The sequence below is a fragment of the Schistosoma mansoni genome, chromosome 2, assembly GCF_000237925.1.
Source record: "Schistosoma mansoni strain Puerto Rico chromosome 2, complete genome".
NCBI lineage: Eukaryota > Metazoa > Platyhelminthes > Trematoda > Strigeidida > Schistosomatidae > Schistosoma > Schistosoma mansoni.
In genome coordinates, this window is record NC_031496.1 from 17,375,061 (window position 1) to 17,428,507 (window position 53,447).

Genomic DNA, 53,447 nt, shown 5'->3' on the forward strand with positions numbered 1-53,447 from the left:
ATGATCTCAACTCTATAAATTACTAAAATCTCCACAAAACCCCTTCTGATAATGATCATGTGCTCACTAGTGACTGACTCCTGGAGGTATTCCCTGGAGTTCTAGTGAGAAGCAGTACCCGGTGGAGTTCAACCAGGTCTGTTGTGAGATAGTAACTCACTGATGACATTGGTGAATGGTTGCTCAATTTCGTGAATCAGTTGAAGTTAGACATTAACACTGTTGGATGCCAGCTCAGTGGTCTATCGGTTAAGGGCTTCGGCTCGAAACTGGTAGGTCCTGGGTTCGAATCCCGCGAGAGTGGGTTCGTGGATGCGCACTGCTGAGGAGTCCCATAATAGGACGAAACGGCCGTCCAGTGCTTCCAGGTTTTCCATGGTGATCTAGCTTCAATTGACTCATGATCTCAACTCTATAAATTACTAAAATCTCCACAAAACCCCTTCTGATAATGATCATGTGCTCACTAGTGACTGACTCCTTGAGGTATTTCCTGGAGTTCTAGTGAGAAGCAGTAACCGGTGGAGTTCAACCAGGTCTGTTGTGAGATAGTAACTCACTGATGACATTGGTGAATGGTTGCTCAATTTCGTGAATCAGTTGAAGTTAGACATTAACACTGTTGGATGCCAGCTCAGTGGTCTATCGGTTAAGGGCTTCGGCTCGAAACTGGTAGGTCCTGGGTTCGAATCCCGCGAGAGTGGGTTCGTGGATGCGCACTGCTGAGGAGTCCCATAATAGGACGAAACGGCCGTCCAGTGCTTCCAGGTTTTCCATGGTGATCTAGCTTCAATTGACTCATGATCTCAACTCTATAGATTAATAAAATTATTTGGATTTTCTCTATTCACTGTAAGTCACTTCTTCAGAGAACGGACAACTAAATGGTTCGCTTGCTCATTGAAGAGATGACTTAGAATGAGTAATGATACGTCAGAAAACCTTTTATTCACTGAGACAATGAAACTCATTATTTTTATGATTTATGACTAGGCCTGCTAAATCAATATGTTGTTGCCTTAACTTGCAGTTCTATTCAGAAAAGCTGTTGGATTGATATCTTTGTGCACATTTTAGTAGTGAGCATCTCTATGAAGGTCTATTTAAACATATCTTCTAGCACGATAATGCCATTTGTAATCTGCATATCTTTTTATCACAGAGAAAAGGCCAATTGATATTGTAGTAACTTTAAGACTATGTGATGTTTATATGAATCAATGATTTCTTTTGTATTGATGACTGCTTGATTCTGAATTCCTAATACACTGCATTCGTTCGTGCTCGGCTCATCTAATACTTCTTGATTAAATTGTGTTTTCGCTGGGATTACTAGTTTATACTATAATTTAAATACTCCTAAACACCACACAAAGTCTTTATTAATCTGTGTGCTTCTTTTCCGATGAACGTAAGGAAATGGGCCACAATATTAAAATCCCTAACATCTTGCATGGTCATAGTCCAGATTTCGAATCTCTCCATGTAATCCTCAAAAGTATTAAAATCTGAATGTACATCCAACCGTTCCATCGCAGCCTCCATCGTGACGTTATTGTGATATTTATGAGTATATGAATTACAGTATAAAATAGTAATCCCGGAGAAAACGCAATTCGATCAAGAAGTATTAGATTAGCACGAACGTATGTATAGCACTTGGAATTCGAAATCAAGCAGTCATCAATACAAGGAAATCATTGACTCATATAAACACCATACTTTGTCATTTCCAGACAAGCCGATTACACCCCCTCACGCAGCTCTCAAGTAACTACTACTGGACCATGTAGAGTATACAAATTTTGAGTGCGGTTAAGGGAAAGAGTTCAATGAAAGTACTCGCCTGGACACCTGAAATTCCACTACTTCACTACGTCATCGCAGCCCAATATGTAATGAAGGTTATTCAGATAACAATTCATTGGCGAGTTGTGAAACAGTTCTTTTAAATACCGAGAAACCCGTTTAATTATGGAGAATGTGATGCAATTATTCTTAAAACTTGTTTGGTAATCAGATTTCCGGAAAGCATCCAAAATGGCATCTTAACAATTACGTAGCCATGAACTGTATGTGATTAGTAATAATGATAACAACCGTGAGATGTCGTTCGACATTTAAAGAAACTTAGGGTTAAAAAAGAGGTGACAAAAGTTGCATCATTTTTCTAGATTCAGTGCAATGTACAACAGTACCAACTGTAAAGTTCTTGGATGTACTCGTAAACTGTCCAGACTGGGCCATATCAAACTCTCAACTTTCCAAAAGTAGACTGAAAGTAATTGGCACAATAAAAATGGAAGACATTCATGAGTTCACAATACTCAACAGACTTGTACCTTATAATCTTGAAGTCTTCAGGGCCGAATTAACATATTTGTTGCGTCTGGATACTTGCCGTACCTTGGGTACTCAGTGTGATCATATTCACAAAAATTGACTTAGGACATAGCTCAATAACTTAGTAGCTGAGGATGACATTCTCAAGACAGGTAATCCCACTCTTTTTGAAGTGATTGAGTTTGTAAGCAGGCCATTACAGGTTTATGGACAACCTACTCCTAGATGTGCTTTTTGTGCAAAGACATATCTAAGATTATTCTGATCCCCAGTCCCGATTTGAAATCATACAGAAAATATATAAAAGCCATGTGAACATGAAAAGAGAATGAGCATGCACCAAAGTAAACGTGTTTTTGAGTTTAAATCCGGGAGCTTCTTGGACACACATCAAGCTCAGAAATGATTACGCTGATAATAAAAGAGGCGAAAATCAGTAGGTAATATTCCATACCGATTTTCTCGACTCATCCTGAAAGCCATTTGAGGTTAATTAACTTTTGTCTCTTATTCATGCCCGGTTGTGCACAATTATTGAAACCTTTGACAGATTCCCGTACAGTATAGCTAGAAGATTCTAGTTTGAACATCAAGGCCACAAAAGTTATTGAAGAGATTGCGAACAAACTGATCAAGCATCTATGCTAACCTTTCCCTACCACGACTTCTCAGGTTTTCTTATTTCTTGTGTGTGAATATTATACTGCTTCCAGTTACTCGGCATATTGCATTGGTGACACTTGCTTCAAATAATCTCACAGAAACGATAGGACGAAAGTATAGCACAACTGCGGCCGAACGCTATGAAAGAACGGTAAAATTTTGGCTGAGGTGAGCAATTTAGCAGTGTATGTCTGTGAGATCAAACATTCTTGCAGATACTTCCTCCGACTTGAGCAATTAGTTGGACAGTTTGGACGAAGCATTAAATAAAAAGCATGTAGACACTTAATACACAACCCATATAGTGAACTCTTGAAATGGTCAATAATTCAGGGGATAATCAAGAAGGGTTTCATTATTTCGTCAGAGGATTTACTACGTTAACGAATTCGTATAAAATGTGTTATTCGTTCTAAATTGGAGTGGTCACATATATTGTTTCATCGAAACTTCACTCTCAAATTTATCGTTCGTATTAGATATATCTAGTGGCTTCGTGTGACAATATACCGGTTCGTATGTGTTGATTTCAGGCGAAACATTGACATCACTTAATTGTTTTACTTGTCAATTTTAAATATTTATAACTTCTCTTTATTCATTCATTCAAAATTGAGTTTATTTTACCGGCACAATCGGCTCTGTCCATTAGAACTATCTATCCTCCTTTGTCCAGCCTGCTTATGATTAAAGTGTTATTTTTTCTAAGCAAATGTAAGGCATCTCGGCTCTGTTTGGTAAGTGTTTTCACACCATACTTGCTAATTTTGTACTGTTGGCAGATGTCCGCCAATATGGTCTTAAACGTAGTGGGTTCATCGAGTGACTTACTTACTTACTTACTTACGCCTGTTACCCCTCGTGAAGGAACATAGGCCGCCCACCAACATTCTCCATCCAACTCTGTCCTGATCAATCCTTTCCAGTTTTTTCCAGTTGTTATTCATCCTTTTCATATCTGCTTCTATTTCTTGACGTAATGTGTTCTTTGGCCTTCCTGTTTTCCGCTTCCCTTCCGGATTCCAGGTTATAGCTTGCCTCATGACGCAGTTTGGTGATTTCCTCGATGTGTATCCAATCCAAACTCCGTCTGTAGCTCTTCTAGAGTTACTGCTGGTCTCAAGCCCGGGTAAAGGAGGAGGGTTGTGCATGGGGTTAGCGACTCCATCCCATAGGAAACCTAACTAGGTAGAAAAAATGCTAACCAGAAAAAATAATCCATGGAATGAGGTAGGGACGAAATCCAATCCGACTAAATTTCAAAAATTCAATGACGTTAAGGGTGTAGATATGAAAGCAGAGAAATTACTAGTCAATTCACTTAAAGAATTAAAAAATAAAAGAATACTTACTTCAACCGTTCACGATTCACTTAAACCAACTGGATCGAACATACCGCGACTCTATGGTTTACCCAAAGCTCACGAAACATTGCATCCTCTTCGTCCGGTTTTAAATATGTATAATTCGCCTCACCGTAAGACTACAAAGTGGTTAATTAGAATCCTAGATACCTTACACAAACTAGTCGTCAATAGAAGCATGAAGAAGTTAACGATTTCGTTTCAAAGGTTGAACATACAAACTTAAATGGGAAACGGATGATATCTCTAGATGTTGCTTCCTTGTCCAACAATATACCATTAACTGAGACTATTGACTTTGTGTGGCAACGGTTACTTGAAAAACAGATATTGGAGTTCCCGAGGTTAGTTTCAAAGAATTACTTCTGAAAAGTACAATGAAGGTACATTTTGTCTTTAATAACACATATTATGGACAAATTCATGGAACAGCGATGGGTTCACCACTAGGTTCTGTCCTTGCTGATTTTTTTCTTGAGAAACTAGAAGACGGCCCTTCCAAAGATGCTATCGATAAATTTGACTTTTATTGTCGTAACGTTGATGATACGTTCATTATTGTCGATCAGAACATTGGAAAAGAAGAGCTTTAAAAACTATTCGACAACAAACATTCAGCAATTAAATTTACGTGTAAAGAAGAACCTGATAAAAATTTCTCGACGTTTTGTTAAACGGAAAAGAAAATGGTTCTATCAATAGGAGTGTGTGTAGGAAAAGTTCTTCAGCAAGCCAGTACACACATTTTTCAACTTTGCATCCATTCATTATAAGAGAAACCTAGTCAAATGTCGTGCGAATGGAGTTAGGTAGATATGCTCAATCGATATAATAAACAAGGAATTAGGGCTTATACATAACACGTTGATTGAAAAGGGTTATTCACAAGGTCTCGTGAAAGAAATGTTTAAATGTAATATAGCAGAAAATAGAGACTGATGAGTGACCTCTCTTCCTGAAGCTGCAGTTCAATGGAGATGTTGTTGATGATGTGCTACGTGATAAACTGACTAGAGCAGCCAAGAGAAGGTTTATTGCAACTAACTTCTGTCTATCGCACTCGACCGCAGTTAGTGAACACCCTCCTTCGTGGTTAGGGAAGGGTACCGTAATGACAATAAGCATCTCGGTCCTATCACACCTGATCGACAGTGGTCATATGGTAGACAGAAATAAGTTATTTAAAGTTGTTTACCGTATTCCCATTAGTTATTCTCATGGATTTCGGTCTCGTCTCTTACGCAGCAGAATCTATAGGAATTTGAGCTAACCATCCAAGTCTTTGTGTTCATAAGAAATTTGTGACACGTTTATCTTTTCTTTGGTCATAAGAAACGATTTTATTTCAGTGTCTATATTTTTCTTATCATTGACCTATTTCCCACTATGAAATATTGATTCAAGCCTTTATTATTTTTATCACTAGTACACTCGTCATCATACTACTATTTTGTACTTTTCACTTATTATGTTTAGTTTTATAATATATTCCACTGTTATCATTGACTTATAAATTGCCCTGGTTGGTTTAATAATTTAGTATACGTGTATAAATATTACTGTATGTTAGAGTAAAGCCTGATGAGGATCTAATGGAAAACAGTACTGTTCGCTTATACATATTGTTCTAAATAACAATATGAAAATTTTTCAAACACTAGACGTTTGAAAAAACTAAGGCCGTAGGCGATCATACAATCACTGCATTATGGTGTCGTCGTACTACACTGATGTAATAAATGTAACGGAGTTGTATGCCATAGAACTGCTCATAAGTGGAAACCGGCAATGCTCTAATGAATTTAAAACTTTGCTAATAAATATTTCTGCATCATGTCTTTAATATAACCAAGTGAGTCAAACTCATAAATTCTGTCCAAATTAATTCAAATTATCGCCACTTCCTAATCACTAACCGTGGAAGAATTCTGGACCATCAAAGATGTTAGCTATCAAAAGCACCAATACTTGTTATCATCAGCAAATATGCAACCGACTATCAATGTTAGCTTACCAACATCTCCATTTGGCACTGTTGTAACTCAAAGAACACATTGAAAACTGAGTAAAATAGGATCGGTCAATAAATTGACTGACAATTATCACCATAAACAAATTGTTATTTCCTCGTGTTTTTCTTTACCTAATGAAGATAACTATTAATGTTTTCCCTCAGCTGCCTCCTTCGTAAACAATCTTGCCAGTCTCATAAGATATCTGGTGTTGCAGTCATTTGTGTAAACCACCAGTGTAATCGAACGAGTGAATCCTCTGCAAACTGGGAGCATCCCTTTCGAATTCGCCCTCAAACTGAAGAAAGTTCATTATATCATGATAAATATCGGTCGGGTTTGTGCTCCTGACACTTGCAGCTAATGTTCTTTCTGATAACCGCATATGCAGAGCTCACAACTCATCATTTGGTAAAGATTTTTTAACTAAGAATAATGTACATTATATCACTTATGGTTTTATCACGGAAGTCGTATTAATTTCAAAAACACTAATTCATGCAATTTCAGACAAATCAAATTTATAGTTTCCGTTTAGGCTGATACTCATAACTAGCTTGTATGCACAGTAATTTCTAATCATACATCTGTTGGCACTAATGTGAGTAACTTGTTCATCATGTGATTGGAAACTTGAGTTTAGAGCATGTCTCTCATGACTACACTTATGTTCGACTGGTTATTGTTAGTTATCCATTTGAAATTATTGAAATGACCACTACTTTATTGTGGCAAAACATCTTTAACAACAATTTTAATAATATTTTGTTCTCAAATAATAATTTATTACACGAAGCATGCCAGGTAACAGGTAAGGTCAAGTTGTTGTAAATACTACGGGATTTACTGTGACATATTACTCATTGAAATTGGTATGTTACAACATAAGTTGACCATGAAAACAGTACGATTAATTTCCATATGTTATAATATGAGTGTCAATAAGACTCCAGTAACCAATATAAGAGATGATGGTCGAAAATGAACGTAAGTCCGGACTTTCAGCCGTGTTAAAGATGCCACAAGTATTCGGAGTTTGACAACTTTTTAACCATTGACACCTTTTGTAATAGAAATATACCAACCCAGTAAAATCAGAAATCAGAAGCAAAGGGGTTCAAAGATATATTTGATAGGTCATCGATATAATAATAATATATTTCTACAATAGCAGGTACACGCCGTTTTTACATTCATGATCTACAATTTACAACATATACTGGTTCACAGTATGCATCCCAAGCAAGGTTATTTGGTAATTATAATCTATAAAAGTTGGCAGTAGTTCATTTGTTTCGATATAATGTGTTTTCATAAGAATAGTTTCCAAAGGGGAATGGCGTCCACGTTACATACCAGATCCAATCTCGACAAAAAGTGTATTAGGGTTTCAGTCGAGCCAAGTATTTATGTAATGCAGCTTTTTAAGTTTATAGTTGTTATAAAGTAGGCTTATGGAGCGCCTGGCTCGAACTATGATCTTGGGAGAGCGCGTTCGTCGAGCTTGTTCCAGATGTCAGAATTTACATAGCTTCACCCTCAGAGCAAGATTCTGAAGAGAAAAAACAGAAAAGGAAACCGAGGAACAGCAAGGCATTTGGATATGAGCGATAACCAATGCTTAACATTTATTAATGGAACAGATGGAGGTATGATAAATTATTAGATGAAATTGATACTAGCTCATGTTGCAAGAGTGAAGTGTGATTAGGGGCTCCAGAGGAGAGAATGCAGTAATAAAGAACAATGAGTTGTGATATTTATCGAGGTGGAGTAGGTTCGAATGAGGGAGGGAAGTCAAGGTTGGAATGAGGAAGAACAGAGAGTGCATATAGAGAGTAGAGTGTTGAGTAAAATAACAACCATATGCCTTTCAGTCTGCTTTTTTTTTCTTTTTTTTTCATCATCCGGTGCCTGTCACACAGTTTTCATGTAAAAGTCCGAGTTAGCATGTTATAGGTTGTCTTAGTAGAATAGTTAATCCAACACAAAAATTAGAAACATGAGTCTGAATGGTGAGTGTAGGAGAACAACCTCAATATCACAGATTGATTGACTTGTTCTCATCCATAAAGAGCCTGATACAAACAAAATGTTCTGCCTCACAAACACGGGTGGATTGAAATCATCGCCCTCACCATCAGTGCTTGCTGGTCAGTAACTCCACCCTCCCTCCTTTTGTGATGTTAGGCTCATTTACGCTTATTTTTTGGATATATATCATACCTCACACAATGCTCTGTGTTTCACATCCTGTTGGAAAACACTATTTCTATAAGTACCATTTTACAAGCTTATCAGACAGTTACAAATTCTGGACTGTGGGTAAGGCTTCGATGCAATGCTTTAATTGACTATAGTGTATAGTATAGGTTGAGAATCAGATATAGGCATTAGGAAGTGTATAGTGTAGGATAGTTGTTTACCAAAGTAGGCGGAAAAGTGTAGATTTATATTAGTTACAGACAAGATAAGATAACGAGTGGTGAAATAATATTAATGGAAAGCAATATAGTGTACAGAAGAGTAAAAAGCTAATAAAGAATAGGCAAGAAGGAACTCACTCTATATTCGTACTGGTGTTCTTTTGTCCTATCCTAACCGGTTGATGGGTGACAGGTTCTGTGGATGTACGACCACTGGCAGTAGGCAGTCGATTGTGTGTTTCTTCTGACGTTTTAGGGTATTTGTAAGCGTCGTTTAGCGACGTGGATGTGTTCGTTTGCACCAGATCTATGCAGGTGAGGGCTTGATCAGTGAGTCTTGAGTCTTGCATCGATATATGGAGAGGTGATTACCCTGAGTTAGCTGGTGGATGTAGATGTGAAGCACGGCGTATCTGCTCGTTACCTGGTGAGGATGGGTGGCCGAATGCTTTCAGCTATGCGGATTTATAAAACGAATGCGGTCGGCATCAAATGTCAAAAACTTACAGAGCTATTGATTTTGGGAGTTGATTTACCGCTACATATCACTCCAACTCCGCCTGTAGCTCTTCTAGAGTTACTGCCGGTCCAGAGCCCGGGCAATGGAGGAAGGTTGGGCATGGGGTTGGCGACTCCGTCCCGTAAAAACACTAACTCGCCAAAAGACGCTAACCAGAAAAAATAATTCAAACCACTTAAACTCTGCCCTCCGAGTCGAAGGAAGACTTGTGACGCCTCATGATGTAAACCGAGATTCTTCGGAAATCACGAGATCGATGCCCCTTCTAGCAACCAGAGGAACAATTTTTATTGCATATGAAACGCCCGGACAATGTGAGAGACAGGAATGACCAGTCAAATAGCAATGGAAATGAGGAGATACAATTTGGCAGTACTAGGAATCAGCGAAACCCATTGGACCCGAGCTGGACAACAGGGGCAACGCACGAGAGAGATTCTTCTGTACCTCCGTCACGAAGAGGAAAATGCACCACATACTCAGGGAGTTACTCTAATGCTGTCCAGAGAACCACGAAATGCACTTGTAGGATGGGAATCTCATAGATCCAGAATTATCAAAGCATCATTCAAAACAAAAGAGATAATCACAATGAATGTTATCCAATGTTATACACCCACCAATGATAGCAAAGATGACGATAAAGATCAGTTCTATGAAAGGCTGCAATCAATCATAGGTAAGTTCTCAAGAAGGGACCTTACCATCCTAATGGAGATCTAAACGCTAGAGTCGGAGTGGACAACACAGGATATGAAGATATAATTGGACGACATGGACTAGGAGAGAGAAGTGAAAATGGGGAGAGATCTGCAAATATATGTTCATTAAACAAATTAATTATAGACGGCACAATATTTCCATACAAGCGCATACACAAAGCTATATAGATCTCACTGGATCACATCACAGAAAACCAGATAGATTATATTTGTGTCAACAATGGAAGACAAGACTCAAGAAAGGAAGAACAAGAAAATAGCAATTAACAACAGTCAAACACGAGCAAGGAATGTCAAGGCACAAGCACGGAGATTCAAGAACAGAGGAGAAGATGGGCAAAATACTTCGAGGAACTGCTGAATAGACCAGCTCCATCGAATCCACCGGACATCGAAGCAGCACACATAGACCTTCCTATATCTGTCACTCCACAAACGATCGAAGAAGTGAAGATGGCCATCAGACAAATCAAAAGTGGGAAGGCGGCAGGACCTGACAATATATCAGCTGAAGCACTGAAGTCAGACATTGAAGTAACTGCAAACATGCTTCACCTTCTATTCAAGAAGATTTGGGAAGAGGACCAAGTGCCAACGGACTGGAAAGAAGGATATCTCATCAAGATACCAAAGAAAAGAGATCTGAGAAAATGTGAGAATTGCAGAGGCATTAGTTTGCTATCAGTACCAGGAAAATTTTTCAATAGAGTGCTGCTGAATCGGATGAAAGACGCAGTAGATGCCCAACTCCGAGATCAACATGCTGGATTCCGGAAGGATCGGTCGTGCACAGACCAGATTGCGACACTACAGATCATCGTTGAACAATCAGTTGAGTGGAACTCATCACTATACATCAACTTCATTGACTATGAGAAGGCGTTTGACAGTGTGGACAGGAGAACATTATGGAAACTTCTTCGACACTACGGAGTTCCTCAGAAGATTGTCAACATTATCCGGAACTCATACGATGGACTACAGTGCAAAGTGATGCATGGAGGATAGCTGACAGATGTATTTCCAGTAAGGACCGGAGTCAGAAAAGACTGTCTACTCTCCCCATTCCTCTTCCTTCTAGTGATTGACTGGATTATGAAGACTTCGACATCTGGGGGGAAATACGGTATACAATGGACTTCTCAGAATCAATTAGATGATTTGGACTTCGCAGATGACCTAGCCCTCCTCTCTCATACACACGAACAAATGCAGATGAAGACAGCAAATGTAGTGGCAGCCTCTGCATCAATAGGCCTGAAAATACACAAAGGAAAAAGCAAGATTTTCAAATACAAAGCAGAGAACACTAAACCAATCACACTTGATGGCGAAACTCTGGAAGAGGTGGAAACATTCACGTACCTGGGAAGCATCATTGATAAACATGGAGGATCTGATGCAGATGTAAAGGCGAGGATTGACTGAAGAACGCTGAAGAAATTTGAAGGGCCCTTCGTATGCTTATTCGAGAAGTCGTCAATGTGAGTCTCGACGTACGAAGACATGTGTACTATATCGTAAGTGAGGTTGAACGAAAACATCAGTTGATTGAGGTCGAGCGAAAACAGGTTTGACTGAACGCATCGCGTTTGTAAGCCTGCTCGTGTAAGAGTTTAGATCCATGTTCATCGAAGGGAACGAAGGATCCACGAATTTTCCTGGAAGTCGGAGTGACGTCCCTTGAACGAATTTAGCTGTAGTGTCCAGCGAAATTTCGTGATAAAATCTGTAAAGCATAACAGACGGCTATGTTCGCCGGCTTCGGCTGCCGCCTACGCGTGCTGGCTGGGAAGTTTCCCGAATTATTTTCGTGGTCTAGAAACAGACCGCCTACGTGAAGTGCTCCTTCGAGGGGTATGTGACCGTTGACTGTCATTACGGAATCTTAGATGACGAGTATGAAGTATATATATATATATACTGAAGCAATGACCATCTGGCAGCAGAAGGTAAATACTAGCACTCTTTCTGTGAACATAATGACAATTGCAGAACTGGATACATCTGACCACTATAAAGGATAGACAAAAGAAAAACCTATAGGCCCTGGCCAGGTGATGTAGCTTCCAAACTAAATAGGTTTGGAATGATGAATAAGTGTCTGGGTTAAATGAGATAGGTGCTATTGCCAAGTCGAAACCAAAACAAGGTAATGGGTAAATGAAGGAACAAGCTGTTATTCAACCAATAATTGTTCTATCAGTGGTCAAATCTAAATTACATCAAGTAGATAAGTTGATAAGGAACGCAAGAAAATTACCAAACGCAACAAATAAACGTTATGCTGCCCTTTCTGAATAGATCAAGTACTGATCACTCGAAAGATAATATCTAATTTCGTTTCCGATTCTGGAAGAGTGCTTCGACTCGTGATAAAAAATGTACAATTCCAGTCATTACGAATAGCATATTCAAAAAGGGAAGTGAGCCAATATGGCTGCCGACATGACTAAATATGAACTAGAACAAAATAATTGGAACTCAGGAAAACATGAAATTCAGTGAAGGCGTTGGGAAAACAAAAACCACAATAAAATACAAATAGTAAAATGTCAAATGCAAACGAAAAGATCAACAGAATATATATCCGAAGGAGTCAAAAAGAAGTAATTTCAAATGCATACATGAAGGGATTTTCACACATAAAACCTTCAATAAGGATCTTATAGATGCACCATAGGCAAATAAAGCGACTCACACTATTCACTGCAAATCTTCTAAGCAATTATTCTAATCTTTTTGTCAACCAACGTTGATTATCGAGTGGCTTGAGGAACTCTTCCAAACATGCACTAGATACAACTCTTATGATTGTCGTCTTGTGCGTTTAACCACAGTGATTTTTAAGATCCCGGGAAATACTTCCACACCACTTAAAAAAATAAGCCAAGAGCTGGTCCTCTCTCTGGAAAAAAACGATGTTTGATAACAAGCTATTCATAAACTTACTAGTAGCACTATGAAGTTGCTGTGCTTTAAACTGCTAGAAACTGCCTATATTAACAAACTTAATTGATGTCAGAACGGCTTTTTACAAGGTCTTAAGTATTAGGTTGCTATTGTAAGATCATCTACGTTGATGGTCTATGTCGAAATGATTGGGGGCCTACTAGAGTTAGACGAGAATGGTGACGAACCAACTAACGCTGAAGTCACACCTCGCGACCAGCACCTTACGTGGATTGCCTCCATCGACATAACAAGGAGCCATGGATGCTATGGAGACTGTACAACACTAAGGACGTTATTACAAGAATATATTAGTTAAGGTACAACCACGAAAGTACAGAAGCGAGAGTACGACCACTGCCGCGTGGGCCAGTCCATGGCGTGTGATTGACTGGTGCGCGTTGACTATCCTTGACCTTGACAGGGATCGATGATCTGTTTCGATATTCAGTGACATTTCACCGACCCTACACTATCTATGAACTGTATCTTCAAGTCAAAACAGGCCATGCTACACCCGTTAACTTCCTTTTCGTTCCATCACTTCATATTTACCATTGTGTTCTCATCCTGATAATAGTTTAGATTGTTTAGTTCTCTTTTTTGACTGACATTTTTTACATTGACACCCTTTGAGTAGGTCATATCAGTCAACAGGCTGCCAAATGGTGCAAATATAGTCCTCTTCGGCAAGTTTGGTTTCCTCCGGAAAAATAATCCTGAGGAATCTACTGGATTTGCTAGCATAACTTCAGTCAAAGACCTAACGAACACTTAAACGCAGCTGATTAGCCAACATAGATTTCCTAAAGTCAATACACCGGCAAAATGAACTAACTGTTTTGTACAACGATAAAAGTAATTTAAGTGATTTTTTTTATTGGATCGATGTATTGTCCCTCTGAGTTTATTGTCATTCATGTAGCGCACTATTCAAAGCATCTTGTATTGTTTTCCGTGTACTACATCGTCTTGGTAAATCCTCGTGAGTTAATAACTGTTATCTCTTGGTTCCACTGTTAGGTGTAAGTAGATTATAAGCTTCTACTTAGGGACAAGTTCTCTTTTGTCTTATGTTGACATAGCGGCGTTCAAATTTTAAGCTTTAGCTCCATTTTAATGAAACCTTCCAAGATTTTTTTGAGATATTTCCAGTTAATTGTTCCAGTTTATCACGGGTAAAATTTTTGGCCATCCTTAATATTTTCTGGTTTCTGAAAGCTACATCCCCATAATGTAAGGTCGTAATGATTTGATTCAATGAGTAAGGATTTAGATATGGGGGATTCGAGAGCATCCATATGTGGATTAATTCAACAAATTAATAATACCATTCTGATTATTCAAGTCCCATTGTTATTTGGTACTTTCTCTTGGTTTTCGTTTTTCTATAATGTTTACATCCTGTTTAATCTGGGAGGTTTCAACAGTGAAGCGTAGATTATACCTCGATTATGGTTTTCTTGATTTGTTTTAAGGAACCGCTAAATGTTACATTATTGACGTTGTGAAAAGGATCAACACAGTTACGGGATTTACTTTTCCGACCAACCCTAACTCAAAAGGAAATAAAACCGTAAACTCTATAGGGTGCTTCAATTCGATCGTTATTGTTACATTGGATATGACACCTAGCCACATGAAAGCAATGTATCCTTATCATAATTCAGTATAGGTTTGTGTACTTGTGTACAAAACTTCACCTTTTGAAGCTTGCGAAATGAGGTTCAAACGTTTAACCTTATAGTCAGATGTCATGTCCTTTAACTACTGCGATAATAATCAGCTGAGATCCGTGGAATGGCATTACATTCGTGAAGTGTCTAGACACCACTCACTAAGTACTTGTTTAGTGGATTGTTGTAAATCTCTGTTTTTTCTCATTTCAAGTGGAAATGTTTCCTTTTTAATGAAGCCTAATTATAATTACCATCTGATTTTGGATTTTTACTTGTAGCATTCTGCTTCTGCTATACTTTATTTGCTTCTCTCATCACAATATCGCAAACACGACCATCATGTTAATTTGTTATATATCTATTAGATGAGGAAGGAGGTGTTTGGGATTTTGTGTATTAAATAATGTAACACTCCAGTATTATTGAGTTTCTGATTTTCTGTTTGTATTAAAATATTCTACAGCTGAAGTCGACGTCTACAAACTGGACCAACTACTGTCACGAATACTCACTGTTAATTATTTCTGTTTCCCCACCTGCATATCAAAATGGAGACTTTTGCATCATATATTTCAGAAAAGCTGGGTACAGATGTTGCGTGTATTCGTCTACTTTTATCCATGTTCATGGGTTTGTTTATCGGCATAGCGCATTTTCGTCATTAATGTTTTCGTTAGGTTATCCTATCGCTTTTATATACGATATGAAGGCAAGTTCGTGGAGAACTTCCTATCGACATCTTTATTTGTTTACCTGTGGTGTCCTTTTATTCCTGTGGAATTTTGGTAGATTCATGTTGTCTTTATTGTCCTTACCTCTAGGTTTTGATATTGTGCATATGTTTGTTGGGATTTTTACGACACTGTTTGTTAATTATTTGTTTACGCACTCGAGAACTGCCGTCATCTTTGCTTTCGTGTTTAATATGGTTTGTTTGCAAGTAGATTTTAATCTCTACCATCTAAAAGGGATATTTAGTTATCGGCTCTCATATATGTAACCGAGGTACCTATGATATAAATTGGACAACACCGTATTGTGTTCTTTGTTTGCGAATGATTGGATTATCATGGGATTTGTACGATGCATCTAAACCAGAAGTAAGTATCGGTCACCATTGGTTTTGGGATTGTTTCGAACTATTTTGAGGTAAATTTCACTCACTATAGCTGCCTTGTTTGTTAGAATTTGGAGTATATTGGGTTTAGGATATCAAAATATTTGAAATCCCGAGAAGCCAAATAAATCCCTGAGTTGGTGCATGCTCCTAAATTTTCAACTCAAAATTTATAAATTTTTGGTTTCTCACATTTCTTCACGCATTACTGAAAATTAGTGGCGGGAGTCTCACGTGAAGTGGTCAGGATATCGGTTCATAATACATTCGACGTTTCACTGGGAAGTCACCGAAGTCAGTATTTCGAATTCGTTATCACGATATAGGATAGTGAACTCTGGATACCGGTATTTATTTTTTTACTGTTTAGATAAATTTTTAGTTATAAGCTCCAGGATAACATTAATTTCCACCCACTTTTCCTCCGTTTTCTTAGGGTAAGCAAGATTATGCAAACCTAGCATTTCTCCTTAATGTTTATCATATGTCAAGTGATTTAGTAGAGGTGGGAAGAAATCACAGCACTTTATATTTTGTTCATTGAGTCCGGAGAAAAACTTCACTGATATCTATAATCTTGATCCAAATAGTGTTAATAGTACACGCCTAAGGCCATATTAGGTTTCAAATCTGGAATCTACACTTTAAACATGTACTATAGAATGAGCCATATGATATATAGTTAACGAGTTTTGAATGGAACAAAATGTCCACTAATTTTCAATGTTGGCTACTATCAAAATTGTAATTAAGATTTAAAAGACTAATATCCTTAAGATATGGATCAATAAAGGAGAGTAGTATCTGAGGCCAGTCAGTCAGCTACAATGTAGGACCAGACACATATATGGATCGGTCGAAGTTGCCATACCTCACTAGCACAACAAGGTGAACACCAAATTCATAGTAGTTGTTAATTTGATGGTGGTAATATATAAAAGAAAGACTGTATATAAGGATATAGTACAGGAAGAAAGACAGATGTGAAGCGATTTCAATCTCACTGTTTAAAGGAAAACAGAGAGTGTATACATCTGCGCTATTGTGATCGATTCTGTGCCATGTCACACAGTCTCCAACCATTGGTTATGATAGTCACGCGGACCCCAACCAAGTAGTCTGCATCTACCAACATGGTTCAGACTAGAAGTTAGTGACTTCAAGCACTGATGCCACGTTTCGGTTTGGCCGCCCCTAACTTTCTTCCAACCATCGCCAATACTAGTCAGCATAACGCGTCGTAATAATCGGTGTTCAGGCATATGTAACACGTGGTCCAACCATCTAAGTTGACGAAGATTCACCTCACCAACTGATTTACCATCACTCCCTAATACCCTTAGTCTTACCTCACTATTACTTACCCGATGATCCTAACAGATGCTGGCAATATTTCTAAGACAGCTGTCATAAAATACTAGTAACTTACGAGTATCTTCTACTCTTAATGGCCACGCTTCACAGCCGTAAAGTAGGACAGAACGAAGTGCTGCGCAATATACTTGTCTCTTAATTGATCGACAGACGGACATATCGCCTTCACCATAGGTGACGTAAATTGGCAAAATTCAAACGAGCTTGTTGAATCCATGCAGAGATTTCGTCAGACACCAACCCATTAGGGCTGATCAGACTTCCAAGATAAGTGAAGTTGTCGACGCGTTCGACTACTTCGCTCCATATGCTTAGTTCAGGTGTTGACGCAGGCCAGTCCTGGAGCAACAACTTGCATTTAGGGAGGGAGAAAAGCATCCCAAACATCCTCGCTTTGTTACTCATTGCTATCAAAAGACTCTGCATTTTGTCAGCATTTTCACCAAACAGGAATATATCATCGATAAGTGGACCTCCTGGAAGGAGACCAATTTTTGAAGATCCAGCCGACGAGAACGTTATTTCCAGCAGTAGGTCTATGATGAAGTTAAACAAAAATAGAGATAGTATCTGAAAGATTTGGAGTCAAATGAATTACATGAAGTTACTATCAAAGTACTCATTTAAAGTCGGTTTCTAGTACTACTATCCCAGTCATCTAACAACATCACTCAAATAATTCTTAACTTTTTGATTTTGTGTCATTTGTTGGCCTGAAAGCTCAAGTTTCTTCCGCATTGGCAGCTAGGTACACATATCAAATTCACACAGTAATTCGTTACAGACATACAACAATACCCAATCCATAAAACCACTTTTGATTCATACTTTTTTCGTGTTATCTTTGTCATGCAATCAGTCCTGCTGATATGCTGGTAATCGTACTCATGTAGTATCTTGCTATTTATTTTCGAACACAAACGGTGGTATATGGAGGCACCAAATATATATGCGCCACATTTCATTCGATTTGTTTAAGGGCTAGAATACTGCTCGGGATCCGAAACCGAACCAGGTGGTTTTCTTAGGAGGCCACTCTCCGAGCCTTTGACCTAGGAGTCTAATCCACAAGACAAGGAGTCAACGTTGAGAAATGCAGTCTCATCGCAGCCAATGACAAAAAATAGATTCATACATCATTTGTTCCTTCAGGATACTGGGGCTCGTGTGCATCATCGGTTTGGAATCTCGGTTTTCCAACTCCCCTAGGTGAATCCTCCATATCCACAAATCCGGTTCAAGCGCCAGACATTTGCTTTTCGTCTTCTCCATTTCGTAAACAACACTCCCCCAACGAGTAGGTATTGAGTAGGACTTCTCTAGCAGTGGCTGGATACGCGTGGCCATGTGAGAGGATTTCAAGGAGAGCTGACTCTTCTCATCCTCAGCCATACGAGGGAATTTGTATACATATATTATAGCACATGATTCCAATGTTTCTTTTTCTTGTTCTTTGATAAGGTTTAATCCTCTCCGGTACTAAATGGCTCGTCCATTCGTTAAATAGCAGTTTACAGTAAAATACAAAACATTCATTGCATTCGTCAAAGGTACACCGCAGTGTTAGAGTGAAGAAAGGGATTTTAGTTAAGGATACCTGTAAGTGGTTCATAAGTTCTCATAACTAAAACTCCCAGAATATTAGAGTATGGGAGTCCTAACATTTTGATAAGACACAGGTTTTATGTAGTATGTATGTAAGTTAGTGTTAATGCCATCCAGAAATAGTTGTAAGGCAATCTTTTTACTCACTACAGCGTTTTGCCCCAGAGTTTTACAGATCTTCATTTGTAAGTCGTTGAAACGTCAGAGTTAATACTAGTTAGCTAGTATCATGCCAACTAAATGTTAATTTGTCTTATTTTCTCTAGAGTCAACGTTCGGTTTCTCAAAAAAAGTCAGCTTTATCTAAATTCCCTGGAGTATTGGAGACGTTAGCTTTTTCTTTTACTCCAACAGCTTTTCTTACTGGACCCCAGGTGAGTAAGGTTTTTTATTAGTTGCTTAAAGTAAATATATTTGGATCCGATTATTATTAATACCTGTCTGATTCGTTTCTATATCCTATTGCTCAGATTACTGTTCATTAATTGATTCTTTGTTAAATACTGAGTATTCTTTAGATATAATCATTAAAATCGAATAATGTTGAAGGGACTAGGGCAAGATTATTTGATGGCTTCATAGTAGTTTTTGCAGAACGTTATGCTGTAAGATTTATATTCTCAAATAAAATTTTCATGTTTCGTTTCGAAAGTACAAATGATTATGTATTGTCTATAATTATGATTTGATTGAAGGAAAACACTGATTTCCTTTTCAAATGACCTGTATCAAACTAGCTAATTATTCTTTTGTATGGAATTAAGGCATTTTTATTAGCTATGCTAAAACTTTCACTAGTTCGTTACGCAACATTGTGCATCAGCTGTTATGTAGAATGACAATCTGAGCTTCACTATCAAACTAGTTAGCCCAAAAAATAAACAGTCTGTTTATTTTGTTGTTGATATCACGATTAATAAGTTATGCTCATTACACTTGGAATCAGTCTGACTGATTTATTGTAGTTTTTAGGTTCAAACTTTTTTCCAGCTGCCTAATATTACTAGTTTCCTTATGTAGTGTGTGGTTCAAATCTGATTCTACCAGCTTGTACTTGGTTGCTATTTTGCATCATTAATTCATTTTTAAACTTCAAACAGTTTAGCTGTAACTATCTTTTCTGTAGAATACTCATAGTATTACTAGGTGTATTAAGATATATGATTGAATTATTCAACTATTGTTTTTTTTCGGCTAAATGTCTCTTCTCTATTATGTCAATTTACTTATTGTAACATCATATAGTTGCTTGATTATAAACTACTTCACCAATTAAATAGTTAACAGTATTCTTATACGAATGACTCTAATTTACTTGGGTTAGCGACAAACTACAATGGGTTAGGTTTTTAATGTTTTCAAAACTATTCACTGGATTTGCTACATCTATCCAAATGCTAATATAATATTCCTAACCAATGAGAACTAACTTAGCACCATAAAACATTTGGTTAACACTACTAAGTCAGTGACAGATAGAGAACTGCGTTTTATACAACTCATTAAAATCTACTTACCTGCAATTATGGTATTTTGTTTATATTTTAAAAGTTTCCCATGCGACATTTCCAAGCATTCATTGATGGATCATTAAGGCCAGTAGTCACCCTAAGAAAGGACACATTTAAATACCGTTTCATCTATAATGCCAAGTAAGTATTTATGTCCGTTTTAATTTAACCTTTTTTCATTGTCATTGACGACATGACATTTGCTGTCCGTTAAGTCCTTTAGTCTGAATAAATTTTTTACAAAGTGTGCCTTAACTATTTCGATTTCATTGCTGGATTTAATCTCACCAGCTCTCACATAAGGTATTGTTCAAAATGGAGTGAATAGATCTGTCATTAGGTACCGAGTTGTGTAAATTGATTTCAATAACTACTCACAACTCACTAATAGATTAAACTTAGGTTCAGTCTATGCAAATACGAAAAATTTGACTGCAATATGTACTCTAAACGTTTAATCACACATGTGCAGCAAAGGTTTTGATGTGTATTATTTATTGTGTATCACTAAACAACGTAATCCATAATACACAGTTCATCCGTTTTAAAACTTCAAATGTACATGCATCTAAACCATTCACAATCTGTCAGTGTCACTGAATTTTGAAAGTCATATAATTCTGTATTTATTTGCTTTACATCAACCTTGTCTTTCTTGATTTTTTTGACTTTATAATGATTTTCTTTCCGTGTTATTTTGAAATATACCATAAGATTTTCTTGTAAGTTCGATTTCTTAGATTACGTGGTTAGTTATTTGGAACTTACTTACGCCTGCTATCTCTCATGGAGGAGCATAGGCCTTTCACCGTCATTCTCCATCCAACTCTGTCCTCGGCGATCCTTTCCAGTTTTTTCCAGTTGCTGTTCATTTTGTTGATGTCTGCTTCCGATTCCCGACACAGTGTGTTCTTTGGCCTTCCTCTTTTCCGTTTCCCTTTAGGATTCCAATTTAACACTTGCCTATCTTAATGAACCAATCGCGCTCTACTGGCTGGAACAATCGTTCCTCAGGATCCCACCATGCAAGACAGGTCGGCTGAAGGGCAGGAAGACGAAAAGCACCAAGCTGAAAGTCCGAGGGTAGAGTCGTACTGTCGACTGTAGGCGAAACCGAACACCACGTCAACATGTAAAACATACAACAGTTTGTTCGTCAAACGAAAACCTACAACTAGAGGAATCCAAGATACAATAATTCTTGTATTTATTAGTTATACAATAAAAATATAAGTAGTAATAACCGGTAAAAGAGGTCCAAAAGTCCAGCTGTGCTCAATATTCACCTCGTTATATCGAAAGTACGGTACTGTATCCTGTACTATATTCGATCTAAATCTCTCATTGCATTTTTGGGAAATCCAGATTTTTTTAATCGTAGAAAATCAATACAAGTTTTCGTTAATATATTTTCTTCAAATGAATATAAACTAATTATTAAAGATAGCTTCGGTAATTTTGAACGCCGGAACTTGATTTATATCAGCTTGCTGCTAATTTTCATGCTATTTATTAGTATTTTGCCTTTACCATCCACGTATAAATACATCTTCTAGTAGAATAGAAAGTAGTTTTCTAAACCTGCTCAAAAGTTATGAATGTTTGAATGGATCATAGTGACAGAATAAAATTACATACTATTTAAAGACGACTAAAGACAAATACAGAAATATACAAGAAAAAAATACAAAGAGATATGAAGATAATTAAAGCTCAAATAGTGGAAACAACTGTAAAAAAATAGTTTTTGCATGCACATATTCGGGTTTAAATTGTTTATAACTAACAATTCTAAAATCCAAAAGATATGTACCCGTAAACCGGTAAGTTGGACTTATTCTTATAAATGATATCAAATGATAAGTCATCTGCTGGGTGATTATGGTCAACTACGTGTTGTAAAATGTAAAACAATTTACCTTCATGTTACTCATGTTTCTTGCCAGTAAACGATTGTTATAACATGGTTCAAAATCGTTCTCACTGTACCACGTACATTCGATATTCTCTTAGATCATAAGGCTCTAAATTACCCTGTAAGATTTTCGTACTCCACCAATTTATATTTTTTACTCTATTACATCTACTCTGGGATTGATCCTCATAATTTCATCTGACAATGTTAATGGAGTATGACAACTCGAACCTATGTACATGCGAGCCAGGTTCTACGTTGCATATGATTGAATGACTGATGATCAATTCTTAAATCATAACTTTTTCAGTCTGTCTGGTTTTTTTATGATACGTGTTACCTAATCATACTCCTTATGTGTAACAGGTTCCGTCGGACATTGAGTCGCTTTGTATTGGGACATTTTGGCTTAATTGTTTTATCGAAATGGTTCGCAATGTATCCTGCTGATAAAATGTTAACTGATGAGTTTCAATATGTTAGTTTAACTGTACTTTAAATATATGACTAATTGGTTTATGTATGATATTTCATATACACATTATGCTTTATGTAGTTGGGTTATTTTCTCATCTGTTTTATTTTCTTTTGCAAAGTTGTCATTGGTCATCAATTTCATTTGTTTAAATCAAACTACCCTATCACAAAATTTTGGCGGAAAAATATTCAAAACAGTTATCACTGTAAATTACTGATTTTTTACACGTAGTTTCATGTAATACTATTTCAGAGTAAGTTTATTTGAATAATATGTACAGAATTAGAAAATATCTTACACTAAGATTTCAATGAAGGACTATTTTCGCTTGAGAAGATTGTTTTGTACGGTTTCAATATCTTATTCCTAATCGTCTGCAGACATTCTTTGTATTATTTCATAACGCTTACAAATTATTTTGTCTTTGGCGGTATCTTGGAAGGGCGGAGATTTGTTACTCAGGTTAATGACAAGCGGAATTTCGTTCTCCGAATTGTATGTTTTAGTCATGAAACGTTCATTGCTCTTCTGAGAAACATAATCAGCACAAAATGTAAGTGAAGGTGAACTATCCACGTCTCCAAATTTCTCTGACAGTTTTTCCCGTCGACCGTTCTCTTACCTGGATATTTGTTTTGACTATCTCCCTTTTTGTCAACAATGACCAATGAAAATCGAGGTCTACATAACAAGCTATCAGTCGGATGTGAAGAAATTCAAATGACTGACTTCTGTTTGAAGTTTGTACTGATGGTGTTGTTCAGAAGAACAGTAAAAGCCTTGCGATTAAGACATCCAGCCTAGAGGACGAAGCTTTACAAAAATTGGCTGTATCTATTTCGTTGGTTTTGTCAGCCCGTTAATAACATATGTTTTAATAGTTGAATTGTGTATTAGTGATTAAAGCCCTTGACTGTTACGTCGCAATTCCTCATGATTGTTAATCTACTTCGATATGAAGAGTTGGGTAATATAATAAGATTTGGAATAAAATCTACCTTAAACCTGGTTACTGAAATCTGCTTTTGTAAATACGTTGCGTAAAGATTTAATACTTTAAAACCCTTTAATATTTATGTGTAGGTTTTCTTGTACTAAATTTTAATAATTTTCTATCATAAAGCAAATATACATTTTGTTATAGGAGCTGCTTAATCCACTGAGACATTTACATCTATCAACTCATTCCAAGCTGAAGTTTTAATATACTTTTTTTTCAAGAAATATTTTAAAAGTAGCATGCTTAGCTATAGATTAGTGATGTAGATCCTAGGACAATAGCTTTTACCTCTCAGTCTACTTCAAGTCTATCACAGTAAAAAAATGAGAAGAAAAATGAAATATACAAAACTAATGGAAGACATTAAAAATAAGAAAACTGAAAATTGGAAAGTTCAAAATACGAAATGCAGTGGATTGCAGTTATAAAGTTCTAAAATTACACTTATTATTTAGAATTATGGGAAGGAGAATTACTACCACGCTAGTAAAATAAATTGAGTGATTTCACTTGGCGTTCTTACCATAAATTTCGAAACATCGTGGGTACTGTAGTATGTACTTATCAAACTGGAAGTTATTCTTCGAGAATTGTTGTTTTGCCGTGTCAGGTTTCTGTATTGATTTCAACATCTTTTACAAATGTTGGTTCTGATTAAAATCAGTGCAGTTTCATTCATTTTCTTAGTATAAAATATTTCACACATATATAGCCTCCAACGTTTTGTCCAATGTACTAATTTAATTCTGCTTTTTAAATTCGCCTATGTCTGTTTATCTATGTTATGATTTGATTTAAAACTTTGAGTTCACTCACGGTGCCTATTTATACCCATCCATAATTTGCCGTACGAAAATGTAGTCAAATAAATAATCCCATTCTAATACTGTGTAAATTTTATCCTCATTTATTTGTTTGAGGTAACTTCTAAATTCAGGTGTATAGTCTATAGGAAATCAGTTCATTGATTTTTTTGTTAATGAATGTCTACCGATCAAGATGGCTTGTAGTAATTTCATATAATTTGATGACAGATTTCATCAGGGCCTGAGATCATGTAGGAAACCATTGTAAACCAGGGAGGACTGGGTGCCTATTTCAGTGTAGTTTGCGACTTAACAGTACCGTACAAACCCACTACCCTGAATATGAGGTTGAATTTCGGACATTCAGATCTCTGAATATAGATGATACATTCAGACTTCCAAGTCAAAATACGGTGGTTCACACCTCTCATTTTATGTTAGAATTTAGGCAGTTAAGCGCCAATGATTTTTTATGATTGTTTTTCTGTATCATGAATTGACGTGACAGTTAAATATTCAGTTGATTAACAATTAAGCTAAATCTCCACCGTATATAGTATAACTAAAGATGGATTACTCTGATATAACTTTGTACATCCTTATATTAACAATCTCTCAGTGGTTAGCCGTTTGATTTTCAGCCACTAAGTCACAAGTTCAAAACGCTGTTCATCTATCACGGTTTCGGCGAACGGCTAATAACACTAGGGTTGTGCCTCCAAGCAAAGTGTACGAATATGTCTACGGTAAATAAGTTGATAGTAGTAGATGCATGTAGTTCACATGACCGTTATAAAAATAACTGACTGCTCATGAATTCACGCTCGTATTTTTTGCTTCGAATGAAAATTTTGAATTTCTTTCATGCATAGTATTAGGTGCTGCTATAGTTGAATGCGTTTTTATGTTTTGTTTTGGATAATTGAAGTATAAATCAAATCACTATGTTACTGTTCTTCTTATTTTGTCATCCGTTATACTGTCACTTTCGTTACTGAAAACTTTATTTACAGGAATGGAGTTTCTTTTCACGTCTGCTTTACATGATAATATTTGGACAGATAACGTTATTACGTTACGTATCAATCTGGCTAATAGCTGTAAGCCTAAGTTTTGTGTTACTTTAATATTGATTATTTTGATTGAGATCATGAACCGATGAATACTAGACCACCATTGTAAACCTGGAAGGAATGAACGCCCGTTTCATCCTAGTGTGGGACTTCTAGTTGTAAATAATTCTACTAATTTATTGTGTCTAATGTACGTGCTTACAACTGTTACGCCCAATGTCTCGAGGTTTGATGAAGTCTAGTGAACGATAACTGCATTCTATCATAATTTATGTCGGTATTGCCCGAAGTTGATTTGCTAATGCCCGTCAAAGGGGAGTGTTATGATTTGACCTAGGCTATAGCCAATTGTTATGACTTGACCAAGGTCGTCGCTGATTCGTGATGACCTTACGAATTTAACAAGGACGTAATTCGCGTAAATTATCCACCAATAGAATACGACTTCTACGACCTTCACACTGTGACAATGACGTTCGATTAGTATGGGTAACCTAGCGCCCTTATTGGTCCTTATCCGCCCAACCCGTCCACTTGAGTCCAAAAACACCAATATCAGCCTCGGCAATACGAATCGTTTATTTCAAGCATACTTTGTTTATATATCAGACAGACAGGCCACATCATACCATAAAATAGAAAATAATATTTGTACAAAATCAAGCCAAACGTGGCTGGAAGCGTGGGAGACAGTACTCAATAAACCGAGTATAATTTAGGAACAATAAATCATATAATAATAATCAATAGGTCAAAATGAAGCTAATAATAAGATGAATATAGACATAGATAATCCAGTTACCGAATAGTTATACCATAGGAATATAAATAGAATAATAGTGTAATAAGAGGTCCCGTAAGTTATCAGTACTTACTTTTTCCTAGTATATAACACCTCCCCTTTTTTTTGAAGCATCATGGATAATAGCGATCCTTGGGATTTATTTTTATACGATTAGGTTTCCGTCTGATGCGCTGCGACCGCCTTGGGAGTGTTGTACACATCTTCTTTTTATTCAGGTCCTTTTTAATTCCTTTATCCGACTCGGTTAATATATATAATGGTACATCATGCTTTCTATCACTTCCTATCTCCCACTCCTGTCTGGTCGGCTGTATCTGGTTTGCATGTCGTACCCATATCTTTTGTCCAACTTTCACTTCATAAATAACTTTCCCTTTTCTTCGGACTATGATGCCAAATTTCCAGGTTGGCTTTACTCCCTGGAAATCTCTTGCCATTACTGCTTGTCCCACATTAAACCTTCTGGGTAAGGCACCATGCCTTTTTTTGAATTGCAGTCCCATTCGTTTATTCTTGCAGAGACTGATTTCAGGTTTTGGCTTCATTTGTTCCATAGGTATTCTAATCTTTCTCCCAAAAATTACTTTTGCCGGGCTTTCTTGATTTGTTGCTGGGTTGGGGGTCGCGCGGTAGCTTAGTGGAAATCGTTGAATTCTATCTTCTATTTCTCCTTCCCCTTCGGCTTTCTTAGTTACATGAACCATGGGTAGATCTCTAGGATTATTTGTGCACTTCGTCATGCATATTTCACTCAATGGAAGATCCCATAGGTTTAGTTTATCTATCCAATCTATTCCAATAAGGTCTAAGTCATGCCTGTTCGTTAAATAGCAATTTCCTGTGAAGTAGTTATCTCGAAATTCAACAGAGCATTTTATAATTCCAACAAGCTTTAATATATCTCCGGATGCATTTCGTGCAGTATGCTCAGTAGGTAATACTTGTGGACAACCAATTAAATTCCATGTTCGTTTAGAGATCAATGTGATATCTGACGCTGTATCCAATTGTAATCGGACATGAACACCATTAACCACTAATTCCACATACCTTCTTTTATCTGCCATACTTAGAGCTCGTGTAGAATATATACTGTTAATATATTTGTTTTGAAACTGGTGAGGACGCTTCGTCGGCTTTGATCTCAAATTTTCTCTAGTCCAGCAAACTGATTCTTTATGACCAAGTTTATTGCACACCGTGCATCTATGATTTCTAAATCTACAAAATCTTGAAAAATGCCACGCGCCGCAATACCAACATTTCGTTGAAGGTTTAGGAATTTTTGTGTGATATTTATAACTTTTGACACTGTTGTCGTTGACTCGTCTTAATAGCATGGACCGAATGATTAGATGGTGCAGCACTTTTGGTTTCTAACATAGCCGAATCCTGTTTCAAGTTTATTAATCGTTGACACTCACCAGTAACAGTTTGTAGAGTCATTTCTTCGTCATGTTCCATACGAGATAATAACTTCATGCGAACATCAGCATCACTGGGAGAATTCAGACCAGAAATAAATAATAAGCATTTAAATTGATCACTGGTTAACACATTTAATTTAAATCGTTCCGCCTGTAAATTTACTCTTCCGGCATACGTAGTATAATCCTCATCAGCTTCTCTAGTCAGTTGTAGACAATTATACCGGATACGAAATAGAGACATCTGTTCACAGAACATTTTATTTAAAATGTTAACAGTTTCATCGAAACTAATCTCTCGTGGATGTTTAGGCAGGATATGGTTTTTATACTTCTGATGCTCGTTAGGACCAAGTTTCTGTAAGAGCAACCGGACTTTCTTTGTGTCCTCCATAGCAGCAAATTCTACTCGAAAAATATCTTCAATTCTGCCAAACCATGCTTCAAAAGTGTGACCGCTGTCTGCATCGAAAATAAATTCTGGAATTGGATTAAGATATGACTCTATGCTTTTATGTTCTGGAATATCTTGCTGAATAGACATTTTCCCCAAAAGTGCTTCCAGGAGTTGTTGTTGACAAGCTAACATCTGTTGCTGCTGCTGCTGCAATATTAACTGTAGCTGTTCTGGAGAAATTGACATTTTTTTATTTTTTTAAAATGAGAATAATAATAATAAATCCAAAAAAACACCGGCAAATATTATGGATTATTTAATTCCAAAATGACGTCACCGACTGCTGTATTTTTTTCCAGAATCACGTCCCAATTCTTGTATATTTTTTTTTACCGAAATCCCCGTCGCCAATTTGTTATGATTTGACCTAGGCTATAGCCAATTGTTATGACTTGACCAAGGTCGTCGCTGATTCGTGATGACCTTACGAATTTAACAAGGACGTAATTCGCGTAAATTATCCACCAATAGAATACGACTTCTACGACCTTCACACTGTGACAATGACGTTCGATTAGTATGGGTAACCTAGCGCCCTTATTGGTCCTTATCCGCCCAACCCGTCCACTTGAGTCCAAAAACACCAATATCAGCCTCGGCAATACGAATCGTTTATTTCAAGCATACTTTGTTTATATATCAGACAGACAGGCCACATCATACCATAAAATAGAAAATAATATTTGTACAAAATCAAGCCAAACGTGGCTGGAAGCGTGGGAGACAGTACTCAATAAACCGAGTATAATTTAGGAACAATAAATCATATAATAATAATCAATAGGTCAAAATGAAGCTAATAATAAGATGAATATAGACATAGATAATCCAGTTACCGAATAGTTATACCATAGGAATATAAATAGAATAATAGTGTAATAAGAGGTCCCGTAAGTTATCAGTACTTACTTTTTCCTAGTATATAACAGGGAGGGTCCTAATACTCCACCGAATGAATGTTTCCCATCACCCCACCTACAAACTTAGTCGTACACTAAATAATAATTCGACATTTGTTCACTATCATATTTCAGCAGTTTACTATGACATACTATCATAAACATGATTGTCTGTAGTCATAACTGGATACTTCACCATAAAAATTAAATTGGCTACTTTGGTTGTGGCAAAAAAGGTCAACTTTTTGTGATGTTTGTTGCCTACTTTATTGGAAACTTTTCACGAAAAGTTTTATCTTGTATTTCTGCTAATTGGCAACATCTGAACCCATAATCAGAAAAACAAACGGATATCTGAAGTTTAGTCTTCGTTAAAGTGTTTTTTAAATACATCTTAATGAATTGTCCGTGGTTATTGTTGCTTTTAGTATTCGATTACAAGGTTTTTCAAATTAACACTAAAATCTGAGGGTTACTGAGTAGCACAGTTTGTCAGACCCACGTTTTCAATTGTGTAGGAATATGCCGGGTTGAGGGTGAAATTTTAAAATTAACACAATTTGATTGACAAGTATTAGGAGCTACCTCTGTATATTAAAAGATTCGAAGTCACTGTTATATTCTTCTGTGTAATCTGTTTGGAATCTACCAGTAGTACATGAGCTTTTCTTTTCATCTACTTATGTGGTATTTGACTTCAATTGGATTCTAGCATATGTACTAAATGTGATGTGCATTTTTGGTTTACCTATTCTAGTTTACACGATGTAATGCTACTTCATTTTACGAAAAGCCTGTTTTATTTTCTCCTAAAGGAAGGTTCTTGTGTTTTAATTGGACTTGGATGTACTGGTCTTGTTCATATTAAATCTAAAGGATCTATTCAGCTGCCCGATTTTATAAAAAATAAGGATTCTGACACGCTTACACGTGACGGTCCTGTTTTAAAACGTCGGGATTCTGCTGTGGATTGGTCTTTTGCAGATAACTATATCAAATCCCATGCGGAACTTTATGATCCTACACAAGTGATAGTACGTGAAGCTCCTCATACAGCCTGTGCAAATATTTCTTTAAAACGGTATATTTTCGCAACGAATACTGACGACATTGTTGCCGGTTTCAATATCAATACCAACAAATGGCTTTTAGAGTAAGTTTGTCATGTTTCCAGATTTATGAGACACTGAATCGACAGTCTGTTTATAAATTAATAGTAATTATTTCTTTTATGTGAAGATATGTAAGCGGTTCTTAAGATATCATATATTTTGGTACCAGCCTAAATATATGGAAGGCTTTGTAAGTAGATCACAGGCTTTATTACTTTTGCATTTCTTTTAGTGTAAAAGGCTTTTATGAAAAACCAAATATCATGTTTGATAACATCTATTCTATTTTATTATTATCTATCAAGTAATTAGTGTGGTTTTTGAAGCTAGCTTTATGAAAGTGATAATTTTTATTGATAGGTTATGGTATTTACTGTCAAATAGTCAAGGGTATTATTAGTAAATTGAACATGTATAATTTAATTAAGTTTTGTATCAAATTCCTTTTCTTTTATTCCGTGAAATGTGATGCTCATTTTTATTAGTAGTTTAAAGTGTGTATCTGAAATTGTTTGTAAAATAAAGCATCTCATGTTATTCATTACCAGTCAAACATTAATGTCAAACTATTTGGATTCACCAATCTACATCATTTATTCTATATAATAAATATGTGATGAGCAAATTATATGATAATTCATATGATATACCCTAACCATCACATTTTCTCTTTTATGCAGAATAATTCACTACTATTGTAATTAATTTTTTTTATTACATCTCGTTCGTTATTCTACAATGTGAACTGTTACACTTTTCTCTAAATATCTTATTATGCCAGAATAATAGGGTATGGGATTGGATACTATCAAATGATCACTGGCTACTGTGGTCTGTACTTTGATCCCTCTTGACTTCTTTAGTCCTTGATAAAAGGTCATTCTATTCACTAAGAAACCAAGCTAATCACGAGATCCAAAATTTCCCATCAAGGTGATATTTGTCGAGTTATTTAAAAAAATCATTCTGTATCTTTTAGGTGTCATAGTCATCCAAAGTTTTGAATGATAATATTGGAGTCTCAGACCTGTTTATTTGTTGTGCACTCCTAAAGTCGTCAGAACACGTATGTTTTATTTGTCATATATAGGATTCATCTTTTTAGTAGTCTAATAATGAGTAAGATTTCCAAAAGCTGTCAAACAGTCAGTGAGGAGCAGATCTTCAAATCTTGATGTTTCTTGTCAAACCAAAGCTTTTTCTTGAGCAAATGCTTTTTTTGTAAGCCATCTCTGATTCGCATAGAGAAAAATCTACATGCCAATCATTAGAGCTGATATAATATCTATGGTAATGATAACTAGTGAATAATTATGTTATTTAGAAATTCGGTAAAAGCTTCAAACACCATAACCCGGTGGAATTGATATAAACAGCTTCATCTTAAAGATTTTTCTAAAAATTTGTTAAAATAAGATTTAGAATTTAATATAGTTGTTTTTATAAATTACTCAAATATGTTTTATCTTCTGATGTCAAGATACTAAAAGACTTATTTATCAACAGATACGTATGTGTTTGCATGCATTTTAACTACTTTACTATGATATGGAGGGTTTGCACCACCCATGTCTTTTTTGCTTGGATTTTTAATACCTCAAATATATATATATATATATATATATACCTACATTTGAAAAAACAAGTAAGAAAGTTTGCGACAATTAACCGCGAAATAGTAGTTATTAGTTCTTGAATTGTAATTAGATTTTATTTGAGTGTATTTTTAATTTCACATTGATAGTAGTACCATTGTACTGTGTAAACTTGTTGGCATAGAATATTCCCTACAAATGACGGCAGTCTGATTAGCTTAGACTTAGTTTTTTAGATTAATCATTGAAAACTAAATGTTCATGGGGTTATATAATAGAGTTACTTCATTTTGATGAGACGTTAATATAATATGTAGAAAACAGACCCAAAATTTCCATAGTTTATTTATCGTCATCTTCATATTTATCTGTCAAATTCAAGATGATCACTGAATAGAATATGTTGAATTTATTTGCGTACTTTCGGTTAGTAAAACATCGATACTAAATATGTCTGTAATTATACTATCTCTGAAACTTAGTTTTCAAGACTGATATTACTCATTATAAGATAACGTATTATTGAGTTTATGTATTATGACGGAGTACACCTGTTTGTAATCAGATCAATAATATCTCATAGATTTATGTATTTGTCCAACACATATGAAAAGTCGGTTAATTTTTAGTGATACTGTCGTCAAGCTGACAGAATTTACCTATTTGGAATGTTGGTCAAATTTATTTCAATGGTGTTTCAGTATGTTCATTCTTTATTTAATTCGTAATGTTCAATATACTATTATCCTTGTCTTCTTTAAGTTCTCTCTTTTTATATTCTAGGTAATTTGTACTTGTATATGCTATTAGGTAACTATTGGAAATAATCATAGTTAGGGTCAGTAACAAGAGATTACAATATAATATTGTTTATAGGATGGACGTTCATTAGTAAAGAAAAATATCATGAGAAAATGTATCATGGTTTTTATAATCTTTGTGTTTATGATATGAACTGATGATTCTGTCCGTGATCTCTTAGTTGGTTATATTAGAGCCTATAAAATGTCTTGTGATTTACATTGATTGATCTACCTGGTGTTAATGTACCGAATCATTCTTCTTTTTTTTCTGAGTTTTTGGGAAAGATAAACGAGTTATAGAGTATTACATTAGACAACACTTATGGGTGCTCATTGTTATGGAGTTTAAAAGTAGAACGAAACAGCTGTCTAAATCCTCCTCTTTTTCGATAGTTCCACATCTAATATCAATCTATAGCGAAGAACGTCATCTCATTAAGTTAGTCTTTACAATCAACTGAAACTAAAATATCTCTAAATTAATAACACATACACTTTATTTAAAGATATGCTATTGAATAAAAAAGAAACTGGATTGTAATTTTGTTAAGAAATTATATTCCTATTAGCATTGTTACAAACTTCTGTTATATTTGTTGACTATGTTTTCTAGCTATGTTTATAAACGCTTACGTTTCTTGGGCAATAAAAATTTATCTCAATTAATATCATTATTATTTTTGGCACTTTGGCATGGCACATACAGTGGCTATTATCTCAATTTTGGAATAGAATTATTAGTAGTGACAGTTGAAAAAGATGTAAGTTTGTTTTGTTTTGTTTATACCCATATTTTTATGTGTTTCGCGATTTTTATTATTTCAGTGCTCACTTATTCAGTTAATTCTTTATTGAACTAATAAAGCCAGTGTTTGCAAGATAAGGTAGTATGGAGGTGCTACGTGGCGTGAATGTACGTAACAAATGTAGGAATTAAAAAAATAATGTTTTCGCATAATATTTAAAACGCATATAAAAGAAGGATATTATTGTCCTGAATATATATATATATCCTGTGGAATGTATCGAACATTAACTATGCTTACTTAGCGGTTACGCAGTCAACATCTTGAAAACACCTGTGATCAAATCTTTACAGTCCGCATACTGTGTTATCCACTTGCAATGATTATGTTACAAATATGTGAAGCTATACAGTGTGGACTGTTGTAAAGTAATTTTAATCTGATAGACAAGAAACATGTCATAAATCTCTCCCAGGATTCATCAGTCGCCTATTTTTAAGAGATGATAAAACTCTCAAGATGATCAGGTCAGCTCGTGCATCTTAGCCGAATGATCATAAAAAACATAGGACAATGTACTAATCAAGCTGATTCTCTTTTTGATCGTCAAACGAAACGTTTTGCAAACCACAATTATCGATCAAGACTCATTTGAGGAAAGTATGATTCAAACTTTAAATTACTTCAGATAGTATCACTATTTTCACTTACCACTGGTGTAAAATTTACAGGTTCTAGTTGCCTTGTTTCACATGGAGTTTTTCGCAATATCAGGTTTTCTAAAATCTAGCTCTAATATGTGATTGTTATATTCGTGTTTCTTGTATATACTAGTCTATTGCAGTGTCTCCAGGTCATTTAAGTTGTCTGTTAGGGTGTTCCTTCACTTATAATTATAATTGGTTTGACTGAATTATTCTTTCTCAATATATGTGTATATACTATTGTTGTTTTGTTTCTAATCAGTTTTTGTCTATACTGAAGAATTCAAAATATAATCATTTCTTTTATAAAACGTTTATTGGACGTGTGATCAGCAGTGTATGTGGCAAACTTCATATTTATTTTATTCTGGCTAGTCCAATGGTAGCGTTTTATCTGTTAAAATTTCGTCTATGGTTTTCTGTAAGTGATTTTATTGTTAATTATTTTAAATTGTCATATAATCTGAAACCAACTTTTTTATCAACTTAAATCATATTTTCCTAATAGATTTAGATATTCTCTTATCCTAAAGTGATATCATCTGCGAAATCATTAGAAATTAGTAGGTAGTGTAAGGCTGTGCTGTCCTAATTGGGGATTCATCATCATTGAGCATCTTCAGCCACATTCGTTACAAAACATAGAACCTTCAAGCCTCACAATAATCACCATCTCTTTTCATAACCAACTCTAAATACATTGGTGGACACATTACACTTCTTGCAATCAACTAAAGTCGGATTCCTCGTCAAATGTTATATTCGGATTCCTACTGCCTTATCTGACTCTAAAGATCATGTTTTTTCACTATTACTTTGAAAATCTCTTGAAGTTAATCATATGTGACCATGATGCTGTGCAGTTGTTAAATTGCATACTATACTATAGCGACTATCCTACAACCAATTTCGATCATTGTTAATTTTAGTTAAGCCTTTTTATTACCTTACTTAACAGATAATGTTATTAGAACAGTAACCATTCTTCTATTTCTTTGTACTGTTATGATCACCAGATCACATGACAGACTCTAGCTAAAATGTTGGTTGTTTAAATATCACTCGATGATTCATCCTCTCCTTCATGTATACATGTGTTCAAGTCCTATCATAGCTTTTGCTGTGCCGTTATGCGATTTGACTGTGAATTTGCCTCTGTATTTGCTCGCATACATACATTTACCTCTCTGCTTCAAATTCGCTTGATGTGCTTATAGCTTTGTGATCTGCGTTATCCGCTAATAAACTGTAGTCGCCGCTTCTTATTGCTTTCTGATATTAAACAGCGTGGGATTTATACAATAACGGTTACAAAAGTGATTGATCAACAAAGTAAAGCCACTACAATACAGAGCCATGTGCATACACGAAGTTTTTACAGTTGCTGATATTAATATTGTATTCGAACTTACGATCTGACTTGTACCTTGTAACTTCATGAGTGAGGTATTCTGAAGATTTTGTGATTTGTAAACTGTATATGAATTTCAGGAATTTCCGAAACAGTTACTGTGTTTATCAGATGATGTAATTGGTAATATTGTCTTCAATATTAGATAAAGTACCATTAGCTGTACTATGCCAGAAACAGTTTTGATTTATTTGATCTCAGTTTGCACGGTTTACTTCCTATATATTTGTTTTGTAACATTACCTATATGTTTTTTTATTACGATCTAACATAAAAGGCTTAAATATTTACTCTATGAGAAATGAAAGCTTCTTTACGCATTTAGATACAATTAACGTTGTTTCGTTCTCTACTTTCAAGCAAACATCGTTACCTTATATATATAGGATAGCCAAACCAGTATGTACTGTCAGTCCATAAAGTCTGTCTGTTTTACTGAGCTGTGTAGGTAGGTACAGAGTAGCGGGATAGCATTTAGCCATTATTGTAACGAATTGTTGTAGATGTTGTGTTATATGGGTCAGAATCAGTCACAATAGTGTGGACGCTTTCACTTTTTGTATTCCCTCAGATCTTGAGTTTTGAAATTATCTTCTACTTCGCTGTCCCACGAATTCATTCTTTCTTCTCAAACCATATTGTTTATCTGTAGTCTTTTCTATTATCACTGACTTTCTTTCTATTTCTACTACTTACCATCTCATTTTGATGAGGCATCTTAAACCAATGGACATATATGGCATGTTCTACATTGCACATGACTGACTGATGTATCCGTATAATTTACGCTGTAACTTTGCTTTTACTATTCAGGTATTGAAATCAGTCTATTTCATTGGATTATGGTATGTATTTTGGCCATTAATAAGACCAGCTGTCAAGTATCTACTACCACCATTACCGAAATCTCCATCAGAACAATCATCTCAACTGTCAACAACAATGAATGGTGATGTCACTCCCGTCATTGATCAGTTATCTTCAAGAAAACAACAGTGATACGATAGCATAATATATAATTGTATTTATTTCCTTATTGTGTTCATTAAAATATGTCAAGTATGTACATGTTTACGTACGTATCTACGTGAATACGAAGATTGAGAAAACTTGAAACTGTAACTTTATTATTGTTCACCTGTTGTGCCTTTTCTCTATCATGAGTAAATTAATATGACAAAGAAATAATAATTACTGGTTCATATTGTACGATACCATATGAATGTATATATGTTAGTGTACTTTTCATCGTATTATTTCACTTCACTAAAAGAATACATTGAGTACATTTATTTTTAGATTGTTCAACAAAGTTTTTTTTAAAATAATTAACAACAATCCATATCAACTTTAACATTTCAATTTTTATTCTTTTTTTTTCATATCCCATTAGACTTTTCCATGTGTTTTTCATTAAGGTTATTAATTAAGACTATAATTGCCTATAATAATAGTAATAACTATTATTATTATTATTGTTACTATTATTGTTATCTGTTAAACTTCTTTTTCCTTGATGAACTGGATATAATTTACCTTGAAACAACTTGTAAAAGACTATGAATAGCTTGGATAATCAATCTATACTGTAGCAGTACTTTTAAGTAGTTTTACTTCTATTATTATTACTATTCTTTTTCTTCTTCTTCTTCTTCTTCTTCTTCTTATTATTATTATTATTATTATTATTGTCTTCTTCCATGTTAAATAGGTTAATTTATTTAAACATACTCTGCATACACTATGTACTTTCACTTTGTATGTATTTTCTCTCTTGTTATTGAGAATTATCAAATCGTTTATTCGTGTTTTTCTCAATTCCTTACCATTTTATTTCTTCCACTTTCTGTTTCACTCTTTCTGTTATTTATTTTTTTTTCATTAGCACACCTACCTCTAAATTTACACTTATTCATTTTTTTTATTTCAATGTGATATTTTTTTAAGAAAACAGTTTTGTTGACCACCAGTACTAATCATATAATACAATTTCACTAGTGTATAGCTAATTTTTTATTGAGCGATACCGTTTATATATATATATGAAGGTGTGGATATCAGTCGGTTATGTATTCCTCCATGTTTACATAATTTTTCCCCTAAAGTATCATTTATTCTTCATTACTGTTAATTTTAACGAATAGTACAGAGAGGTCAGCGAGAAAAGTAGGTTATTTTTCCATATTTTCAGACTTTTGACACATTATTTTGGTTAAATTATAGTCGAACAATATTCTCTCAGCTTTAGTTTTATTCTATCTTTCTTCTCTGACCTGTTATATTTTGCTTATTTGGAGGATTTAATATCAACTAAGTTATGAAGTTATCCGATCATTTATAAATTCATGTATGTTATTTTATAAATATGACGAAAATCATCATTATACATTTTTCATTGCCAAAATAGTTTTCAGATATGATTATTCATTTTTGTTTGGACTTTAATTGATGAATCCAATTAAGTGAAAGTTTATGGGCTATTTATGTGTACAGTCCTTATAAAATAATTGTTACACTTAGTCCAACACATGAATCTTTACTTACGCCGTAGAATATATTACATAATATGGGTGGTCAGAATCGAGATAGCTTCTTTCGTTTTGTACACACAACTCTGTGTGGGTTATCGCCGACTTTGTTGGACTACTAAACGGAACTCTTTCCCGTTTCGTCGAATATACGTGACGGTTTATTAGTTATGTGGTCACTGTGATTTTCCACACTCGATCTGGGATCAGGGTATCGCGAAGTGAAAATACGAGTTTAGGAGAAAACTCAACCATTCTCTGTATTACCCTCACAAGTATATGAATTTGAAACAATGTCTTATGATCTGTTCCCTATTGCATACGCAAAAATGGATTCAAGCTTACGCCTAGTAAATATCAGTTACTGCAAAGTAGAGTACCATCCTGGAGTTGCCGACCGACTCTGCAGGAGATCTAGTGCGATCAAAGTATGGTCTGGGTTGTTTAAAAGGGGTTAACCAAATATCACTGATTTATTGCGAAATTTGCTAGCGTAGGAATTCTAATCCACAGATTGGGAGCGGAAGGGATAAGGTTTTGTAGGCAACAGAATTTCAGAAGTCAATTGAATAACTAAAATCCTGTCTTGCAGCCTTCTCAGGACTGGGTTTTAATAATATGTGACAGCTGCTTTGTCATAGACGCTGACTCAATTCATCACATATATATATATATATACTTGCTTGTATGGAAAACAAATCCCTCCTCTGCTTTGTGTTGTTCAAGTCCTTAGCGTTTGTCTGTTTTGAGTCGCTATTAGTTGAATTATTTTATTCTAAATATCGAGGTTAAAAAAGTAGCCCTGATATACACAACCATACAGAAGGTACCTGTATAGAATTTTTAAAAATCCTAAGATGGATATTAACGCTTACTGTTCCATCATGAAGTGTGATTGATATTATTTGAATACAAAATTGGGCGCTTTCAATGTTATCTGTATTCTTAACGTCAATCAATAAGAACCTGTTTACTGGAAATAAACTCAACTGTTGTTTCGATAGTCCAGTTAGCTACCAATCAAAAGGAAGCGGCAATCATCATTTTCACCATCTTTGTAAGCGATGGCTGTCAGCTTGCGTCGTTGTGTTTTTCCACTGGCTTTTTAATGTTGCTGCAGTATTTATTCTTTCAGTGTGCTGAAATTCTGTTTTTATATGATGCTCCAAATGTTGGCGCTAATTTTCTCGATTCTTACTACTACTCAGGTTAGTGTATTCCTTCCGGCATACTGTTGCATTTTAGCATGTAGTACACGTGTCCGGTGTGATACAGTTTGACATGATGAATAAAAATTACAGTTACAGCAAGATTCACACGTGATAACGTTGAGTATATTTTCACTGTTTCTTTAGTACACATACTTTAAGATGTCTTTAGTGGTTCGAAGATCGATGTCAACTTCTAAAGCAGTTGGCGCACGACATTCTCAGGTCCCGTGTCCAATCCTTTATGAAACTATTTGTGTTTTTATGAACGATCTAGAAAAATGTTGGTTTACACTTAAGTTAACGAAGTCCTGTAGAAAAGACTACAAGTTAAAAACCAAAAATCCTTACGAAAATTTTCCAGTCATTTAGAATCACCACATCTGAGCTGTATAACCTTTTCAATGAAAGGTCCTTGGTCTAAATTATATATTATCGCATTGACCGGTAACAGTTTCAAAGTAATTTTTGATTTACTTAAAGTCGAAAATATCGGATATTTTTGACAGTCATGTACTGTCCAATCTTAAATGTGTGGAGAATATATTTTTTAGGGTTGCCGAGCTTCTTATCCGTATACCAGATTTTGCACAGTTTAGTATTCGCATGATATCTGATACCGTGATCTCGAGTCTAAATTTTAAATATTTAATTCACTAACAACTCAATGTGAAATCTTTTTCGTACGTTGTTTCATGAATGTGCCTAGGAATCCTTCTATGTATGTTTTCCATGTGACAGTATTTCTTTGTTTTTCCTTACATGCAACGTTATTCCCACAAGTCTCTCTACTTATGTGTAGTTTATTCGTATTCTGGTTGATTTTAAGATTATTGTTTTCTCTTAATTTATGGTCTGATATTTTTCTGACTGCTAGTTTGTTTCTCTTGACCTTGGATTCCGTTGGCTACTATATTCGGTAACCGTATTCTTGGCTATTCCTTTTCTATTTGATTCATTTAACCTATACCCAAGTGTTAAAAACTTCGTTTTCTACTTATTGGGAACGTTGTTGACAAGTAAATAGTTGTGAGTCTTGACTTTCCATTTAATTGTTACATTATAGTTTGATTACTGACGTTTGAAGCAAAATGATCTTACGTGTCCTCTTTTTCGGTTAGTACAATGTTCGTTGCTTGACGCGCACGGTTTCTTCTATTTGACGAGTGTTAAGCTCATGTTTCTTACCCAATTAATAATTTGATGTCGTATGGTTTGATTACACAAGGTAGTTGTACAAATTATTGAAGATTCCTGTTGTAAAAATTATTGTTCTTGTATATATTTGCTTTGACAGTACCGCTTTTGTGCCATTTTGTACACTTCTATATGCAGTTATCGCCTAATATCATCTTTTGATGTATTTAATCTAAGGAGCACGTAAATGACGAATCCAAGGGTTCAGAATCACAGGAATTCCGGTCCTTACACTCAGTTTGTCATATTTTAAACGGTATTCAAAGTATGATTATATTTCGGAAGCTAATTTTGTCAATGCCTCAAGTTAGCTCATTTTATTTGAAAATTCCTAATCAAACACAAATATCGCAATCACTTTCTTGATAGAATATCAGTAAAAAATTTAAATTACTTTGATTTGCCGTACCGTTTTCTAGCAAGTTTTACCAAAGTTTGGCAGGATAGTTATCATCATAAGGTAAACTGTAATTGTTTAACCCCATAAACATCAGGCTAATAATATGTGGGGTTGAACATATAGTTTTGTTAAAACAAATAACATTAACTTTGGTAAGTAAAACAAAGTTAGAATCTGTAGTTGGTTTATCCAAAATTGAATGTTCCAATCAATAAACTTCAGTTGCATGGTGAAACTATTACTGTCTGTTACGTAGAAGTTTAAATGAATTAAAGAATTTATTTAGAAAATCAATTAACTCAAACGAAGAGGGCTAGAACAAATGTCTTTGCAGAATAACATGAGTTCCGTTGTGTTAAGCCTTTTGAGATAACTCAGAATCTCTTTTCCCTATGATCATTTCACGGACAAATTACGTAAGTTATTTCTGATCGGGGTGAGGGTTGAATAAGTTGAATAAATGAGCCATTCATAGTAGAAGTAGTGTGTTTTGAATATTGTTGAAGTGTCAACCGGATGGCAAATATTTCCTGTGACTGTTCACTCAACAAACACCTTGGAATCCTTTTTAGTTTATTTTCATCAATCGATTTGCTTTTTGGATGTCTTTTTTAAAATTATCACAGTATTTTAATGTACATTAAATTACTGAAATAAATTGTTTCTAAATAAAAGCATTTTATTTTATCCACGTTCGTAAACATAGACAATTACAATAGAAAATCAATTGGAGGCTACTGGACTTATTTTTCTGATGTTAAGGTCAGTCATTCAGTCAACGTAGAACTTCGTACGTAGGTACATCAGTTTGAGTCGCCATGCCATATTAACACAAAGATACACTTGTCGATTCAAATCCCATAGTGGTAGAGGTAGTAAGAGTATAAGCTGTGATGAGAAAGATTAGAGTTTGAAGATGTTATTCAAGGAGTATAATCCAGTGAAATGAATTTGGAAAGAGAAAAAAGGAAGGAATATAAAGAATTCAGATTAGAATTTGGTAGAACACAAAGAGTGGATGCACCTTCGCCATTGCAAACGATTTTGAGCCATGTCATTCAAAGTCTCTAACAATCGATTGCTATCATCTCGCCGATCCCAGCCAGGTAGTCTACACTCACCAACATGACTCAGTCTAATTGTCAGTGACTTCATGGATTTATGCCACGTTTTGGTCTGGCCGCCCCTAGCTTTCTCCCGACTTACTCTTACACTATAGAACATCGCACGTCGAGGCAGTCGGTGGTCGAGCATACGTCATACGTGTCCCAGGAATCTCAACTGATGAAGTTCAACTACTTCATCAATCGATTAGCCATCCTTACTGTTATTTCTTGACCAAGGTCTTCGCCAATTTGTTATGACTTTACAAAATAAACAAAGGCCGTATCCTAATTCGTTATTGACTTTTATGTCCGGCTTATATCACGTGAATTATCCACCAATGGAAATACGACTTCTTCGACCTTAACACTGTGACAATCAATGACGTTCAGTCAGTATGAGTAATCTAGCGTCCTTATTGGTCCTTCGTCCACCTGGCTCTTCCACTTGAGTCCAGAGCACCAATGACAGCTTCTGTTATGCGAATCGTTTATTTCAAGCATATTCGGTTTATATACCAAACAGACAGACCACATCACACCATAAAATAGAAAATAATATTTGTACAAGATCAAATCAAATGTGTCTGTGAACGTGGGAGACAGTAATAAACTGAGTATAATTTAGGAACAATAAATCATATAATAGTAATCAGTAGGTTAAAATGAAGCTTATAATAAGATGAATATAAATATACACAATTTAGTTACTCAATACTTATACAATAAGAATATATATAGAATGATCATCCATTAATAGGCCCCGGAAATTACCCGTACTTATGTCTTCGCTAGGATATAACACTTACCTAATACCCGTTTCCTAACAACTGCATTAATTACTCGGTGGTCCCAGGATATGCGAGCAATGCTTCGAAGACACTTATGATCGAATACTAGTAGCCTACGAATATCCTTTACTCTTACCGGTCATAATTCACTGCCATAAAGTAGGACGAAACGAACTGCACAGTAAACTCGTCCTTTGGTTGGTAGACGGATATCTCGCCTACGCCATAAAAGTTGGCGAAAGCTAGACGAGCCTTCTGTATCCCTGCTGAGATTTCGTCACAAACTAGACCACAAGGGCTTTTGAGGCTGCCAAGATAAGTGAATCGGTCAACACGCTCAACTACTTCACCCCCTATCATTAGTTCGGGTGTCGATGCAACCCAATCCTGAAGTCACACTTTGCAATTCGAGGTGGAGAATCGCATCCCGAACATACCTGCACAGTTGCTTATAGTGGTCAGAGGACTGCATTTTGTCAGCATCTTCACCAAATAAAACTATGTCATCAGCATATTCTAAGTCAACAAATGAATCTCCTGGTAGAAGTTCAACCGCTCTACATTTAGATGAGGAAAGTTATTCATATAGCACGTCTACGATGAGGTTAAGCAAGAATGGAGAAATTGGACAGCCCTGAAGAACACAACTTGAGGTAATCAATTCTGATGACAGTTCGCCATAGGCTCTAACTCGACCAGTTGTGTTCGAGTAGAGAGCTTTTATAAGGTTAATGTACTTCTTTGGTACTCCCTTCAACGACAAACACTGCCACAGAACCTCACGATCAACAGAGTCAAATGCCGCCTTAAGGTCGAGAAATACTACGATTGTGGGACGTTTGAATGTGTATCTGTGTTCTGGGACCTGACGTAGAGTGAATATCTAATCTATACAACCACGTCCAGGTCGGGAACCATCCTGGTTTTCTCTAGTCTGCTCTTCACGAGCTTTGGTTAGGCGTCGAAGTATTATTGAAGCTAATATTTTAGACAGTATATTGGTCAAATTGATTCCTCTGTGATTGTCACAAGAGGATTTTTGTCCTTTCTTATAGACTGGCACAATTAGTGATTGGGACCAGTCAGGTGGAATTACGTCCAGTTCCCAGATTCTACCTAAGACCTCAGTCAATCTCGCTGCTAGTACTGGACCGCCATCCTGTTTGTTGCTCATTAACAGTCGCCATACATGTAGAATATCACTGACGAATTATTACACTCCATAGACCGATTTGTGAGTATATGATTCCACAAAAACATAGTTTATATAACTATGAGTTCAATATTCAGGGACCAATTTAGTGTTTATGAGAAATAAATTATCTTAATATGCCGTTATTGATTTTCTGATAATAATAATATTGGCATAGGTCTTAGTTGTAGTCTGTTCTCTTTTACTTTCCTTTGTGTCTATCACCTGCCCATATTGTATAAACAAAAGAGCAAACTAAAGTTTTTCTTCTTTATGGGAATTCGGCATATTAGTTGGTATGTAGTTTCAATACATACTAATTCAACTAGTAAATCAATGGATTTTTAAAATTAATCTACAGAAAGCTAAAAGTCACGTTTGTTTACAGAACAGATATTGAGTAATTACAATGAGATTATTTCCTGTTCTTGTTTTTCACAAAAGTGTGTCATTTTTATAAATGTATAATATTAATAATCTGCATTATATAACAAATCTCTGTTTACTTCATGTATTTATGAAAAACAAATAACAAGTGAAAAATTCAAGTCTAATTTCAAAATATCAAAACGTCTAGCTAGTTATTTATGACTTTTCAGACACTTCAAGATGGCCATTTAAGTAAAATATTCATAATTGTTCAAATAATTGTTGCGATATTATTAGTAGTTCATACTTGAGTTCCATCATTTCACAATCGTACTCAATCATTTTCTATTGTATTCTGTGAATAACTGTCTCACATCAGATACGATTGAATCCCACTGATCATGGCTTTCCATTAGAACTCAGAAAATTTTCTCCAAATAACATCCAGTGATTTTCACAAAACCCCCATATTCATAATTTAAATACTATTCGTACTACGTCTTGATAAAAATAGCAGAATCGCTTCAGACATAATTTCAACATGAAATATGTCCATTAGTAAAGGCATGGTAAAAAAAGCCAGATTCTTTCAAAGCCGCCCGTCGTTCCGTTTCAACGATTTTGAACAGCCTGACAAGAGGCGGTCATTCCGTATTTCAATTCCTGAGGGTTTGTTGGGTGTCTGTTGGATTGCACGAATATTAGGTTTTCTCATATGTAAGTGGTCTTTTGCTGCAGCAAAATCACAAAATCATTGTGAAGAACATTGATTTCGCTCTCTTTGGCTTGTAGTGCACACGTTGTACCGATTGTTGCTTCGTAGCTTCCCAATCTCCACATTTTGGGGGAAATTTTGCCCGGTTTGGGTAAATTTTGGGGATAATTTTGGTCGAGGGCATCCTGTTCTGTTTTTCTGGAGACAAAAAAAATTGCGAGCAGATGTAACCTGGATTGTGGATGAATTATGACATACCGGTGTCCTGGCCGTCATATGCTACTGGCATACATAAGATGACGAACTCTTGCACATAAGCTCGATCAATGGTGAAATACAAACTATATAGGTCATCATATTCTTAGAAATTGCAGTCGATGGAAGATAGATAACATTTACACCTTCCAATAATAACAACACTTTCACTACTCAGACGAAGCCAACAGTACGTAAAGATCCAGTGAAGACAATTTTTACTTAAGAGTCACCAATAAGTAGGTGAAACTGTACTTTCTCTAACGCTTGTCTTTGTGTAATATTCTTTAGAATAGAAAATATGGATCGGAATACAACAAAGTGTGAGGACGTGACAGGAACTGTCTACTATAAGTTCTTTGTAGTAGTATTTTTAACTATATATCCAACTTGTAAACTGATTTTCTTGCATCGAATGTTACTGCTTCTGTATCTGTAGTAATGATACATCAATAAGCTTTTGCCCAATTTTATTTTCGTGTTCTTCATAGTTTCATGGGGAGATATACCGATAATCATAATGGATAACTGTTTGTGAAAATTAATAAAACTACTTAGTGTTTGCTTAATAAGTATCCGTTTGGTTACGAAAACTTGTACTGCATCAGTTTGGACGTTTTGCTAGGATGTTGCGTTGTATGCATAAGTTTCTTCACTGTGACAGTATATTCGGATGAATGCTTGTATTGGCATTGTTTCCTAACCACATGGTCTTCGAAGCCAAGCATATGATGACTGAAGAGATGTATATTCGACATGTGACACTTGGAGGAGGTCGGTAGTGGTGGACGTGGAGACATCCATTCTATCAGATGGCATGGCTCAGCCTTGCAGAGGTGCAACTTATTACTATTCACATTAAATATATTATTCTATCCCCAGCATAAATGTGTTCTTCAGAAGCACTAAGTATCATTTTTAATTGTCACTATACAATGAGTCAGTGTAGTGATGCGACTTCCACGTAAGATTTTAAAGACTAGGCGATCACATGATAAATTTACCGTTTTCGGATTAGGTCTATTATCAAAGTAGTATAAGTACCGAACTAGACTATAATTATACACAGTAACAAGATTTATAATGCAAAAAACTGTACAGCTTTTATATTTATATTTAGATAATTCATTAGATGAATAAACGTGGCAGTAGTCAATATAAAACACAGTTATCGTCAACTTGCAAATTGCTTCTCCACACGCCAGAAAACGTACAAGGACCTTCTTAGCTTCATGCAATTCTAAAAAACAACAAATCAATCGTGAAACAAACGATTAAACCTCATTATCAGTATCCAATTCAATAAGTAAATGAAATAGCAGCTAACAGGATGTACCTATATGTGTCTTACTTTCTATAAACATTACTCTTCATTTTTTACCCCTCCTAGAATTTCATCTAGTTATTTGGTATTAACAAACAAACTGCAAGCATCAAACAAAAAGATTCAAAAACTTTAATTAGTATTATGAAATCTGAGAAAAATCTAATTAAAGCGTTCATAATACCATTAGCAATTCACTGTTTACATACAATTATGAAATAACTGGTAAGCACTATTTAGATATTACTCTCCGACATGCATTAAAGCTTTGTTTACGATTTGGTCAGTGTTTTCGGATTCTGTTAACAGAAATTTACTTGTTAACCCTATAACAGACACATCATAAACTAGTATTAACCACAATATGTTTTAGTTACCACGCTCAAAACAAATACGCATCGCTTTACGTACGAAGAATATTTGACTAATTTATGTGGCACTTACAGTCATGTTATATACGATTCTTGTATATGTTCAGAAAGCGAGCAGAAAAGGCTATCAATGTCAGTTGTTTCTCATATAATTTTTCTTTCTCAGATACCTTACGTAATAATATGTCAGTCCAATCGAAAACGATGATACTTATAATGAATAGAACTATTTACGGCTGTATATTAGCAAGTTATATAATATTCATAGATAGTTTAGCACTCAATTGCTTCAATCTACAATTCATAAACAACTACCAACACCCATGTTCATCACTGGCACAACTAGGGAGGTGAGTCATATGCAAATGATTTTAGAGCTTATTTTTGCTTGAAACACTGATTTCGGTTTATTTTTGACTTGATAAATAGTGGATTTCACTTGGTTGAGCTTGGGTTGTTACAAATAACCACATTAAACTGACTAAACATTCACCCAGGTTGTGAGCAACAAATACGTCAAACTACTAATAGATTGAAATAAACACTATGTAACAAGCACAAACATTACGAAAATTGACGTGTGATAAATAACGACATCCAAAATCCTCGACAACATGTAACATGTGAGCGGGAACCCGTGAAATAACTTTTCAACCATGCCGTTAAGAAATGAGATCAATATTTAATGAAGTACCAACCACCATTCAATTCAATCTTAATGCTTGGGAAGTTTTAGTTTAAACAAGTTAAGACTCCCATAAATAGAAGCCATATTATTAGTTTCTAAATAAATAGATTAGATTAATGTTTACCGGTATATAGATAGTTATTGTACGTAATTTTTAAATATATCTTTCATCTTATTATTAACACTTATTATACGTTATGTGAAAGGTGAGTAACTCGTTAGTGGCTTTTAATTGAGTTCATTTTCAAGAATTATAGTGGTCTGATACATTCCTTTGTTTTCTATTTTTGGTGAATTATTTAATGATTCAATTGATTTTATTAACAATAGAGTATACCATCTAATCACAAGCTTATCAACCTATTGGAATCAGAGATATAATTAAATTCATAAGTTTATGTTTATGCTTGAACCTAGAATGTGTGATTTAATCACAAGGTTTATAGTGTAGTGTGGTCTACTTATATCCATATAAGTAGTATATGGCGATTGTCAGACATAGAATGTATTTTGGCAGAAGATCGATAAGGAATGAACTGAAATGAAGCGCAATTGGTAGAAAAATGCACAAACAATGAAATTAGGGAAGATGGATTGATATTTACAGAAGGAACAGTGAAGATTGAGACAATTGATGGTTATTTTGCAAATCAACTGTTCGCTGTATGGTTATCAGAATATAGTCAGATGGTCTGTAATTTGTGTCTGAATACACTCGATTGTCCCCGCCCGTGTTTTGTTCACTATAATAGTATTCATAAGTAACCAAATGATATAATGTTTGTGAATGGTGATGTTAATTTTTCTATACATGAAGTCCATACCATTAAAGGAACCTCAATCGAATCATATCAGCAAATTAGCAATTAGAAATGTCACATGACCAATTCAACAATGAGCTAATTATTTAACTAATTAACTTATACATTGAATTATATCATATTTCCATCACCAAGCGATTTAGAAACCTAAATGTTATAGGTATTTTGTCAATGGATAAAACTCAGCTATGATAGTACAAAATACAATATAGTAATATATTATATACAGTTTAAATCATCATATATTATTTGTACTCACAATATCATTGACATTCATTATAGGATAGCTAAATATATAGGTTTACAACATAAACTTACGTAATATTAGTTACCATTACTAGATATTTGATCAGGATTTTCAACTACTTAGAAAAAATGAAAGGACATTACGAAACCATGAAACCTAAGATTCACTCACTTTTAAGGAATTAAACATGTTTTACTCAAAGATTTTACAACGTTAGATAAATATGTCTAAGAAATACCGTTCTGATGCAGCAGAAATCTCAAAGAACTGACAAATGGTACAAGTTGAACTACTGAGTACAAAACAATAATTGCTTACTATTAACTTGAGTCCTCATTAAACATGCATTATGGCGTCAGACTTTAGAGTATTGATGCTATTCTATAAAAAGATCAACTTGTTTAATTGTCTCTGTTAGTGATGCAGTAAGCAACAGTTATGTATAATAGTTATTGTTATATCTTGTGGGTTTTTGCCCCAATTAATATACGATGTGACGATGCCGCTAATTAGAATACAGTGATTTATCGATCGGACCAATGAAACACGAAACCCGTACGAGCAGTCTAGAGTCCTTATCGGTCCTGCTTGCCGCCTAGCCCAGTCTATCAAGTCCAGAACACAAATAAGAGCCTCTTAATATGAATCATTTATTTATAACGTACTGGGTTTATATACCAACCAGACAGACCACATCGTACCATAAAATAGGCAACAACATTTAGCAACGAGATTTAACCAAATGTGGTTGTGAATGTAAGAGACAGTAATTAATAGACTTGGAGATAATTCGAGAATGCTGAATCGTATAATAATAGTTCATAGGTCAAAATAAAGCTTATAATAGGAGGGATGCGAATATGAATAGTTTAGTTAGTTAACAATTATACAATAAAAATATATCTATCATATTGGTCCATAAATAGTTCTCAAAAGTTACCATTCATAATTCTCTTCGAGATATGACAGTTATATGTTAATCTATTGTAGAATGAGCGATAGAAAAAAAAATTTAATTAAAATCCGTCTTCAAAAAACTATTACTACTATTTATTAGACTTGTTATCAGTCCTAATATTTAACATTGAATACCAACGGAAAAATAACATGGGAATCAGATTCACTTCTCTTTAGTATCAGTCAATGTATGAAATAGTCCCACCTTACTCCGATTTTATTCTTATTCGTTTACTTTCTCACTTTAATATTAATTCAATACAACAAATGAGATGCAGGTACATCCAGCTGACGAGTCCCAAATAGGATGAAACGCGCATCCTGGATTCCACTGCTAGCCACTATCCATCTTTGCTTATCATGCTTGTGAATCAAGGCTATATCGAGGCAATACGCACAGTATGCACATATGCCGATTAGAGACTGACCAGTTGCAGTCCTAACACATCGATGGGAAGATTCAAACAAACAATACTAAGTGAATTTAAACTTCACCCCATCGCACTAGCAAGTAGCTATCAGGACTCAGTGGCCGAGTGGATAACGCGATGACGTTTGAAGCGAGGGTACTGGGTTCGAGTGAACCTCAACTCTGAGATGCAGGTACATCCAGCTGACGAGTCCCAAATAGGACGAAACGCGCGTCCTGGATTTCACTGCTAGCCACTATCCATCTTTGCTTATAATACAACAAATAGTTTTCAAGATGTTAAACAATGTCTTAAAGTACAAACAACCTAATGTTAAACAATTCCATCGGTTGTATAACTTACAATACCACAGTAGCATATTTCGTTTTTCTAAAAATAATTAATGAGCTATTATTGTTTATGTTTTCCATTTACGCATGATCATTTTAAGCATGACTCGATGTAAATTTATTAACAATATAATATGACAGAAGATTGAAGCCATGTAATATTGATTAATTCATATTTTATTTGTTTGAGTAAATACCATGTAAAGAAATACTAATTATTTTCAATGTGCATAAATTTACAGAAATAATGAATTAAGAAATAATCACAATGAATGATTCAATTAGCCAATTAGAGACCAATAAGTTGCAGTTCTAAACATCAATGGGAAGATTCAAACAAACAATACTAAATGAATTTAAATTTCACCCCATCGCACAAGCAAGTGGCTATTAGGACTCAGTAGCTGAGTGGATAATGCGATGGCGTTTAAAACGAAAGGTACTGAGTTAGAGCCCCTGAGTGAACATCAACTCTGAGATGCAGGTACATCTAGATGACGAGTCCTAAATGGAACGAAACGTACGTCCTGGATTCCACTGCTAGCCACTATCCATCTTTACTCAATTAGCTTACATTTTATACAATATAAATGCATTCATTCATTTATATTCTCGGTAAAAACAATCACTGATTAACCTTTCAATATGGCTAATAACATCATGATAGTGTTTTTCTATCAGTTAAATGAACAAGACTTTGTCTGACTTTGTATTCAACTTAACTTTTAAATAAAATAGAAGGAGAAAATCGGATTATTCAATATGTCGAATATATAGTTGAGTTTAGTACTAAGTTATTAATCCTTTATAAATTGTTCATTGTAAAAGTGATTTCGATGAGACTAGAATTTATGGACGACCTTTGAGCGACACCAAAGTGACTTTGAGGTTGTTCACCTTCTAACTAGGAATAATTGAGGGTTATAAACTGGTATTAGAAATCCTAATTACGATTTACAGTTGATGGTTAGGTCTAGGGTTTTCATCACGAATTGAAATAAGCTCAAATGTCAAAACACTACTTAGCCGAATGTATGAATGAATTCCGTACCAAAATCCAAGATCTGTTATCTTTTCTCTGACTGGTTCGTCCATAACTTATAGTCTCCTCGTGATTTCATATAATATAAAGTAAAATAATTAATGATTAGTTATCTGAGCGAATTCTCAGTTTTTTTAACCAATGTAAAGTAATGAGTAAATAGATTTGTATATTTACCAAATGAAAGTATGATCAGTCAGTCATTATCAATTTAGTAATTGTTATCAGTGTGTACTGGTCCCAGTTGCTATATTTCAAATCGACGCAGCGAGAAGAAATTAACAATGTGAGAAACATAGCATTAAAAAATAAGATCAAAACCATTGGATTTCTAAATGTAATAAATACAGTTGAAAAGTAAGTCTTTTTGATAGAAGGATGGAAATTTAGGGATGATACTTGACTCAAGATTTAGAGGAAGATAGTAAATAAATGAAACATCTCCACTGAGACTGATTTCGTGAGATTTCATCTCACGTCTCGAAACATTGAATACGATTATTATACGAGCCCCATCCGGGAAATCGACAGATTCTGACACTAATCAGACTAACAACCAATAGCTTCAAAAACTGGGGCCATATCTTGATTTGGAATTCTCTAGCTACTTTTCAAACCATTCTAATATCAGCCGACGCTGCAAGACGAAGCAGTCAGTGGTTCAGCAACAGAATGTACAAATATACTCTAATACATTCATCATCCAACTAGGAAAATACAAAGGATAATCGAAATATATAAACTGTGTTGTGCGAGATTTTCGCTAAACACTAGAGATGGTTTATAAACTAATGCTAATTTAGTGAATCGCGTCATATAAATGTCTCAAAGGTGATTTATTAACACTTTTTATCGCATTCATATCAAAGATGATTTTTTAAAAAGAAGCTTGACTATATCGACAATGAAAATGATACTTTTCTCGAATATTTATACAAAAAACGTCCGCTCCTTTTTAGTATATCGCACTGTGTAAAAAATAACGGAAGAGAAATAATTTATGTAGGTTAACAATCAATACTGACATATGAAAGTTTACTTCTGTAAGTTCTTATTTTCTATGTTGTCATCCATTTATATTCGGAACTTGGTTACGTCAATAAAGGCTATATTTTCCAAGTTTCGACATTAATATGATTTTTAGAGAGAAGCAATTAAATATTTGAAGAACCATCAAATTTGTTTCTTTTCACCAACACCTTCTTCGTCATGTGGTTTTGTAATCTATGATCACGTGCATTAAAATATGAAGTACCTATCAGATGTTATTAAATTTTCAGAGAATTAGGGTGTACTACCTAATAATTCTTCTGGCTCATTTTGACTTTAAGTACTTCAGATAGTTTACAACATGGTCCTTTAAAGGTATTTCGTTCTATATGTACAGCACATGATAATCGATTTGGTTCTCGTGATACAATTTTGTGTGAATATATAAAGTTTTTCAGTCCTGTATATTATAGTCTGAACTTGACATACATTTGATAAGTCAATCTTAGATTTCCTTAACTACACTGCGTAATTAATGAATAATCCATGGTATGAACAAGCCACCACCAAGTCGCTTTCCAACTACTCTATTGAGCTATAAAGCTTAGTCGCAAATCACTTTCTAAATTTATTCCAGTTATCGACAGTTTTATCCGACGGCCATGTTAAATGAAATAACTCTTCCTAGAACATTTTGTTGGAAATTCAGATTACAAACACCATATTTGTAACAGAGTCAAAAGATTCGTCACATATACTACTAATCGCTTTCAACATTATGCTTGATAGAGCATCATCTGTCTTCAAAAGTCAAAGGGAAATTTTTGAGGAACGGTATAGGGTAAACACATTATTTTGAACTATTCAGTTCGGTATTTGAATAAGTTTACCCAAAATTTACCAATCGACTGGCTGTCTTCGCCTTCATTTATTTCTGTAGTGGGGATAGAAGAACTAGGTCATCTGCAAA

At 35.1% G+C, this 53,447-nt stretch overlaps 2 protein-coding genes and 1 non-coding gene across 3 annotated transcripts; all 3 read left to right on the plus strand.

The window, feature by feature from the left end:
* Positions 1-631: 631 nt before the first annotated feature.
* Smp_tRNA_01197_Pseudo_CGA.1.1 lies at positions 632-703 on the plus strand. The gene has a single exon. It is a non-coding gene (tRNA).
* Positions 704-15,736: 15,033 nt separating this feature from the next.
* Smp_169040 (hypothetical protein) lies at positions 15,737-36,927 on the plus strand (the record flags this gene model as incomplete). Its single annotated transcript, XM_018795922.1, has 8 exons — positions 15,737-15,781; positions 19,044-19,151; positions 20,329-20,429; positions 22,570-22,681; positions 29,964-30,301; positions 33,272-33,419; positions 34,371-34,529; positions 36,333-36,927. The coding sequence occupies 8 exons, from the start codon at positions 15,737-15,739 to the stop codon at positions 36,516-36,518; spliced, it is 1,197 nt and encodes a 398-aa protein (XP_018650186.1). The 3' UTR covers positions 36,519-36,927.
* Positions 36,928-47,032: 10,105 nt separating this feature from the next.
* Smp_201530 (uncharacterized protein) lies at positions 47,033-47,326 on the plus strand (the record flags this gene model as incomplete). The annotated part of the gene is made up of 1 exon (XM_018795923.1): positions 47,033-47,326. One exon carries the CDS (start codon positions 47,033-47,035, stop codon positions 47,324-47,326), a length of 294 nt encoding a protein of 97 aa, XP_018650187.1.
* Positions 47,327-53,447: the final 6,121 nt, after the last annotated feature.